This window comes from Diplotaxodon limnothrissa, linkage group LG1 (genome assembly GCF_057381915.1).
Source record: "Diplotaxodon limnothrissa isolate DT_005_m linkage group LG1, D_limnothrissa_male_GT1.1, whole genome shotgun sequence".
NCBI lineage: Eukaryota > Metazoa > Chordata > Actinopteri > Cichliformes > Cichlidae > Diplotaxodon > Diplotaxodon limnothrissa.
The window spans coordinates 34,191,262-34,263,350 of NC_140596.1; the positions used below are offsets into that span (position 1 = coordinate 34,191,262).

Below are 72,089 nucleotides of genomic sequence, written 5' to 3' on the forward strand. Positions count from 1 at the left end.
ACTCTTTATTGAGACAGAACAAATGAACAAATTGCAAAGTAGTTGTCATGAACTGGTCAAAATGAGAGCGTTGGACCCAAAAGCAGACTCAATGGACTAGAAGAACTGTTTACAGGTTTTATGAACAAAAACAGAAATTCAAGACTTAGAACATGACCCAACCTATAACATTCACAAACGGCCGAGAAACGAGGAAGGTAACGAGGCCAAAGAATGCTACACGAGAGGAACACAGTCTGTTGAATCCTGGTCGCTGTGTCCGTGAGAGTATCCTGGGAAATGAACCGGGGGGGGAGAGTTGTCCAGTTCCAAGAGAGTCACGATGGGCAGAAGGGCAGATGGGAGAATAAGATGAGTATGGAATCCTTGGTGGAGGTCTTAGTGTGTTAGCAGAGGCATTATGACTAGCGCCATGGAGTAACGCAACAGGAGGTGGATCTGCTTGTGGCTTTTTTGGGCTGTTGTCACAAAACATTCTGTTTTAAATTTTACACATGATAATGGAAAAACTAATTTAGTATGTGAATTGACCTGATCTTGTCATGAACCGGCTGTGTGGAGGCAGATGAGGACCCAAACGCAAAACTCACGGAGGCAGGAACTGAACTCAAAATCACTGCTTTATTGCAGGTTTCACAAAGGAACAGAACTAAACTGGGAATACTAACAGAAGACCGTGGGAACACAGAAAGACACACAGGTTCGGGGAGAAGACATTGACGACGCGACACTGACCTGATGGAGACATGCACATAAATACACAGAGGGTTAACGAGGGAAGTGGGAGCACACGGGGAACACAGCTGACACAGATAATCATAACGAGACAGGGCAGGAGTGAACACAACATGACACATACTGACGAGAGACTGTCAAAGTAAAACAGGAAGTACACAGAGGTTCAGACAGGAGGAGAGAGAGCACGGGGAGAACACAGACATAACAGGCTGGGGAAAACATGGAATAAAACACAAGGAGAGACGAGGGCTCACAGATACACAGGGGCACACAGGAGGTAACCAAATAAGGAACATCTTAACTAAATAACCTAGGAACCAAGGCATAAATAGGGAACAAAATACAAAAACTAAGAATACTGGGCCAACATGGCCCAGGACCATGACAGATCTTCCAAAATAGATACCAAATCAATCCATTGCTTCAATCTTTTCTATAAAACTGCAAAACTGAGAAGACACTCATTCTAGAGTCTGCACTCTTACGCATTATTCTCACACAAACTATGAATTTAACGCAATCCTTAACCTTAACTGATTGTCAAAGACATATATCAGGCATGTAAGACTTTAACCTTGAACACAATCTTACATCATTGTCTTTTGTCCTCTCTATCTGCTAACTCTTGCTATCTTTGGGAATGAAATAATATTATATTTACATTTCCATCCATTATCTTCTGCTCTTTGCTCTTTTTCTGCTTCTGTAGTGCTAGTTACATGCTAAAGATAGTAAAACACAAACTGCATCCAGGACACAAACAAATGTATAACACTGCTAACACAACTTCGACTCTTGACAAGCACCTGCACAGACCGAATGCACGAAGTTACACTAACACAATGTAAGCCAAGAGCCCAGAAGGATGTTAAAACTGAGTGAATGCCTAAACCAGCTGAGCAGTCAGACCCTGAACTATAGACCAGGTCACAAATGTACGTTTCTAGAGTACTCTGTGGGAATCACTTTATAGCACTTTAGCCTGGTTTTATCCTTGCTTTGTGTTGTCATTTTTGTGTTTATACATAAAAATTTAAATAAAGATTGTGTCCTCATTAGGAGAGGCATTTGTATTAATGTGTGGGACTGAAGCATAAGGGTTCAGGGTTAAATATATGTTAAAAAACAAAAACAATTTTCAAATTTTTTGTAATTTATTGCATTTTTTGCAATTTATGTAGTTACTATGCACTTAATGCAAACATATTATTAAAATTTGGGTTATAATGGTTGTATTGATGTATAGCAACTTGAAATGCTCCCAAAAATGGCACTATAGCATGTAAAAATATAATATAAGATCTGGCAGACTTGGTTCTATGGTAGGTCTTAAAGGGTTAATCAACTCAGCTAAGGTGGTTGCATACTATTATCAGTTAACTTCCCTTTTTCTGCTGTGTGAGATATAGGCCTGTATAATGAGCAATAAGCCCTCTCTGTTTAGCAGCCTTCCTAAAATCCTCATATGACCTTAAAACACACAATGTTTCAATGTGCTCTGTATTCAAAAGCTACCTCCTTTACACACTATGAGCTCTGTTACTATAGTTAAGTGCAACAGACCTGTAACTTTCACTGTCTTTGGATTGTGCGTCATAGATGCTGTCAGCTGAAACAAAAATCCTGTTTAAAAATATGTATATGATGCCACTGGTTAGTGTTGTACATATAGGGAAGAAATCTCAAATGTGTTATAAATGCATAAGGTATGATCCACAAGCATAATTGCACACGCACTGCACAGTGTGGGGTGGTTGGTGGTTCAATTCCTGGCTGTGTTGTATAGAGCGCTTTGAGTACTTTAGGAGAGTAGAAAACGCTATACAAGAAAGAATCAGTCCATTTACGGTAAGGTTTTGTAAGTGAGTGAGAGGGATATTAATCATCAGTGACCTGTTTGCCTCAGAATCAGGAAGTGTGCAGGAACAGTCAGAGCTGTTCACTTCCTGATATAAACGCTCAAGAAGTAAACCGTCCTTCAATTGCATGAGAGGAATTCCACAGTCAAATGGCTGGTAGGTAACTTAAATTCTACTTCTAGTGCTAATATTGTTTAGGTCTGTGACAGTTGTTAAATGAGACATTTTTCAAGGTGTTGTCCCATAATGTATTCTAGAGAAAGCTGAGATTGTGTGGCTGTGAAAACAGATGTGAAGACAATTTTAAGGGAACTTCCCTAGCATCAGAGAATTTTCATGTTCCAAAAACACTTTTACTGTTGTCATTGTGTTAGAAAGAAAAAAAGAAGCTGTCTTGCCAAAATACATGTATGGTAGTGCTATATGATACTTTACAATACCCTATAAAGGCAGCTTATGTAGGAGAGAACATTGTGTCATGATTTATGAGATGAAACATCATTAATTTGCAAATTCTGCAAAAATTTGTATGACCACTAAATCACAATAATTAGTTAATACAATACAAACTCAGCTTTCATATTTTAATGTATGATGAATATTTGGATCAATCAGCCTACCTCTAGTGCAGTGGTTCCCAAAGTTTTTTTGCTAGGCCCCCCTTTGTTTTACAAGAAAAATGCTGCCCCTGCCTCCGCACCTACACAGGTATTTTTGAAAACGCAGCTGTTTCGTCCACACGTAAACGGCGTTTCGAATCACCGAAAACAGAGATTTTTTTAAAACTCCTTTTTTGCGTTTACGTGTGGACGAGGAATACAGAGTTTGTCACACAACGTCAAAGGTATGTGCCTTTTTTCACGTCATGCTGTGCACCACGTTATTGTTTACATGAGATGAATTGCAGAGTAGCAGACAGAGACAAAATACTGTTAATCTGACTATCGTCAGGTTTTACAGCTTACATATACACACGCAGTTACTGTCCCTCTATTTAGAAAGGCAGAGGCGTCACGATGTGATTATTTTACGTGTAGTTGTTTTTTTCCTGTGTAATAATATTCAACATTGCTATCAATACATTTTTCAAAAAATGTCTCTCTGTGCAAAATGGGTTCAAAAACATAAACAGCTGTGGGATACTGTTTGTCTGTGATTTGAACCGGGGGAACAAATCGTGGCAGGATCAGCCTGATGTTATTTGTATCCCACTGTAACTTTACTGTATACTAGCTAACATCTCCAAAATGTCAGGAGTAGTTAGTTATTACAACAAGCGTTTGTGAACTAAAAATCAAGAATGTGGGATACTGTTTGTCCGTCATTTGGAGAGCCCAGCGCGTGCTCCCGACAAAGGGAAAACCAATTCTGCAGGGGAGACCTACCTCGGCACTTGTGCAGGTGAAGCCAAAGGAAAGACCACCATATTTCACCATATTCACCATATTTTCTAGTCTTTGGCTTAGAATGAAGTTGGTTTGGAAACATATTCAGTGATGCTTCATCTCCTGCTTTGCGTTTCTGTAGGCGCCCCGTGCTAGCAGTGTCCAAGCGTTTTGTTTCCTTTCCCCCCTTTTCACACCGTGCCCCCGCTGCAATGGCTCTGCACTGTCTGTGTAATTTGTGCCAGCCATGTTCCCAGGTATTTCCTCTTGCCCTTTCCCCACTTGTATTTGTCTTCATGTTCCTTTGCTTCTTGTCGTGATCTCCATCATGCCTCACTCTGTGTTCGGTCCGTCAACCTGCCTAGTTAATTTGTATCTGTATTTCGTTTTTTCCTTGTTCAGCAATAAAGCTGGTTTTGGAGTTTACATTTCATTTCCTGGAGTCTGCATTTTGGGTCCTTTTCCTGCCTGCCTGCCCACAGCCAAAACACCATATATGAGATGGAGGAGATGGCTGCAAAGCTTTTAGGTAGATCCAGCATCTAGTCTATGGTTTATAGGGTTGTACCACACAAGTCAGTAAAATTGCTTTATGAAACGGTGCCTAGTTGTTAACCTATTTTTGTAACACAGCAACCAGTTGGGAGGTATGGGATCTATCAGGACAAAAACTGAAGTACCTTCCTCAGGACCTTCTGGCACCAGTTACTTTGTATACAAGTGTGGATTTGCAGAGGAACAAACTAAAACGTGTCACCGGCATCTCCAAAAACACCAACATCACAGAGCTTAATCTGTCCAGGAACAAGATAATCGAGTTTTCTCAAGAAATCTGCAACTTGAAAAATTTACAGACACTCTATATGAATCATAACAATGTCAGATCAATTCCAGAAGGAATCTTCCCACATCTTAGAAATTTAAAGTTCCTAAAACTCAGCACCAATCGCCTGGCAAGGCTTCCTTCAGATATAAACCAGTGTACCAGTCTTACTTACCTGGACCTTTCCAAAAACTGCCTGCAAAACATCGAACCACTAGTTGGGCTACCAAAACTGAGGGAGTTATTGGTTGAGAAGAATCAGCTTACAGAGCTACCATCCCAGCTTTTCCAGAAAGGTAGCTGTGAGCTGATCAAGTTCAAGGCCATGTGTAATCCACTAAGGTGTCCACCAGAGGAAGTCTGTGCTGGAGGGGTCATGGACATTCAGAGCTACTTCCTTCAAATGGAGGAGAACCCCAATGCTCACACTACCTGGACAGTTAAAGCAATGTTTCTGGGCTCTTCCATGGCCGGGAAGTCCACACTCTGCCACAGCCTTAGGGAAGGGAAGCCTGTGGCAGTTGCAATGAAGGATCGGACGGAAGGAATAGATATCACTCGGCTATACACCCATGAAGTCCGCTTCCTTCTCTGGGACTTTGCAGGGCAGGAGGAGTACTATCTGACACATCATATCTTTATCACACCAAGAGCACTTGTTATCCTCACTGTCAATTTGGCCAGGTGAGACAATTATTGTTTCTTTTTTTTATGGTTATTTTGTTAAATTATATGACTAATAGTCAAATAATATGACTAATGTGACTATAGTTCTTTTGTTGCCCTTCCAGCTATCTAAAAGTTATCTTTCTAAAAGAAATTCTTTCACTAGAAAGTCTTTTTAATGCTTTGCAATTGTATATTCAGTCTTTATTTTAGAAAGCAAGGGAAATCTGTGGAAGTTAACATATATATATATATATATATATATATATATATATATATATATATATATATATATATATATATATATATATATATATATATATATATGTGTGTGAACATATATATATATATATGCCAAGAGTGAATCGATGTCTCGTTCACTCTTGGCATACAGGAGGTGGTCCTGTGGCATACACAGGTTGGTCAGTCTGACTGCTTGGTCTGCCAGTAGCTGGTGTTTTGCGCCTCTGGTATTCTTGCCCATGCTCATGTATTGACCCATGTGTCAGTTGGAGGGGACCGGTCCTTGAGGATCAGGACTGTCCGGCCTTCGGTTAGCCATTTTTATTGTTCCCTTGGTAACCGGCTACGGGGGGGGTCCAGGTTTCAAGCTTGGCCATGATCCTATCTTGATCTCAACGATCCTTCTCCTATCGCACTTGGGGCTTGGTACCCAATCTCGGGTGGGGGTGATGAAATCTCCCCCCTGACCTGGCATCCTGGCTCCCCCTTGCCGTAGCATTTATGTTGTACCTCGTCAATCTCTAGCTGTGAGAGCAGTCCCTTCTTTCGAATGTTGGAACAGTTGTGGATGTTGGGTATCGAAGAATCCATAGGTCCCTCATCCTATTCATGTAACCCCTTCCGCCAGGGTTACTTGCGTAGTAGCATTCCAACTACGCCTTGTTTTCGTCTCTTGCCCACCAATGCCTTCTTGTTCCAGTAGCCCACTTCTTGTCAGGGTGCCCTGGTTCCTCGACACCTGACGCGGTGCATGCCTCCATATTTATCTGTCTCGCTCATGTCTGCGGTAGGCTTGCTTAGCATAAGGGGTCTAGCCTATATATATATATATATATATATATATATATATATATATATATATATATATATATATGTGTGTGTGTGTGTGTGTGTGTGTATGTATTAGTTATCTAGGTGACAGCAGCAGTGGATATTTTCAATATTCACATGGCTGCCATATGTCGCTTAGTTTATGAATGTTGTACTTACAGCTTCAAAAAAAAAACCTACTTTTTCAGTCAAGAAACAGTTTTTTTTAATGTGCTTTATGACCAAACACCTTCCACCCTACTGATATTTACTTGAACAAAAACTATACATTGAGTTTAGTGCTAGTTAGCCAAGATATGACAAATGTGAAATTAATATTTGTGTATGCCAGTTATCGAGCAGCAGCATTCTGACATTATGTGTAAGTACCAATGACACCCAGCATCTTAGAGACCAATAGCAAAAAAAAAAAGACAATAATGATTCTGATTTTCTATCAGCTATAGCACTGTAGACCCAGAGTCTTTCAAAGACCAGATTTGGTTCTGGTTAAACAACATACAGCTACGTGTGCCAAATGCAGTGGTCATGCTTGTGGGAACACATTGTGATCAGTGCAGAGACCTGGAAGAGGTAATGGAGAAGAAGAAAGACATTGATGAGAAGATTAACATAATGCTGGTAAACAGAAAGATGGTTTTAAAGTACCAGAAGAAAAATCTGGAAGAAAATACAGACCCATTTCTCTACATGGATCAAGTGGATGAGATTGATTCCCTTTTAGAATACAGTTTGAAGGTAATGATTGGTATGATTAAAATATACCATTTTAAATGCCACACAGGCCCAGTGGGGTGTTACTGTGGATGCAGAACCTTTTACAGTTTTCCTTTACCTTCCCTTCAGGTGTTGGATCTTCTAACTCTTGACTGCACAAAGACTCAGGATATTGTAAGATTCAGAAGTCATATTTTGAAATGCATTCAATCAGAAAGCGCTTTCCTGTGTTCTGAGACCATCTTACCACAAAGTTATGAAGAAGTGGAACAAGCCATCCAAAACCTTGTTACACTAGAACAGATTCCTCAACATGGTAAGTCCAGTTAATGACTGTGCACTTTATTTAAGTAACACGGAGAAGTTGTTTTTGCTTTGTAATAAAAAGTATCCATTTTCTATGTCAGGTATTGTTCTACTTGAAGAACTCTGTGATTTAATAATGAACCATGTAACACAGAGCAGAGAGCACCTCCACTCCATATTGCAATTCCTCTTGCGATATCTGCACAGAATTGGGGTTATTATTTGGTATGAAGATATTGATGTACTAAGTGACCATGTGTTTATCCAGCCTTCATTCCTCATTTCTATGTTCAAGGTCAGTGGCTGTTTTTCTTTTTTCAGACCTATGTATGCACACACTACCCTTTCGAAGTACAATGGTTTCCTTTACAAGCATTAATGTGAAGATTCCTGGTAGTGTCGCTTCCACTTTAATTTTAATTCCAAACAAATTACCAATAAATATAATGTATACATGGATCAGAATGCAGTTAGGTTAAGACCAAAAAATAGCACTGGCCACGGTCAAACAAGCAGCTACACTCTTTTGATCCCTTTGCCTGAAGATTTCCACAGAATTTACAAACTACACTAAACTACTGTTACCACAGTTTCTCCTAACTTACTCTTCTAACTGCTTTCTGTGATTGCAGACCATTGTGAGACATGACCTGGTGCAGCAGCTTGAGAGAATCTCAAGAGACCTACTCATGCAAGAAGGAGCTCTGATGAAACAAAGGTTCATCTGGGTGGAGGACTTGCGGTGCAGAGGCACCCTGCACAATGCAGCCCTGCGCATCTTAGTCCGGAGGGAGTTAGAGAAACTGGTCATAGATGATGATGATTTGGTCAGAGAGGTAGTAGGTAACAAAAAGGAGGAAGGCATAATTCTCACCCTGTTGCAGCACTTTGAGGTTACCCTCCCAACTCTTGTCAGAAGCCCCATGAACCCCCAAGCACCAGACTTCATCCCAGGAGAAAATCACTGGGAGTCAGTCAGGGAGTCAAAGAGAGACCCTGATGGAGCTTGCCTCTTCCCCATCTATCTGAAGGATGACCTCATAGTATGTCAGAAATGGGGTGAGAACAAGCAGGATGATGTCAGAGTGCATGTGTACGTCCTTCCTGAGGTTCCACATGGCTTCTTTCACAGGTAGCTTGGAAAAAATTTAATTGTTTGTCACCTTTTATAACAGGGGTAGGCAACTCCAGGCCTCAAGTGACAGTGTCCTACAGGTTTTAGATGTGTCCTTGATCCCACACAGCTGCTAAATGACCTCCTCAACATGTCTTGAAGTTCTCCAGAGGCCTGGTAATGAACTTATCATTTGATTCAGGTGTTTTGACCCCGCCTACACCCTTTACAATCACAGGTCAAGGATGACCCTTGGTTTGACCACTCGTCCTGATCTGGTGGTCAGGGCAGGGCTAGTGTCCATGGTTGGTGTTGCAGTGTCTCTAGATGGCGACAAGGGCTCTGCTTGTTGTTGAGCTGCACTATCAGGCTGGCTTATCAGATCGGGTGCTGGTGCTGAAGGTGCTGGTCACGCCTTAGCGCCTCTCAGGTGTCGTCAGTTACGCCGACGTCTGCCCCTCGCCAGTGCGGATCACAAAAGAGCGGGCAGTCTCTGCAGGTCGGATGATGACAGCCGGTTTCCAACTTCTGGACTCATCCTGAAAGCAGATGTGCTCCCTCTGCGCTGCATTTGTAGTATCGCCTCTGGTGCTCTTCTCTTTCCATCCGTGTTTTTTGCACCACGCACCGCGACGCTGGGTACCAACTGGTATACGGTGATGGGAAGCACTGAGCGCAGACATCGACTCATGAGGAGCTGCGCGGGTGATCTGAAGCCGTCGACTGGTGTGTTCCTTTGCTCCAATAGAGACAGGTAGGGATCTACTCCCTGAGCATGAGCTTTATCCAGAATTGCTTTGGCCGTTTTGACTGTTCTTTCGGCAAGGCCATTATTTTGTGGGTACAAAGGGCTTGAGGTTGTGTGGACAAAGTCCCATGTGACTGCGAAGTCCTTGAACTCTCGAGAGCTGTACTGTGGGCCGTTATCTGAGATAAGCTTCTCTGGTATACCGTGTCTGGCGAATATGGCCTTGAGCTTTTTGATGACGGACCCTGCGGTGGTGGAGAATAGCCTTTCGACCTCAAAGAAGTGGCTGTAATAGTCCACAACTACTAAATAGTCTCGTCCACGCCATGTGAAGAGGTCTGAGGCCACAGCCTGCCATGGTCTCTCAGGAATCTGTTGTGTAATGAGAGGTTCTTTAGGGTTCGCTGCACACCTCTCCTAACATATGAAACAGTTTTCCACTGTGGCAGCAATGTCCTTGCCCATGCCTGGCCAGAAGAGGGTGTCCCTCGCTCTCTGCTTACTCCTCTCAATCCCCATGTGCCCAGTGTGGATTCTCTCCAGCATATTGTTTCTTAGGGCTGTTGGCACTGTGATTTTGTCACCTTTAAAGATGATGCCATGGAAGTGTGAAATTTCATCTCTGAAATTCCAGAAGTCCTAAAGGATATGGGGGCATTTTTTCCTGTCCTCAGGCCAGCCATCATGCACGGTTTACTTCAGAAGGGTGAGCTGCGGGTCGCATGCTGTCGCAGCCTGTATCTCTGAGAGCTTTTGGTCACTTACTGGGAGGCTGTTTATCACTGAGTGGACCTGATCCTCCATGCCTTTGCTCAGCGTGCTGTCTTGGTCGAGCAATGGTTTCCTGGACATGTCGTATCTCTGCAGCTGTAACAGCATGTGCTGCAGATGAGCAGGGGCTATGGAGATTGGCTTCTTCAATATGTGCTCCAACGGCTTGTGGTCTGACTCGACGATAACTCTTCTGCCGTACATGTAGGTGTGGAAGCGCTTGCATCCAAACAACACTGCAAAGAGTTCTTTTTCAATCTGTGCATAGTTAACCTCTGTCGGGGTCAGTGTCTTTGAAGCATATGCTATTGGATGTCCGTCCTGCATCAACACAGCTCCCAAGCCATACTTTGATGCATCTACCTGTAGGCATAGCTCCTTGGTCGTGTCGTAGTATGCCAGTATGGGGCCTGGTTCCCTGGTTATGAGATCCTTTATTTGCTGGAAGACTCTGTCATGATTCTGATCCCAGACGAACTCAGAGTCTTGCTTGAGCAGCTGACGCAGCGGTGCGTTCATTTCTGATAGTCGTGGTGCGAATCTGGACAGGTAGTTCGGCATACCAAGAATTGTCTCAAGCTCATTCTTATTCTCAGGAGGTGGCATGTCCTTGAATTTCTGTAGTTTCTTTGGGTCTGGCTGGATGCCCTCCCGGGTGAGTTTGTGTCCAAAGTAACTCACTTCTGTGGCCCCTATGACACATTTCTCTGGATCGAGACGCACTCCTCGCTCCCTTGTGCGCTCAAGCATGGCACGGAGGTTCTCGTCGTGTTCCTCCTTTGTCTTGCCAAACACGAGGATGTCATCCACGATGGCTGCCACCCCATTGAGCCCTTCATATGTCTCATTGATTTTCCTTTGGAAAATGTCCTGTGGTGATATTATCCCAAAGGGAAGGCGCAGAAAGCAGTACCTGTTTTGTGCGATTTCATAGGAACGTGCAATGTCTATGCCTTTTTCTAGAGTCAAATCTGACCCTTGGCTCAGCAGCTTTTCTTTGACTTGTGGGAAACTGGTTGCAAAGACAATCCTGTCTTAGACCATTTCATCACAGTTAACATAGCCACACTGCTTGACGAGTAGCTTTAATTAACTCTGTCACAAAGTGTTCAAATGACTCTCCTTCGCCTTGGAGTCTTTCATTAAATTTGTATCTGGCAAAAACGGTGTTCGTTTTCAGCATGAGGTACTGTTCAAACCTGTCAAGATAGGTGGTCAGCCTTTTAGCTTCTTCATCAGACAGCTGCCATGTGTTATAAATGTCTCTGCCTCTTTTTCCTACCCACAGAAGAAGATAGCTGCACTGGGTCTCCTCGGGCTTGCCACTTAGCGGGCCGCTAAACATTAGCTTCACATGTTGCACAAACCTTTGCCAGGCATCGGGAAGAGTAGCTGAATCCCAGTCCATTCGTGGTGCAGGAACTCCCGACGAATCCATTTCGCGGTGTCAAAGGGCGTTTAGTTCGAATTACTCTGACACCATGTAATATTCTGTTCTTTGACTTATGAATAATATATTCTTAAACTGCTTCGTGAGTCTCCATCTTCTTTATTTACCACTCGCTCGGTACAACATAACACACCTCCACTTCCGTAACCCGCCCCACTGCCACTACGGCAAACCCCAAGGGACAATAAGCACGAAGTGCAAACATTATAAACAATACAACAGTGTTATCTAAAATCTGCAGGACACTAGCACTTAAGGCCTGGAGTTGCCCAGCCCAATCTGTAAGATAAGTATATTTTCAATTGTATGTTGGTTTTCACAATTTTCAAGGCAGAGTCTATATAAAAGACTCAAATATGTACAATGAAATTCACAGACACCACTAGCACCACAAAAAGCTCATTCAATAAGCTACAGAGAAGATGTATTGTGTCTTTTATATATATATATATATATATATATATATATAAATAATGGCACACTTTTACATTTACACTTTCTTTGTAAATTTCTTCAGTTTCCAATGTTTTCATTGATTTATAATTCTATTTTTTTTTCTTATTCTTACTCCACTCAAAAACCTCATGAACCATAAATCTTCTGATCTCTCATGGTTGCCACATGTAACCCTTAGACTGATCATTAAGACGTGCTCTCTTTACTCGACTCACTGGGTGGGAAAGGAGCAGTGTCTCCTCTGCTGTGGAAACAGACTTGCTCTGTTTAGACAGGGGGACAACAATGGAGATTCCTTTATAGAGATACGCTGCCGAAGACCTGAGAAGGATGAAGGTAAAAAAAAAATCTGTGGTGTCTTTTGTTTTAGGACCAAAAAGAGCTCGACAGCAACAGTAGAACTACATGTAGCTCATTTCTTTTCTTAGAGTTTCGGCAGATGTGGGATCTGATCTTGGCAGTGATGTCCAAGCTGTTTGTGCTGTCAAGGCAGTGGCCAGGACTGACCCAGCAGGTACACACTCCCTGTCCAGAGAGAGGCTGTCTGCATTATTTTACCTGGAGGGACTGGCAGGAACTGAACAACACCAACCTTTACAGTCTGTAAGTGTTGTATCTCTTAAGACTTCATCCCTGATGGCTTTTCAGAATCTAGACTACAGGGAGTGCAGAATTATTAGGGAAATGAGTATTTTGTCCACATCATCCTCTTCATGCATGTTGTCTTACTCCAAGCTGTATAGGCTCAAAAGCCTACTACCAATTAAGCATATTAGGTGATGTGCATCTCTGTAATGAGAAGGGGTGTGGTCTAATGACATCAACACCCTATATCAGGTGTGCATAATTATTAGGCAACATCCTTTCCTTTGGCAAAATGGGTCAAAAGAAGGACTTGACAGGCTCAGAAAAGTCAAAAATAGTGAGATATCTTGCAGAGGGATGCAGCAGTCTCAAAATTGCAAAGCTTCTGAAGCGTGATCATCGAACAATCAAGCGTTTCATTCAAAATAGTCAACAGGATCGCAAGAAGCGTGTGGAAAAACCAAGGCGCAAAATAACTGCCCATGAACTGAGAAAAGTCAAGCGTGCAGCTGCCAAGATGCCACTTGCCACCAGTTTGGCCATATTTCAGAGCTGCAACATCACTGGAGTGCCCAAAAGCACAAGGTGTGCAATACTCAGAGACATGGCCAAGGTAAGAAAGGCTGAAAGATGACCACCACTGAACAAGACACACAAGCTGAAACGTCAAGACTGGGCCAAGAAATATCTCAAGACTGATTTTTCTAAGGTTTTATGGACTGATGAAATGAGAGTGAGTCTTGATGGGCCAGATGGATGGGCCCGTGGCTAGATTGGTAAAGGGCAGAGAGCTCCAGTCCGACTCAGCTTGTTTCTGATTTTTATGAGGCGAAAGTGGTGTGTAAGTCTTCTGATGTACTAGCAATGGTCAGAATTCCAATGTTCCGTGCCCTCAGACTTTTACCATTAGCATCGGTGCTAAAACAAATTACTGTTAGCTTGTAACAGATAGCACACAGAACTAGAATTAACTTGTTTTTCTCCTCCCCCTGTTTTATTATGTATTTTCATCTGGTTATTGTTTATATCTCTTTATTTTTTACAGTGTGAAGGAGGAAAAATTAGTTTGCCAGGGAGGCCATACACGACGAACGGAATTCATTTTTCCAAAAGGTAAATTGATGTCTTCTTTATTCTGTAAAATAAAGGGGAAAATACAACAACAACATGTGCATTGTTTATATTGTTATTAATCACCACTGTTTTCTCTAAAGCTGCCACTTCGCAGTGATGACTGATGAGAATGACGTCGAAGAAGACAAACACAGCATCACAACCTCTTAAGCAATATGTTTAGTGGCAAAATGTTTTTTGTGCTAGCCAATTTTATCTTCTTTTTTAGTGACTGGTATGAGTATTATTTGGAAAAGTGTCACCAAGTATTACGTTCAGGGCTGAGGCTGATTTTGTAATAAATGTTTTGTAATAGATGTATTTAAAAATACTCCAGAAGACTACTTGCATTTCTATTTTTGATATGCAGCGTTTCAGTGTTTATGTGTACAATGACAGCCTCTGCTGGCTCTTGAAGACTGTCAGCTATGTTTTTCTTTGTGAAGACAAGTTGTAGACCTTACAGTGTTACATGAAAAATTACAACTGCTGCATGTAAAACATTTAAGCTGATCTTTAATAATATGATAGTCCAAATCAATCCGGTCATCTGCAAACTCCTAAAATAGGCTTGCTACCCCTGTATTTCTCTAGTTTTTCATCAGTTCCTCAAAACTCTCTTCTACGTGCTGGCTCATGCTGCCTTCAGGGTCTACTCGTAAATGTCAAGAAGAATGTCATGAAGAATGGTTAATTGTTAAACCCCTGTAGTCAAAAGAAATGACATGTTATTAATTACATAAACTGTCGCTGTCATATAAAAAATACATGTCAGATTATCATATATTTTTGTAGTCTTTTTTGTAGCCACTCATGCCTGTATGAAAAAAAAAGTCCTCACAGCAAACTGAACTGTGTAGTCTGAGTTAAATCCAGATAGAACAGAACCCAGTGAGTTAATGTCCTAGAAGTCATATAGCAGTAATTTTCTCTTCTCTTCTGTCTAAAGACGGAAATCGACTGTCTGAAGTCTATTTTTGTGTCTTCTGTTTTGGAAATAACCTGCTTAAATGTAAATCTGACACTTGTTCAAGTGAAGAATGAGGTAATCGAATTGATCAACTTCTGGACGTACACAACTTACATGTTTTTCAGAAATATTTATGCAAATGCTTAAGACCCTCCTGAAGTTCTAAATTTAGGTGATGTTTTTAGGAAATTACATCTCAGCTATGTAACTCTGTTTAAAAACGAGAGGGACAGAATTATAAGACCATGGCACCTTGGTCAACATTCACTTTAACGTTGTGCTGAGCAGCTATAGAAGTCTACATAGAGTATGTATGTGTATATATATATATATATATATATATATATATATATATATATATATATATATAATTTAATGAAGGAAAACACAAACTGGATAATTTTACAGGGCGAATAATTTCCAAATACATCAAAATCTTTGGGCGTTACCAGTTTTGATTATTCTTGCCCCACTTTAGGTAGTTACTATGTTTCCCACAGTCTTCGAAGGCAGCATCCTATCGCGGCATCGCCGGACCTCTTTCAGGTGTCTTTCCCGGGCAGCTGCACGGCGGAACGGAGAAATGAGAAAGGGGCAGCATGGCGGACAGGGAGAAGAGGAAAGCTACCCCGCCGTCTGGCCGCAACATCCAGGTGAAGTCCCCGGCCAGTTTCAGGTAGGTCCCGGCGGACACAGGGTTGGAGGGAGGGAGCGACCGAGCTGCCAGCCTGCCCACCAGGCTGGAGGCTGTGAATGAGGGATGAACCACTGCGGTTTTGCATATCCGAAGGTGCTGATGCTGGCTGGTTGGAGCCGCTGCAGCAGCAACAGTGTCTGTCTCCGCGGAGCTTTCCAGCGTTCCGACTTGCAGTGTGTTGTTGAGTCGCATGTTTTGTGCTTGGGCGTGTCTGCTCCCGGTGGACAGACACGAGCGATGAGCTCCCTGCTGCAAACATGGTTTAAATATGCCCTACTTTCTGCTAGTCTGCTTCAAAATCCTCACAGTACAAGGATACTTGGTCGTAGTGCATGTTTAATACATATTTTTTCCTTTGCTTTGGTACTCCTTTACGACGCAGTCCAAGTCTCCATCATACGTTTGCATCATTTTGAGCTTGATTTGCTGCTAAAACTCTTGATTCGACAAACCCGGCACTGATTTAGTGTCATATTTTCGGATTTTAACAATACAGACAAGGAGTAAAGCATATGCCTCCAAAAGAATATTTAAGGGACTGATTGTGTTGATGATTTTATGGAAATGTTATCAGAGCCATACGTCATCATAAGCTGACTTTTGTGGTTTAACAGTAAGTAAACTTTGATATTAAGTGGAAAGACTTTAAAACATTATTGAATCATTCTTCCTGAATTATTATTCTTATACCAGCTTAAAAATAAAACACCAAAAAGACAGAACAAAAAAAGAAAACAAGTACACTATTTGTCCCAATTACTCACTTTTACAATGCATAGATTTGCCACACAGTCAGACTGATTTTGAATAGCCTAATGTACTCAGTAAACAAAATATTCAGTAAAATAATTACATCCTTACAATAATAATTTAGATTTTGGTTTTGCTCCTTGGGTTGATTTTCAGACTGAAAAAAGCAGTCTGGGGAATCTTTGTGCTCTACAAATGGACATGTAGATATCAGCTGTTTAAAAACGGTAGGTCAGGTGACCAGTCAGAGGGATTCAACCTGTAGAGCTGAGCACTGCAAGAGATTAGCTCCACGCTGATGTCTGCTCTCACATGCTGAGTGCCTCACACACTCGGAGACCATTGCAGCTCTGCTTTAAGAGAAGCTGTGGCATTACCTCAGGGTGATTATTGTGAGGATGGAGGCCTGTGATCAATATTCTCTAGTGAGACAACAACACACACACACACACACACACACACACACACACACACACACACACACACACACACACACACACACACACACATTCCTGCAAACACCCAGCCTCTGGCCCAGTCTGTCCTTGTCTCATTAGCTGAGCTGAAAACAACCACCAAACATCTTTGTTCAGGATTTCATGATGATCTGTTATTGGGGATTGAATGCTGCTGATTGGTATTTGGGAAATGTGACTGACTAGAGGAAAGAAGCCAGATAATCCAAAATCTCGGGGGCTGGCCCAGTCCCAGAGCGGCCATATGTTGTCATGTTTTTCTCTCTCACCTCCCTGCCTGTGCACGCTACAGTGAAATCCTATGTCTCAGCCCAAGCCACTGCAGTTAAGAGACCAGCTCTTTGTGTTGGAGATGTTCAGTAAGTGAGACACATAAACGCCTCACCTTTATTTCTGGTGTTTTAGTGGCGCATTAGGATTTGTGGCATGAATCTGAGTGCAACTGAATTATGTATTAGTCATAAAGAACTGGGTTATACAGAAAGGATGCAATAAAGACACCCATTCGATTTTTATGCAAGTCAGATAAATGGCCTGTATTTGTATAGCGCTTTACTTTGTCCCTATGGACCCCAAAGCCCTTTACACTACATTCAGTCATCCACCCATTCACACACTGGTGATGTCAAGCTATATTGTAGCCACAGCTGCCCCGGGGCAGACTGACAGAGGTGAGGCTGCCAGACACTGGTGCCACTGGGCCTCTGACCACCACCATTAGGCAACGGGTGAAGTGTCTTGCCCAAGGACAGACCGACCGAGACTATCGGAGCCAGGGCTCGAACCGGCAACCTTCCAATTACAAGATGAACTGCCAACTCTTGAGCCACACAAAGTCAGATAGCCGCACAAAATCATTCTGTATAACAATAGATTTCTAGTAAAGGTTCTAGGTTTTTAATCCAAAATGTACAGCAGGTAAAATTCTTTTTGCCAAAATCATTTATTTCTATTGGTTTATCAGTATGCAAATTGTGTCTTCTGCTTTACTGAAAAGTTTGTTCTCACTGGGTGTACCCTGGATGACTCATGTTACCGCTAAGGATGGAAACTGAGTTCCCAGTAGTTCAGTTCCTTGGAATTGTTAGTCTGCTTTCCTATCGATTCTGCTTATTGGTTCCACTTCAGTTGGTGTCCTGGAGGAGGAAAGTAGCGGTGCAGTCTACAGCATGAATATAGACATAACTTTTATTTTTATTGCACAAAAGGACGAGAGCACAATGGTAAAGTGCAAACTGCATACAGGACAGAAACCTTGTGCTGCTAAAAGAACTTCAGCTCTTTGCAATTATCTGCACAGATAGCATGCTAAGCTAGCCAAGAACCCAGTGTGATGTTAAAGCTGAGTGTAGAGCCCAGCCCAACAGTCAGACCCTGAACTTCAACAGGCAACAAATTGATGAGCAGTCAGGCTCTAGCATTTTTCTCCCTGTTCATGTTTCTAAAGTAGAATCACTGTGGCGATCGCATTAAAGTCTCTCTGTGCTAGTTTTCATCTTTTTGCTTTGTGTTGTCAACTTTGTGTTCATACCTTAATACTGAAAGAAACGTCATGAGTGTGTCCTCATTAGAATAGGGGTTTGTGTTGGTATGTTGGCCTGTAGCCTATAGGTTTTTATTGTTAACTGGTAAATTATGAGACAATGATTTTTCATGTCATTTTACAGAGAATAGTGAAAGTAACATAATGAGTAGTAATACATCTTTTGACTTTTAAGTAATGACCCCAACACTAATCAGAGCCTCCAGCATGCACAAACATTTGACCGCACAGCATACAGTTATTTCCCACAAATGTGATGTCTTTGATGTGTTGGCTGCTGGTGGTGACTCTCAACCCAATGACAATTGACAGGAGAATTGATAAGGACACTAATCGATAAGTGATCTTGATAATGGAAATCTGAATCTCTAAATTCATATCAGTTCTTATCTAGTAAGAGTTTTACAACTCATGATGTGGTTGTTATAAACACTGTGCACTATAACAACAACGAAACGTTTTCCTGTTAGGCAGCTTTGGTAGAACGTGTGTAAACTGTGGCATGTGGTGTTAATGATATTCAAGCTGACAATGAGCCGTGACAGCAGAGTTAAAAAAATAGTCTAAAGTGATGTTGAATTCTGCATTTGAACATCCTTTTTATGTTCATCCTGGAGATGAAGAGAAACTGTTGAAATGTTCGGGAAACCGGCAGTCATATTGTAACTGATATTAAGCAATGGACAGCAAAATGCTGCACAATGTAGTCTACAAAAAAAGGAAAACTAAAAAACTTATAAAGGCTGCATAAAATAATTAGACCTTTCAACTAGTCATCCCCAAACAGAATTTAATCTTCAGCTATCCTGTAATATTTAATGTGAAATTAGGTGTTCAGGAAGTCTCAAACCTGGATTGTATTTTTTCATTTTAGAGGGAGTGGTGTGGTGAGGGCTGGGCTATACATTTATGTGAACTTTTGTTTTAAAATTACCTGCCATGCATTATTCACATAACTCACTTGTGGCACAAGAGGGCGTAGTGGGAAATCTGTATCTGTGCAAGTGTGCGTAGTTAAGCATAATTAAGAAGATATGAAGCAGAACAACAGTATAGGATTGCAGACTACTCTAGGGTGCTTTAAGGGAAAAACTCATTAGACATCAGCCAGCTGAGATCCCTGTTGATGGATCAGGTAATGCCTGTCTTTCTCAACAGGTGCAAGTTAACTGTAATCACTTGTTAGAGTTATAAAATAGCTTTCTGTGAATAGGGTTTGAGAGTTCTAGTAAGTTATTTGATTGGTTTATCATACAGTAGCATTAATTTGATTTGGTTAACTTGTCTAAGCTGGAACTTTCACTCTGTTAGCAACAACTGGAGCTGAAATAAAGGTATTGTCATCACCCCGTTGGACAGATGGACAAGGCGGGTGGAGTGGACATCTAAGTTTGTGAAGTCGAGAACAAAGATACGTAGGATTTTCAAATTGATGCCATAGGTGCATCTACTAAAAACCTTGGATAAGTTTGAATGTCAGTGATCTTGACCTCATGGTCAGAGTATGCTTTCTGAAAATCTTGTGAATGCAAAAACTTGAAAATGGGACTACGTAAGATTTTGAAATTGGCAACTCAGGTGTGTTGCCAGTTGCCAGTAGTTTTTGTTATGTATTTCATTAAACTGGCTGTCATTTCCAATATTGCTCATAAAAGTTTCCACCTTAAGGGCACGGAAAATACCTTTGTAGGTCATCATTCATCTGTTTCGTGTTTAAAGAACATAAGTAGAAGGCAGCTGGAGTTTGTTCTAGGGATGTCATGATACCAGAAATTTAGAAGTTGGTACCAGTAGGATTATACGAGTCTCCATGCCCAATTCATTACCAAACCACAATTATTATCCTATGTACTGTACTTAAACAGACTCCTTTATTAAAAGGTATTTTAAAACACTGACATACTGGCATAATTTTAATTTAAAATGTTAACATTAAAATTTGCTCACAAAACACAGATTGAAATGTTAGGGTGGTTGTCGAATAGTCTAGTAACGTTACAGCAAGGATTGTAACCTGTGGAAGAAACTGATTTCACAACAGTATTGCCAGCTATGATAACATATATTTCAGGATTAAGTAAGAAGGATAATACTTTGAATGATGTTAGCATAAACTGAAGGAAAAGTCTTTACACATGATTATGTTTAAAATAATTAGGGATGTTTCCCTCAGAATTAGATTGTATTTGTGGCAGCGAGGCAGATCATGTGTGCACATATTTTAAATGTTGTTGAGCACACTCACAAATTTCATGAATTATTAAATAATAGCATATACACTAACCACATTATAAATAATAAAGAAATAATCAACTGCCTTGCTAATAAGTTTCCAATCCGTTGAATGAACTCCACAGGTATTTGCCTGTTCTGCTCTACAGCCGTAGTGAGATAAAGTGGCGAGAGCTTTTCTCGTTCCTCAGGCTCTGGTTAGATATGCCTTTCCAGCTCACTGTAGATCATGTTTACTCAGATTTACTATGCCAAGGAGGACCCTAGCTGGCTAGCAGTTTGTGAAATTTCAAATACAATTACTGATGCTCTTTCATGGTCGAAAGGATGCATTGTGCAGTTGGTTAAAAAGGTTGATCCAAATTCAGCATCCATAATAGAAAATATTTTTCAATTTTAATATGTGACAATAATGCAAAAGCAGAAGAGTTACATCATTAAGTTACTTTAACTGCAGCGTTAAGCAGTCATATTATATTTTTACTTAAAATTAACATTGACAACAGTACTTTTATGCTTACATTTGACTTATGCTGTGTCACTACTGTTGCTATAATGCTGCTGCTGCCACCTTGTTTCAGTAGATTTACATTTCAAATTAGGTAGTGTGTCATCAGGGACACTAGCTCTCTGGTAAAGAAAGTTGGAAAAGGCCCTTCATTTCTCTTGTAAATGTTGCTGCAAACATTTGGAGGCTATATTGCCCACCCATACTCTTGCATTTTGCATGACTTATGTCCCGAGGAATCAGAACTCGTAGGCACATCTTTCCATTTTTTCCCCAAATTACTTAAAAATCAAAAGTTTATCAGTAATCTCTTAATTATAAATCCACAAAAGTGTTTGAGTCATTTATCCATTGACCCTCTTTCTCTACTTTCACCTTTTCATTTGCAGCTTTAATGTTGGTTGATTTGAATTTCACCTGTAGTAGGAGCTAGTGGACAGTAATTGCCCTGCTTGCTGTTCCCAGTGGATGATCATTTACTGCTGTGTCTCATTTCTGCTAACAATGCATGTTTGACTTGACAGCACTCCGTTCTGTTTATACAGTACAGGACCCTCTCTCGCTCTTCTTTTTCTGTCACTCTCTCTCTCTTTAAAAGCAAGTACAGCACAAGTAAAACCTAATTTAGGAGTTACAGTTATATTTAGAGAAAGATAAGTTGCTAACGTTCCCTTAGTTTTTCTAAAAGATCCCTGCTTCGCTTGTGACATCTGGTTTCACCAAGATGGTGAAAGAATTATGACAAGGTGTCTGTTTTACCTATGGTAGGTCTTGATGCATTTTCAATCATCCAGGAAAGAAAACCTCCAAAAGTTGATTCTTTTCATCTGGACGTAGCATTTGGGAGAAACGTTTCAGCACTCATCCAAGTGACTTCTTGAGTCTCAGCTGACTGCAGGTTTCCCCAATCTTATAAACAGTACATTCGACTGACTGAAACCAGCCCACTGAGGAACAATGGGCTGGGAGGTCAGTTCCTTAATCTTAATTATGCAAATTCTCATGACCATTGATCAACAACTACTGACCAAAACCCACTGATCAAAGACCACTGATCAATGGCCATGAGTACCATTCACAGAGAGTTGGGGAATGGCTGCAATCACAGCATTGTAAGATGGCGAAAGATGTACCCTTAGACCCCCTCCTCGATTCAGAGATGGTCTTTCCCTTTTCACATAAATGGCCTCCTTGACGCCGCGCTCAAATCAGCGTTCCTCCCTGTCCAGGATGTGAACATCCTCATCCTTGAAAGAGTGTCCACTGGACTGTAGGTGTAAATAGACTGCAGAGTCCTGGCCTGACGAGGTAGCTCTTCTGTGTTGTGCCATCCGCTTCACCAGAGGTTGTTTGGTTTCCCCGATGTATAAATCCTGGCAATTCTCCTGGCACTTAACAGCATACACTATGTTACTCTGTTTGTGTCGGGGGACCCGATCCTTGGGGTGGACCAGTTTTTGGCGCAGCGTGTTTTGGGGTTTAAAAGCCACAGTGACCCGGTGTTTAGAAAAAATGCGTCTCAACTGCTCAGATACTCCTGACACCTATGGGATCACTACAGGTTTTCGCTTGGGCAGCGGTTGTCCTTCTCTCCTGGATCGGCTGGAGCTTTCTTTAGATGCCTTTCCAGCTTTGACAAAAGTCCAGCTGGGATAACCACATTTACTCAGGGCCTTCTTGATGTGCTGTTCTTCTGCCTCCCTGGCCGCTGTGTCAGTGGGGATGGTGTTCGATCTGTGTTGTAGCGTCCTGATGACACCCAGTTTGTGCTCCAGTGGATGATGAGAGTCAAACCTTAGATACTGATCTGTATGTGTAGGTTTACGGTACACGTCAGCTTTTAGATGTCCCCCATTACTGATGGAAATCTCACAGTCTAAGAAGGCTAACCTGCCACTTTTCATATCCTCCCTGGTGAATTTGATGTGTCAGTCCACTGAGTTAATGTGATCCGTGAATTGTGGTACGTCCTGAGATTTAATTTTCACCCAGGTGTCATCCACATATCTGAACCAATGGCTTGGTGGTGTTCCAGGGTAGGATAGCAAAGCCCTCTTTTCAACTTCTTCCATGTACAAATTGGCCACGATGGGTGAAACTGGGGAGCCCATGGCACACCCATGTTTCTGCCTGTAGAACTGACCCTTGTATGTGAAGTAGGTGGAATGAAGACACAGTTCCAAAAGCAAACACACTTGGTCGATGCTGAGAGTGGTCCTGTTGCTGAGGTTGGTGTCATCCTGTAATCTCTTACAGACTACCTCCAACACTTCCGTGACTGGGATGCACGTGAAGAGAGATGTAACGTCTTGCAAGACCATGGTTTCATCTGCCTCCATAATGACATCTCTCACCTTCTCAACAAAATCCAGGGTGTTCTGGATGTGGTGTTCAGAGCTGTCCACCAGCGGGTTGAGGATCGAAACCAGAAACCTGGAGATGTTATAGGTGACCGAGTTGATCATGCAGACAATCAGTCTTAAAGGTGCATTAAGGCATTTATATATACCTGGCAGTTCTTTCATCCATCCAATCATTTCAAATTTAGAGACACCTCTTTGGTTTCAAAAAACCAAAGTGGAAACAACTATATGCATATTTTATCTACAGTCCATGCAAACTGGTATTATGATCTACAGCTGTGTGTTAAAATGAAGTTTTCAGCCACACGGCTAATGAGAATATGATTGCATATACATTTACTGAGGCTATTTCTTAGCTTCAATTTACAGACATTCTGCTTACAGCAAAACAATGGGGGGTTTTTTAAGGAAAGAAAAACAATTGTAAAATTGTGAAAGCTTGGCCAGTTTAGTAATGAAGTAATCTTTTAATTTTTGCACAATGAATGTCAGGTAATTCTCACCCTGTGTCCTTTACATTTATGCACTGACCTGCACTTTTTACCATCCTATTATGCTTGCATTAGCAATATCAAAAGGGTTTCACAGCAGCGACAGTGGTGGGATAACATCAAGTGGGAAGCTATAAAAGACTGTGAAAAGCAGACTGTAGATTTATTCTCGACTAGAGAAATGCTACATCCCTAGAACATGAGAGGTAAACGGGCACCCTGGAAAATAAGGGAATGGAACTTTGTAACGTGTCTTTAACATGGTAAAACCATATTGGAACTCATTGTGATTTCCTAACCTAAATGCTCACAACTGAAAATAAAACTGAAACGCTAGTGAGAGCGAATTTTAAGAACTTCCTTGTCAAAAGTTGGGATGTCCAAAATGGGAATGCCCCTACATGTTTTCAGAAAAAATGTTCCAGTTGGTGAAAACAAATAAACAGTAGTACAGGGAGTGCAGAATTATTAGGCAAGTTGTATTTTTGAAGAATAATTTTATTATTGAACAACAACCATGTTCTCAATGAACCCAAAAAACTCATTAATATCAAAGCTGAATGTTTTTGGAAGTAGTTTTTAGTTTGTTTTTAGTTTTAGCTATTTTAGGGGGATATCTGTGTGTGCAGGTGACTATTACTGTGCATAATTATTAGGCAACTTAACAAAAAACAAATATATACCCATTTCAATCATTTATTTTCACCAGTGAAACCAATATAACATCTCCACATTCACAAATATACATTTCTGACATTCAAAAACAAAACAAAAACAAATCAGCGACCAATATAGGCACCTTTCTTTGCAAGGACACTCAAAAGCCTGCCATCCATGGATTCTGTCAGTGTTTTGATCTGTTCACCATCAACATTGCGTGCAGCAGCAACCACAGCCTCCCAGACACTGTTCAGAGAGGTGTACTGTTTTCCCTCCTTGTAAATCTCACATTTGATGATGGACCACAGGCTCTCAATGGGGTTCAGATCAGGTGAACAAGGTGGCCATGTCATTAGTTTTTCTTCTTTTATACCCTTTCTTGCCAGCCACTCTGTGGAGTACTTGGACACGTGTGATGGAGCATTGTCCTGCATGAAAATCATGTTTTTCTTGAAGGATGCAGACTTCTTCCTGTACCACTGCTTGAAGAAGGTGTCTTCCAGAAACTGGCAGTAGGACTGGGAGTTGAGCTTGACTCCATCCACAACCCGAAAAGGCCCCACAAGCTCATCTTTGATGATACCAGCCCAAACCAGTACTCCACCTCCACCTTGCTGGCGTCTGAGTCGGACTGGAGCTCTCTGCCCTTTACCAATCTAGCCACGGGCCCATCCATCTGGCCCATCAAGACTCACTCTCATTTCATCAGTCCATAAAACCTTAGAAAAATCAGTCTTGAGATATTTCTTGGCCCAGTCTTGACGTTTCAGCTTGTGTGTCTTGTTCAGTGGTGGTCGTCTTTCAGCCTTTCTTACCTTGGCCATGTCTCTGAGTATTGCACACCTTGTGCTTTTGGGCACTCCAGTGATGTTGCAGCTCTGAAATATGGCCAACCTGGTGGCAAGTGGCATCTTGGCAGCTGCACGCTTGACTTTTCTCAGTTCATGGGCAGTTATTTTGCGCCTTGGTTTTTCCACACGCTTCTTGCGACCCTGTTGACTATTTTGAATGAAACGCTTGATTGTTCGATGATCACGCTTCAGAAGCTTTGCAATTTTGAGACTGCTGCATCCCTCTGCAAGATATCTCACTATTTTTGACTTTTCTGAGCCTGTCAAGTCCTTCTTTTGACCCATTTTGCCAAAGGAAAGGACGTTGCCTAATAATTATGCACACCTGATATAGGGTGTTGATGTCATTAGACCACACCCCTTCTCATTACAGAGATGCACATCACCTAATATGCTTAATTGGTAGTAGGCTTTCGAGCCTATGCAGCTTGGAGTAAGACAACATGCATGAAGAGGATGATGTGGACAAAATACTCATTTGCCTAATAATTCTGCACTCCCTGTATTGTTTAGTCAGAGGTTTTGTTGAAGTGAAATTTTAAAATTTTACTAATAACAGTATTATTATTTATGAAATAATACAGCAATACATCACACAACAACATCTTTTTTGCGTCAGAAATTTCACAGACATAAAGGAATGACGTCTTTTACGATAAGTGCTGCAGACTATCTGAATATACCGTGTGACTGTTTGGGCACCTGTCTACGTTTGCTTTATGGCCTGTCAGCCTTCTTATTTTGTCACTGTCGCCATGCTGCCAGATCTCAGCACTGAGTGCAGTAGTTTCATGAATGATGATAAGCTAGAATCTTCTTTTAAGAAGATGAATAGGGAAAAAGAGCGATGGAAAAGGGAAAATTAGAAGTCTTCTGTGATCAATGAGCCCCATGAATAATTGAGGGTGACCGTGTTTTACACAGATAGAGGAGAGAGAGAGAGCGAGAGAGGAGTGTCCTCCTGTGCTGATGTTTTTCCTGTTTGGACTTCCCGTGTTGTTAGATGATCTGCTAACACCAGCAGTTTCCAGCATTGGCATAGTAAATCTGAGTAAACATCAGAGAGAGGGAGAGAGAAAGAGGGTTATATAATACTACTGTTCTCTGGTGGCTTCAGCTCCTCTCTTTGGGGGGAAAAAAATCCTCCATCCATCTCGCTTCCCTCCCAATGAGCAGCAGCAGCAGCCGGGCTCTGAATCAGACGCCGCTTCCATCGACCCTGGACGAGCTGCTCCCCTTCTCCCTCTCCCCCAGCTCTCTTCCTACACTCGCTCCTCCCTCTCTGCCTCCCTCACTGCCTCTTTCACTTTCTAACCCTCTTGCTCCTTCTTCTCCTCCTCTCCTCTTGACTGTGGATGCCCTCCTCACTTACAGCATGGATTCGGGAGGGGAAGGAGGAGAGGGCTGGATGGAGGACCAGTGGGAGAAATGGTAGGACATCTGTCTTATTCTCTCTCTCTCTCTTGTTTTTTCTTTTTTCAGTTTATTGGCATGCAGCAACATGGCTGTGTGTGACCTTGCAAGTGTGTAACTGCTAATGTTTCTTCTTCTTGCTATTTGGCATCTCCTCGGTACAGCATGCCCTTGAAGGAGATCGCCTTTATATGACTGTGTGTACGTTTGTACCTAAACAAGAGAGGTAGAACGTGCAGCGGAGGTTGCTGCCTTATGATGACCAAAAATAGGACCATAGAGGCAATCACATGTTATCCTGCTGCATGTGTATTACAGTGGAACTGCCGGTGTAGGAGAAGCACTGTGTAGACGGATTGTTGTCTTCAGAGTTTGTTTTCATGCAGCTGATGATGGAGAAGAGGGTGATTGTACTTGGATCTGTTGAATTGGACGGGACGGTCCTGATTGTGCTCCTGTCCTTGCAGGAGGGCGAAGCTAATGAATGACAGAGAGCATGCAGCCTCATAATTCCTAGTGGTAGTGTAAACGTGAGTAAGGAAGGGAAAAGAGTATAGTTGGAGCTGCTGTGATGACTAAATACTGGGCTGAAAGGTAGAATAGCACGATCAGAGCAACACAACACAGAAACACATGTGATCGTAGCATTTAAGAAAAGTATTATGTGGGGAGCATGGTTTTCCTGTTTTCACTGTAATAAAAGATATAGAAGCACTATTTATTTCTCATTGCTCTTTGTCAGGAGATTTAATTCCATTCTGCATATTTTTCTTATCTCTTTCTATTAACAGAAGTCGTCTTCTCACTGCTGTGTGACCTTCCTTTATGATAAACTGCAAAATGTCTTTTTATCACAGAGATTATATCAAATTCAGATCAACATAAAAAAGAGTTAAAAGGAAAATACCCGTATTTGACCTTGTTTGCCATTTGTGAATTTGCAAGCAAGCCTTAGATAAATGTAGTTCTATCAGGGTTATATTGGGTTGTTTCTTATATACATACATATATAGAGATATTTATATATTACTGAGCTGGCCAAGCACATCATGGCCTGAGCGTGAGGTCATTCTGCCCTTCATTAACACAAGCAGAGAGACAGGCCGAGGAGACACAAACATGGCAGCAAGCTGCCCTGTCACCACCTGCTGTTACAATAATGCTGCAGTTTGTCCCACATCCTTAGCGATATAAAACTGAAACATCCGTCCTGCAGTGTTGTTACAATCTGAAGTTGTTTTACAACATGAGCTGATGGGACTTGTCTTCAGGGACCGTTTAAAAGCTGAACAGTTTAAAACCCACATCACTTAAAGCGAATAATCAAATTAAATAATCTCAGCAGAAAGATAAAATGTGCTGAGAATGGGATCAAAATCACAGATCTGAGCAGGAAATGCTCAAATCAGCCAAGGAGAGGTGAACTTAAGTTTTTTTTGACATGTTGTAGAGAGAAATTTATGTTTTGAGACATATTAGTCAATTTTCAATCCTTGAATGTGTTCTTTTTTATTACAGAACTACTTTTGAATTGTTCTTTCTAAACTTTGCCAAAATTGTTAAAAATTGAAAATATGAAGCCTTTAGTTTCCAAGTCGAATCCCGAGTCCCATCCTGTGTGAGATGTTGCTGAATTTATTTGGTTTTCTCTGCTGTGTCATGGTGATGATGTTGATGTCGGCCGGTTGTTACTACATCTTGACCCTATTTGCCATGTTTCACTTTCAGTAATGATGACACAGTAAATGTGTCACAGGAATCTCTGACCTGGACAGCCCAAGCAGTCTGCTGAGTCAGCCTGCATTGATCGCTGGTAAGGTTGTAAGTGTAGCGAGATGATGAGTATACATAGTGCAGGAATATAATCCCAAGGGAATTCCATTTGTTTTCAGTTGTATTTATTCATTGCCAAACCACAACAACAGTTGCCTCAAGGCAAAGCTAGCAAAGGTGCATCGAGTGTTTGCAGACATATGTTGAAAGGTCGATAGAGCTGGACTGTGTCAGTGGGCTGGGGGTCAAAACCTTACCATTACATACTGATTAAGATCAATCCAAACACTGTATACTTTTGTGGCACTATGGAACAATGACAGTCTTCTTACCACATCAAGTACTGCCTAGATAATCTGGTCCAGCAAACTTCCTGTTGATCAGTGTACACATTTAAATAGAATTCAATCTATTAATATTACAATTTTCAAAAATACAAATTCAATTTCAGGAAGGTGAATTTTAAATTCAGTTGTTAGTGTTTAAAAAAATATTGTATTTGAGTATAAAAATTGTATAAAAGTATAAAAGTATAAAAATTGTATCTGACTTTATGTCCTCTACAAGAGTTTGTGTTGTTTTATCTTCAAATATCCAACAAAAACATGTATCGCTAATTCATAACGAAGAAAGCTTTGTAACTATCCCCACTAGTGAAGACTGTGTCATTTCCACAGCTTTCCCCCCGAGGTCTGCAGCGCTGTTGAAAAGGCTCTGGAGTAGCCCATACTGGAGGTTTCTGCATAAACGCGTAAACCTGTGACACAAAAAACCTGTGACCGAACTCAGACACACACAGACTGTTTTCCTTCCTGGTGATGAAGGAAAATGGTGGGCTGGCATGTAAAAGGGCATTTATTCTTCCAGGACCTGAAGCTCAGTAAAGCATCACTCCAACAGCCAAACCCATCTGTTGTCTGATTGGATTGTCAAATTTGTAATTGACATGACATTGACCAATCAGCTGAAAGGAAGAAAAATCAGGTCAAAATTTGTACTTCTAAGTTGAAATCCACACGCAGCCAGGAAACCTGAGTGCAGAGGTTTACACGTAGTTTTTTGCTTTGTATCTGTAACCAGATCTTAACAAAACATTTTGTAACTCGTGTAAATCTTTTTTACACACACACAAATTCTCATCTGTAGATGCACAAACACAAAACTTTCAGATATTTTGGTTTACCATGTTACAAAACTCAGTACACAAATATGCATTTGATTTACACATACAAAATATTTATGACCACAATTTGAGCCCATAAATGGACAGCTGCTGATTGGATTGTGTGAAACTGGCAGCTGTTTCTACTGCTTATCCCATTTATAATGCTTAGGCAAAAAATACATGATTCATAATAATTTATTCTACTACCTAATAAAATTCTTTAGCAAAATTTCCACTGAACTGAAAACTTAACATTGATGAAGGGAGGATTTATTGGAGAACTGTTGTATTATCGTCTTAGCTTTAGCTGAGTGTACCTAATCAACTGTTAAATGAGTGCATTTGCAACTCCAATTTTAGAAAAGTTGGGATGCTGTTTTGATCACAAGCACCCATTACTGATTCTTTGAATCTTTTCATGATGTTACTGTATATACTGTAGATGATGAGATATTCAAAGTTGTGACAATTTTATACTGAGTAACAAATTGTTGCAGAATTTATATCTGGAGTTTTTTTGCAGATTGGGGAACCTGTGTCCTTCTTTGCTTGTGAGACTCTACCGCCACAAGATTTATTATTTTTTTATATATATACCCAATCATGTTACTCACCTGTTGCCAGATGTTTTGTTTTACTACCACATAGTTTTACAGGTTTTTGTTTCCCCTGTCTCAACTTTTGTGATACTTGTTGCTGCCATCAAATTCAAAAAGTTATCTGTTTTCTACTTTGAAGAAAATATGTGGGATTATAAGATTTGCAAATAATTGCATTCCGTTTTTATTTAACTGCGATGTGACCCGTGCAGCCCATCTTATCTGAGAACTGTTCAACCCTTCACCCTGTGAACCTCGACGTGTGACAATGTAATTTGCTTTGTGGTATAGAGTCTGTTGGGATTTCTCTTTGGCTGCAGACAAAGAGGTTTATTTTTTAAATTATTTCTTTTTCCCACCTCCCTCCATGACTCTCTCCATCTTCACACTTTTCTCACTGTTGACTTAATTGTTATGGACTCAGTCCCTCTCACTTATAACTCTGTAGACTCACCGTTTCATAATATCCCTTGAAAAGCCCGGATTACTGCTCAAAACTTGCAATTTAAACCAGTTAAAATGTTGTTTTTTGATAGCTTTGGTCAGAGGGCATATTCAGTCTGGTATTTGATAACTTTTCCTCAGTTGTAGTTTAATAATATATGCAAACCTGTGGTGAAATAGCCCAGGGTTACAGGTTGTCTTGGACAGGTTGTCAACCTGTTGCAGGACTAACATTATTAACATTTTGTATTTGCCCCTGTACACCACCACAGGGTGCTTCAAACCAAACAATTAAGATGTGATTAAAGTTCAGAATTTTGGCTTTAATTGAGTGGGTTTCCAAAAGTACTGCATTAACTGTTGAGGAATTATTGCCAGTTTTCTACACACTCCCCCAAGTGCTCAAACGTAATTGGACAAACTAACAAGCTAACATTATTTCATCATTTTAAATTTAGGTATTTTTACCTATAGGTTAGTCAGAATAAAATCATTAACCTATGATATATAGGTTTTAGTGTCAGAAAAAGATTTAAGGATAATGATGATGTAAATCAATATTTCCTCACCACAAATTGCCTAAAAATGAAAATACCAGTACAAGTAGTTTTATTTAAGGTCATCTAAGTTACTCACATACACTGTGTATAGCTGTGTTGTAAAAAGTTTTTTATTTTACATGTATTCCTTTTTTTTTTTTTACTTTCCCATTGTCTTCTTTTCTTTTGTTCACTTTGTTCTGTCCTTCCTTCAGTCTGTATCTCCCACCTCCTTCAGGGCTTCATTATGGAGGTAACAGATGCTTTTTCTCAGGCTATTTAACTTTCTATTCCCATCCTCTGACATGTGATGGCTAAAGACTGTAATAGCTGTATGTACACTCACGCTAGCAGTCAGAAATGACATTACCATGATGCATCAGTGGGGGGATGGTAGCTGCACAGGTTTACAAGGTTTATTTGACGGCTTGCTCCCATGCTCTGTCGTCTTTGTCTTGCATCTCAAATAACATTTTGCTCTGACTCAGTCTGTTATGCCCGGAGGCTGCAGGGTAAAGGGACAACATGCAGCCATAATTGCAGATGGGGAAAACTGAACCATTGTTTACTGGATGTTAATTGAATCCTGCCACAGACAGCAGGACCGTACATTTCCCTTTCTGCTGCAGGAGCATTCAAGATGTTTGTACTTCTCTGCAAAACACAAGTTCACTTTTCTTAGTTTCCTATTCTGCATTTTTGCCAGCGGTGGCTTTATGTGACAGTGAATCCAACGAGTAATCCAAAGGTAATGCTACAAGTGGTGTAAGGCATTACCTTCTTTAAATAAGTAGCATGATACATTATAATGAATTATGTGTAATACATTACTTTCCTTGAATAATCACCCTATAGCTCATTGTCACTGACAAAGTATGAGAAGGAGAAGAAAAAGAGTTATGCTGTGTGTATTAATTTTAGTCCCACTTGTGATGAATGAAGTGTAGTGGTGCCAAAAGAAAATCACTTTTACAAACAGCAGATGGAGATATTCACAAAATAAAACAGGCCGATAAAATCCTGGATGCTCATTGTTTTCTGCTCTAAACGAGCAGGTAGTGCTTGATTTAGATCTGCCTGAAATCAGTGCTTGAAACATTTAGTAAGTGCTTTAATACTAAATATAAATCCTTTAGAGGTCTGAGTGAAGTGTATAAAACTATGTGGTATAAGAGTCAAACGCCATGTTTCCATTTGTTAGGAACAGTACTATGACACAAAACAATAGCTTTAGATCTGTTTATCTCTTATAAGTATTAATGTAGATGCCTATGCTTGTTATATTTTGGTCATTTATAGCGACCTATATTCAAATTGTCATTGGACTGAGCATAGGAGATACAAATAACTGGGTCAACAAGAGATTCTGAGATGTACTATGGCTTGAGGATTATATATATATATATATATATATTTTTTTTTTAAATATATATGACTCATCTATGCGCTATCCTCTTCTTGTCCCTCTCACCCTAATCTACCCTTTCACTCAGGTTGACCCATGACATCAGCCTTGATGAATTTGAGGACGACGACCTCTCCGAAATCACAGAGATCACAGATGAGTGTGGGATGAGCCTCAATTGCAATGGCCCAGATATAAAGGTAGGATGGCCCCATGAAGAGCTGCTTCTTGGCAGATGTCTTGTCATAGCTGCAGATGTAGTGTTCATCTTCAAGTTATTCTTTATCAGCTGCTGGTGAAAAAAATAATCAGCAGCTCTGAATGAGAGCTGCAGTATACTAGAGGATCCGCTGAGTTATGTAAAGCTGGGTTGGAGGTTCAAATTGTTTGTGTATGCTATTTGTCATTTATAGAAAGCATTCGTGAGTCCTCCTGCAAAGATTATGACATTATTTTTGTGGTGGGACTTTGGGAACTTTCTGAGTGTCTTGGGAAGCTTTTAAGTTACATCAGATGGTCGTCCACTTGAAAAGGCCGCTGACAAACAAGGTCAAAATGATCGTACACCAAAGCCTTTTAACTTTATCTAACAAAGTTTAAAAAAAAAAATTATATCGTATTGTACGTTCCACTCATGCATAACCTCCAGTGTTATTCGTCAAACTCATCATGCGATCCTTCAAAAATTGGGCTTGCCTCCTTTCGGTGACACTCTGTCAAAGTTTGAGTACAGCTAAGGGTCAGTCTCTCCTCTCTGTAGTGTTTTGTAATGAACAGCTGCTGCATTCAGCTTCCTGCCAGCAGAGAACAGGAGCCCGAGGCAGACAGGCCTGACAGACGGTGTCGGAGGCGCTCGCTGAAAGAACTTTGAATGTGATCGCATGCGATTGCCCCGATCCATCCTGGGCATCTAAATAATTCACTCTGAGCTTTTTACTGTTTGTTGAAATCCACCAAGAGTTTTTTTTTGGGAGTTTTTATTTTGTTTTGTTTTTAAGAATAGAAATGAGGGGGTCACTAACAGAACTGAGTAAGGAATATATACATGTAACTATAAGAGAAATAGTAGTGGAGTGGTGCTGAAGGAGAAAATAAATAGAGTTAAATTTGTTATTCTGTCAGATCATCATCTTCTATTTAACTCTACTGCTGTAACCAAGGCAACTAGAGGGCGAGAGGCTTTTCACAGGGCATTTGTGTGAGTAAATAAGATTCTATCTTTCTTTTCCTTTTTCATTATTTCTGTGAGTTATATTTTATCATTTTAGTGAGGCAGTGACTTGACTGATGGGACAAAAATGACTCTAATAATGCAGAGTGGTGGGAATATTTTGGGGTTTTAAAAGCCAGTACTCTTTCACACAGTACTCTTTTTTTCTTGTCTTGCTATCCTGGGAGCTAATTATAGCTCACATTGCTGAATGTGAGCACTTTTTGCTGGAAGTGTCTATGTGTGTGAAGACAGATGACTCATCTCCTTGAAGAGCCTCGCAGAATCCAAAATGGCCCCATGGATGGCAAAAAAGACAAATCTCACAGCGTAGCCAACAACAAATCTCACGTGTTGTCACTCTCAGGAAGCGCAAACAAACTGTTTTGCTGCTGGAAGAGACAGCTCACTGGTCCTAGTAATGTCACTCCCCTCCATTTGGAAATCTCGTGTCCTTTGGTCTAATTTACCATATACCTGCAGTTCATTGCAGTTGGCGGGATTTTGCTGTGCTACAGCAATTCAGTTGGGTTGACGTCTGGACTTGGACTGGGCCATACGTTTTCAGTCTTTCTATTGTAGATTTGCTTCTGTTGTTGTGATCACTGTCCGGTTGCATGTGCCAGTGTTGGCCAAGCCTTAGCAAAGTACAGTCATTCATTTCTCTGCCATGGTGTTATAATTGATATGGGGTGATTAGGGTTTGTTTATTTTTCTCCAAATGTTATATTGTCCATTATGGCCAAGCATCTTCACTTTTGGACATCTAAGCATGTTTGTTTTAGAGCAAAGCATTTGGCATACATACATCATTTTACATATCTAGTCTAAGAAGATTAACTTTCTTTTGGAGCAAGGAACTGGTCGAAACTTGCAATTTAAAGTTAAGGCTGTTAAGGTTCTATAAGAATCAGGAGATTGTGATCCGCTCGCACTGCTTCTTGTTTATCTCCTCAGTATGTCAACCAGTGATTAGGGGGCAAAATAATTGCACTGTTGTTTTATTTAAGAAAAAAAGAAAGAAGGACAGAAATGCAATCCCCTTATTGTGCAATTTTCTTCTAATGACAGTACAGATCCTGTAGGAGACCATTTAGGCTAAAAATTTAGATGTTACTCAAAAGTTAAGGTATAGTTAGTGTGTAGATCGCATATAGTATATTGTTCTTGTTCTAAGATCATTTTAGCAGCTATATGTTGAAGGAGAAAAATTGCAAAATGTCCAATTTAACAATTTCTTGGCGATCTTATGGATAGATAACAGCTACAACAGTCACACGCTTGGAATTGAGTCCAGCGCTTAGTGAATTGTGTATTTAACAATGCTGGTTTCCCGAGCTGTACAGTACATAACCGGACAGAGTCGTATAATCTTTTGTGGTAGTCAGTAACAAGATGTGTTGATTTTCTGAGTGTTTTCTATATCTTGCAATGACTCACCAGTGAGGATGCAGTTTGCTTTTTAGATGGTGTTGAACCTTACACTGAAGGCACCTAGCAGAATAAAGGAAATTGTTGTTTTTGTCACCAGCATGAAATCGTGACAGACACCAGACAAAGGGAGGTTGTAGTAATAAAAAGAAAGATGTCACAGTGTTTATTTTTTAACCACTGCTATTTTCATTGAGGTTTTTAAACCACTACACCCACCCCACAGTTGTACACAGCTTGATTCTTTCAGTTCATGTTTTTTGTTCTATATTTGTCTTGAGCCCAACTTCAATCCCATCACTTAAGACTAAAGGAAGCTGTTTTTAGGAAACAAGCTCTGATGACAAATAACAAATGTAGCCACTGGCTAACAAACATTTTTCGTTAAGAGTTGGCAGAGAACAAGTTACACATAACAGAAGAGATTTACCAAGTGGCGAAGAAGTCATTTATTGAAGTAGTTGATTGCTTAGTTTTCAACTAATTTTCCCATTTATAAGTTAGATTTAACAAAAAACGTATTTATGATTAAGTTTAGAGATTTTAATAATTTTATAAATTATTTTGGTAATTGATCATAGAATCTTCTAATAAACAAAAGGTACAACAATTAAAACAATACCCAACAATCTACATAGTTTCAGTAATATAGAAGAGGAGCACTTTGGGCGTGGTATTTAGTTGTGCTAAAATGGCTAATGTGGCTATCAGATAATTACTACAAGTTAACATGTGCACCAGCCAGGGTAGCATTTATAATACTGGATTAATACTTCAGTGTTCTTAAAGTAGATGCTTTCCTCTTTAAATTCCTTTAGCTGTAAGTGATGGGAGGGGCTCTGTGCTTGTTGTGCCAGTTGGAGGAGGTAAAGATGGCAATTTTTAAAAAAATCATTTTTGTTGCAAACGATTAATTTAGTATTTAAACATTAGTTTTATTATCAGTTAATATCTGAGGTTTTTTGACAACCATAGTAGACACAAATTCAACAAATGGCATATCATCTTCCTCAGTATGCTGGAAGTGTAAATGTTCAGCTTTTTTTAAATGACATTAACCATAAGAACCTTATTAGCCACTGATTTGGTCTTTGTGTCCTTCTTTTCCACGTCCTTCTAATTTTGTTCAGTTTGTCATGTGAACTATGATGTGCTTGAAAACATTTCTTGTAGAATGTTTAACCATGGAAAACAGAAGCAAGGATCAAAGACTGAATCAGCTTGATGAAACAGACTGACATTCTTTATGTTTCAGCTGTAATCACAGACCTTAGGGGCACTGCCTTGTCTTTGCTTCTCATTTTAAAGTGCACAGAGTTTTAGAGGCCCAGTCTGTTTTAAAAATTTATGAGGAGGCAGGGCAGCTTTAGAATATTTGGTAGGGAGCCCTCACACACACACACACACAGAGAGCTGAATTCATCAGTGATCTCATCATCCGATGGGAGACTGAAAATGTATCTGGTCTCATCAATAATGAACGGTCACATGGAAGGAACATCACACACACCAGACATGTGTGGTGCCTGCCTGAGTAGGGGGCCACAGAGGTGTGCACTGTGGTATTTGCTCGGTGGGTGGATGGACAGTGGGCTAACAACATTATAAGGACAGAAGTTTTCCACCTGACCTTTTAATCTTTAAGTTCAGGTGTTTTGAGTCCCATTGCCACAGGCGTATACCATCAACCACATAGCCATGTCTCCTCTGGGGCTTGTTCAGTCCTGTAGCTTGGCTGATTAAAAATAGGCCCAAATTGGCCACCAGAGGCAGAAGTAAGCACAGATTGAAAGTAGTGTTAATAGTGGTAGGAACAAGATATTTTGTACAGTACTTCAAATAATTGATGGGACGGGATCCACCCATTCTCATCTGCTTATTCTTATCAGGGTCGCGGGGGGGTATCCCTGGTACCACAGGGCAAGATGCAAGGTTCACCCTGGACAGGTCCCCAGTCTGTCGCAGGGCTAACACAGGGAGACAGATGGGTGTGTTTTTTTTCCTTCTGTATCAGAATCTCTCTTTGATTTATATCTCTTTTTATTAGACTTGGGTAGAAAATATATATATTTTTCCATAATTTCCTGGCATTTTATTGGGGTATACAGTATATGATAATAAATATAAACTTAATATAAAAGGACATAAAAGCTGAGCTAACTGATATTAATCATTGTAGCTAACCACGTGCATTTCACCCATAAAGTCTCTGCCATCTGGAAAACAACACTCCTGCGCCTGAGGAGATGTCATGATCAACAAGATTGTAGGTATATTTTTGAAGAAATCCAAATTACCACCAAATAGGCCTGAATTGTTAGACTATTTAGGTGCTTTTATCCCAAAATGTTCTTCTCAAACAAAACTTCTGCTTCTTTTGCTCTTATGACAATGTAAATAAATAGATTCTTTGATTCATTTTTGTGGTGAACACACAAACATGAAACAAAAGTCACTTGTTATTCCACAGTTAAGAAGCTTCTGTTGAAGAAGACAGAGAAAATGGGCTTTTATCTAAATTAGTGTGCACATGGCTATTGTGAAGGGTTCTTGAAGGGTTAATGGAGAGCAGCTGATGTCCAGAATGAGACTTAAAGATATTTAGTGCTTCTGAGAGACATAAAGTGACAACATGCATTATAAAAATCAGTGAGAGAGAAAGGGAAGTGCTTTCATGCCCAAGTGTAAGGGTGAATGGATTTGATTAGGAGTCATTTGCTGTGTGTGGATGGCTGAAATGTCGTATGTCAGGGTGGAGTCAGATAGGATGGCCAGTTATATTTAAGTGACTGCAAAAACACACAAAAAGCAGCATCTACACACAGATTTACCACACATGGAGAATCAAGGCTTTGTATTATGTCTAGATTCTGCTTTATTTATATTAAATTCACTTGCTTAATGTAAATATTTGAAATGATTTATTTTTTTATTTTACAGAAACAAAAAGAGAAAAACCTTTTAGAGAAAGTTGGAAAAATCTGAGCTATTGAACTTCATAAAAAGGTGTCATGTCCCTTGTGTGTTATTTTAATTACTGATATTTGTAATGCACTGCAATGCACTTCAACAGTATTGTCTTAAAATATAAGGTGCCCATAAAAATGTTTTAAAGGTGAACCTGTATAAATAAGTATCAGTGAAACAGATCCCCTTAATCCAGAAGGGTAGAAGGAGAGTGATATACTGAGGGAGAGTGAGGACGGAAGCAATAGAAAATAAATGGAGCAATGAGAGAGAGAGGGAGTGAAAGAGGGTCTAGCAAAACACCAGTGGAGAAGCAGACCCATTTCCATGGCAACAGTGTTTCTCTCACCTACTGCACATGTCAAAGCTGAAAATACATGCAGTGTTGGCACTTATACACACACAAACACACACACGCACACTGCCCCCATGGATACCGCTCACGTCATCTCATCCACACATGGTAACAGTGGAGAGGAAGCTGCTTCATCAATGCAAACAGAAACAGGAGAAGCCCTGTTTGGCTCTGCTACTGTTAATAAAGAGCAACTGATATGACAGCAGTGTTCTGATATTCAGCCTTGTGCTTACCTTTATGTATTCCCATTGACATGAACAGACGCTTACAAGGCCCGACCCTCTCCTGCATGATTCATTTAAGCCAAATTGATATATATATATATAGATATCTATCTATCTGCTCGTTTGTTAATAAAAATGAAATAAAATGCAATACTTTACTGTATTTTATAAGAGCAGAGTGAAGCCAAAACTCTGGATTTGACAAACACATACAGGTCCTTTCAAAGTCGGCGTGGTTCAAATGTTCTCTTTCTATATTTTATTTTTCTGGCATTCGGTTTGCAGCTGAGCAGTACGTTTGGGGTGATTTGACATTTTCAGTCTTTCCTTGTGTTTCCCCTGCTCCGGCTGCTCTGATTGGGAGAAAGAAGAGCATCACGTCTTCAAGGCAGCATCATTTCCTTAGTCACTGATCCCCTTGTCTCCTAGCAACAGGGGGCAGGGCTCTTCAGAGTCCAGTAATAATTTCTCATCATAAACAAGAAGAGGAGAAGAGCATTTGCAGGCTCCATTAGGAGGCATTGATTTTTAGCAGGTGAAAAGGTGAAGTGAAGGAGAGTGAGGGTAGACAAAAGAAAAATATTGGTGGGAGGATTGTTGTTATTAGACACAGACAGACACTGACATGACGTTGCTGCCCTACAACACAAACTCACTGCTCATCACATGCCACTTACAGGTGTTTGCAGTGTGTGTAAATGGTTGGTTGGATATGGCTGTAGATTAAAGATGACCAATTGATAATTGGATTGTTTAAGGAATAGATAGCTGGATAAATCATGACTGCATATGAACGATGAACAGTAGTGACCATGACAACACTAGCTGGGAAGAAGAGGCAGCGAAGGCTGCAGGCCCCAAACTGTGCCCTGCTTGATCACCGGTATTACTATAAGTCTATCCATAGTTTACAAAATTGACATCAAACTGTATTAAAAAAAAGCATCATTTTCCCATAATCTCTGCTGTGAAAAAAACACAGGTTTAAGACATCAACAACATCAGTTATTTATAAACAGTATAACTGTTAGACTGAATGATGAAAGGTGGTATATAGATGGGATGGGATAAATGCCAGCTAGACTGAAATGGATGGATGAATGAACAAGAATCGAATATAGAACATTAGACTGCTGGATGCTTGATAAATGGGTGGATAATAGATTGATGGAAGATTATTAAGTGGATAAGAGGATGGAAAGGTAGATAAGCATACAGATAGCTATGTAGCAGGAGTGGGCAATTAATTAACCGAGGAGGTCACATGAGAAACTGGACCTGTTGTGGAGGGCCACACCAATAAACTGATCTCAGATCTGCTCAGTATTAATATTATCTTAGAGTGACCTTCAACAGCAGTCCCAATCCCCCCTGTGCCTGATCCCTGCTATACAGGATGATCAAAAAAGGATTAAAGATATAGTCAGGCATTAAAAAAGAATTATACTCATAAATATACATTGAATAAGGTGTGACTGTGTCTTCCAACAAATTGATGCATTCTCACAAATAAAGAATTAATCTAGTAACACTATAAGAGCTGTAAGCCATCATGTTGCCCAGCCACAGTTGTGGAGATGGACATGGATGTTCTGTCTAATCACATTTTATGTATGTGGCTGGAGACATATGTAGCATGCCAAAGATGGAAGGGAAGAAAACTTGTAGGTGTTCAAGTTGCAGGGAGGAACATTTTAATTCATGGCTGCAACTTCAGACATAAGATATGAAGGGTCGTACCTATGTTTTATTGTTTTATTTATGTGTTTTCACTATGTGTTTTCACTATGTGTGTGAAAACACATAGGAAAAAAGACAATGATATCCTCTTCCTCCTCACTTCAAGCCTCTTCCCATGAACTTAAGTCATGGCTCTGTCACATGTAAATGCATATAAACATGCTTATTGCAAATATTGTTGCAGTTACTTATTGTCAGCATATTAGACATGCATCCGATCTACGACAGCTGGCATCAAGCTGACTAAATAATAAAAACACCTCTAGTAGAGATTACATGTAAACTCACACTCCAAACATAGAATTCATGATTGTCTGCAATCTAAGATTATGGAAAATATATATATTTTTAAATTTTTACATGTTGGTGTCAGTCCTTTCTTGTATCATCTTTGAAAGTAATCCATGGTCTGATATATACTCGGCAGTAAACAACCGATCTCCATATACAGTTAATATCTGCATCTTGGCAATCTTTGTGTTTGGCTTATGTCTGTATTTTTAAAGGAGCTTTTATTCTTGCTTTTGCCCTCGTTTTGATTCAAAACAGTTGTATGGGTAAATGACTAAACCATATAAGTCTAATAAATGTGGACTGAGTATGAATGCAATTAGATGAACATTTTCCACTTTAGCTTTTGGCTGTTCAGCAAACCATTATAGCAGTCCTATTTCAAAGACAGGCAGGCTTCTTTCTTTCTTGGGAGTGAGAGACCTCTGGATATCTGGGATGAGTGTCTCACTGCATACAAATGTGCTTGAAGGCAACACTTAGCCAACAGAAATGAATTAACCTCCATTCCATTCAGCAACTGTTACCTTACAGTCTGCAACAAGTAAATTCGGTTAATAGGAGTGCTGTCTGTTACAACAAAGGTTTAAATCTTTACGATATTGGTTATAATACATTCCTGGTACTTGTGATTTCTCGGTGTATGAAGTATTTACAGAACAGTAGCTTATTAAATTATGGGTTTTTTTTCTCTTCCTCACAGTTTCCTTTGTGAGGTTTGTTTCCTAAAATAGTTTAAGGTGACTGTGACTGTGTTTTGTATGGCAGCTGAGAATTACACCAGTGTTTCTCCTACCATTGCCTTGAGGGGGCGATCCAGTACTGCAGCCTCACCCCACAGTCAGCCTAGAGAAAACACCGTTAACTTTAATCTGGAGTAGCACAGATGTTTAAAAAGAATATGACTTGGATCCAAACTAAATTTTATAGATGCTAAAACTGACAAAACAAATGAACAAACAAAAATGAATAAATAAATAAATAAAGGTTTGATAATACTATATTACTTAGTATCAAAAATAAATGTTATAGCATTAAGTTTAATTAGGTTTTAGTTCTAGAGCAACTATACTGTTTTTGTTTCATTTTGTTTTTTTGCTCATGTCTCTCAAATTGTAAAAACGAAATAGATTATTTTAGATTCATAACTTTAAATAACTCTAAATAACTTTTTTTTCTGATTGTGCTGTAGAAGGTGGCAGACCTCCAAAACAGTTGTTCAACATTGTTCATGTTCTTGTTTTATTTGCATTTGTTTTTTTACAGGTTTTTCTGTATGTGAGGCAAACAGAGAGCACTAAAGACTATAATAGGCTTAGCAACGACTTGCCATGTGCTGTGTGTGTGTCTGTTTTGTATGTGTAGCTGCAGGGATAGTGATGATAATTGAAGCAGACTGTACTGTCCCAGTGCCCTCTGACTTACTGTCTCTCAAATGCTTTGCTTGTGTGTTGTTTCAGCAGCAGTGAATCTCTTCTTCTTTTTTGCCAACAAACTCATATCTTGCACACTGTGTATGATTAGCGTTAGAGTAAATAAATGTGCCTAATTTTCCAACTCTTGTTTTATGAATTGATTGTTTAGCCTAACGGAGTCATCGATTTTGAGAGGTTTCATCATCAAAGCAATTAACAAATTGATTCAATTGCAGTGCTGCACGAAAGGCCAGAGGTATTATATCTGTTTCTTTTGGGGGCGTGAATATTTTTAACAATTTCCTGTTTCCAGGGTCAATATCATGAATTTGTTTTGAAATTTTTGTACTAATTTTCTTAATAGAATAGGTTTCTTAGCTTTAAAAGTAAAAAGATAAAATGAGAAATAGCAGAGCAGATTGAGTTTTTACTCTAACCTCATTACTGCAGGTAAATTCTGTCAGGTAGAAAAGCTTGATGCTAGAAATAGTCCGTCTCAGCTTTAAACGGCACTGTGTGTTGGCAGTGAATGTGTTCCTGTTGAAGACAGAGTTGCTTCCAATTGGCTAGCTAAATCTCCTCATCCCATCCACATACACTCTCTCTCACTGTCTTCCTCTCTCTCTCTCTTCCCTGTCTTGACTGATGTCGGGCTTATTCCAATCCCTGCAGAGCCGTGTGAGACGAGGAACCAATAGCATGTCGGGGAAGGCGGAGCTAGGAGCAGTCGGCCAGCTTCAGGCAGAGATGCTGCATTTGGACCTCATCGATGGTGCTGACGGTTACCGCGGTGACAAAGAATCCTCGAAGGCGTCTGCAATTTCAACTCCGCCAGTCACCAAGGACCCTGCAGCACCTGTTACCATGGATACTTACCGGCCCAAGAGACCCACGACCCTTAACCTCTTCCCAATCGTGCCACGCACACAGGTATAGCCTGAATTAACCTTATCCTCTCGCTCTCTCACACACACACACACACATTCACTCACACAGTTAAACAGTTTGTGGCAGGTGGACAAATATTGATGAGTAATTCTGGAGGACTGTGGGAATGTTTCAGTGTTTTTCTTTCAGTGTTTTTTCACTCCACCTATATTGGAGCCTCCTCTCGCACAAATATTATGTTTGAAATTGTAAATATAACTGGATAACCTACTTGACATCACCACTGGATTCACTACAATTGCTTCTCTGACAGGATGTGTTTTCTCCACTGAACAATAGCCTCAACTGTCATTTCTTTTTTTCTATTGGTGCCCGTCTCTGTTTGCTTCAATGGCGCTTGAGCTCGTGACCATTCGTGTCTGTGTGTGTCTGTGTGTGTGTGTCCATGTAAATCAATCTAAGTGAGGACCAGCACTAAGAAGGAAGACATTTTAGGGTAGTTTTAGGCTTTAGTTTTGGAATGGGAACTAAAAAATGTAAAGTATCGATAAAGAGCAGCGGTGTAGCCATACAAATGTGTGCAACCATGTTCGGGTTTACTGCGACAGTGAAGGTGTGTTTAAAAAATGTATTTGCACTATAGAGCACACATTTAGATTTTTCTTTTTTTGTTCAGTAAAACCTATGAATTAAAAATTGAGCATTACAATCTGCTAATTAAGTTTTGATAATGACAGTGGTATAGTTATGGTTTGAGGAGGTGGTAGACATCAGAGTGAAAGATAGTGATGAGGGCTGAAGTACTTTGTTCAGATAAGGAAAACATTATGACTTGGATCAAAAGGTTATAAAAGCCTTGGTTGTCATGGTAAAGTATGAACTGATTTGGTTCAGATAGTGTTTGTAGTTTGTTAATAATTACTTATTGAGTTACTTGAAGTTGAGGTCCTCATCTTATTGTTTTCTTGACTCCCTCCTTTATATCCGTAATGATTACTAGACCAGGACATTCATCATTATAGCCTCTTGCTAATACGTTGATCTTCTTGACTTGAGGACAGTGTCCAAGTTCAAATAAGACACATCTAATGTGCACAAAATCAAAACCTTTAGCTAGCTCCAGGAGATGTTTCAACACCTGCACAAGCGTCACTGATGTTTCTTTCAGTTCTGGGAAGGAAAAGTAGCATGTAGTGAGTGGATTAGAACTTGTTAGGTGAAAAGAGCTTCAGAGAATATGGTTGGATGAACAATACAGATACTTTGCCTTATAACCGAACAAAATACTATAAAATGGGCTAAAGAGTCAGAAATAATGTTACATGATACATTACACTGTTAATTCAGATAATAAAGGATTTGTTGCCATGACTTGTTAATGTGATGGAATTAATTTGAGAGAAAAAAGGCAAAACCATGTCATTCAAGAAAACAAATTAAATCATTTTATTCATGTTTACATTTGAATTCTAGAAATATTTCCTTTGATTCACTGAAATGTAGAACTACCTCTATGTCATATACATAGTAATGTATACAGTGAGTGAGTTTGGCCTCCTTGAGTGCAGGCAGTCAGCGTGATCAGCCAAGCGTCTACAGCCTGTTTGCCTTTGCTTTGCACTTGATCTGGAAGCAAAGTCTGCTCTGCTCAGTGCTCCGCTTTGTTCCTGTAGGTTGTTTGAGCTGTCAAAAATGAAAAGTATAAAGGAAGTAATTGGTCTCAGTTATGTTTCAACTGGGGAAATCTTCTTGTCTATTCCAGCACTGTTCATTTTTACCTTTTATACAGCAACTAGAAAAAAAACATTTAAACCAGTGCTGAAATACTTTACTGTTGAGGTTTCTTTAAAAAGTTTAATACATGCAATGAAAGTGAAGACACAGATCAACAGGCTGCATTTTATACCAGATAAATTCATTAGCAGTTGCGGGTGTCGCGTTTTTACTTAGATACTTATTATTTAAAATACTTTTTGGTCATAAAAAATATCATCAGGTGTGATCAAGGAAATCGGGGTAATATTATGTTTTAGTAAAACGAAACACAAAACAAAATCTGTGTCTGAAATACCATCAAAATTGATAGCTTGAGAAGATCACATGGCATTATAAAAAAAAAAAACTGATCTGTCATCGCTGAAGTAGATTTATTAAAGTATTGTTCTGTTATTGAGACAGCATGGCTAAATCAGTTGAGGCAGAGGTGACAGTGAAGACTTTCACAGTGTGCATCCTTACACAGCAGGAATGAGACAGAAGATTTAGGATGATTTCCAGTCATTAATGTTTTTTCTCAGACCTTGAATTGTTAGAAGATGAGTAGGTTGTGTACACTGGGCGACTGTTTCCAGGTCAATGAGTGTGCAGAAATGCAAAAGTATACGGCATATTTGCTCTGCATCGTTTTGCAGCGAGTCCCATGTCTGAACAAAAGCATCTCTGATCAGCGTTAACACACTGAGGGTTTTTTCAAAAGCAGTATTTTTTAATCCAGTAATGTCAATAGTGCCACACATCGAGTCAGACTGTTAAGAGGTTGAATTTCATCATTAAAAACCTTTTTTCCTTGTGCAGTGGTCAAATAAATGAGGTAAAATTAGTTTTCTTTACCCATTTTAAAATGAATAACCAGTTCTGATTCTGTCCACCTTTTAGTTGTTATAGTATTTGAAATATCGAGTAGTCAAAGATGCACAGTATAATAAATCTTTTGCAGTACTGAGGAGGGTGCTGCTTTACAGACTGTCTCCACTTTTGCTTCCCAATTGAAGTGATTCAGTGGGCAGAGAGACAGATGTCCCTCCGAGAAAGGATTAATCTAACTCTAATTACTTATCGGGCATGCTCCATATGTTGAAGTGCATGTGTGTTTGTGTGGCAGTGTGACTATAAGGAAGGTCTGCTTAGATACCAGCAAGAACAAGTAGCATGTTGTCATTTAAAATTGATTTATAAAGTTTCAAGCTGACCTGGTTTTAATAGCTAGCTCAATTTGCAATGAAATTCATGCAGAAAATCCAAATATGGCAGGGTGACACAAGATGCAGCTGTGATAGGCTGAGACAGCTGTCAATTAAGGCGCCCCATCTCATTCATTCAGCTTCCAAGGTCTCCAAACACTTCAACTTGGCAAGCTTGTGTTCTGTTGTATCAAATTCACACAGATTTTAGTCATGGACTCTGAGTCCTCAGATATATGCAGTTGTTTCCTACCTGCTGATTCACTCTTTACCATGGCAACAGCCCTGTCTCCGCCTGGTACACGTAGATGGAAAAGTGAGTCACACGTAGTGGGTGGACGGAGGAGGAAAAGATGTTATTTTGTGCGTGCTGTCGTCACAGGAGTTTCCAGCTCTCCATCTGTTAAAATCTCTGTTTAACTCTTCTGTTATCTACAACTGAGTGTTAAACCATAGTCTTTCTGTGGAAGCCGTTAAAATAAGCCACTGAGTCACAAAATATATCAGTCGTGATAATGATTAGCTTCATAAGCGTGTTTGGCAGGTTTTGAATAATTCCTTTTAAAACCTATTTGGTGGCTAAATGCCAAATTTTCTGGAAACACTGCTGGCTTCTTCGGCCTATTCTAGATGCCATGATCAATTAGTTTATTGGTTGCTGCATTTTTATACATATATTTTAAAAAGAGATTAAAACATGGCTTAAGAACAACTTTAATATCATGCTGAGAAGTGTTTCAGTCACTGTGTTGTGACTGATTGTGGGTGTGGACTGGATGCACTGAGTTGTATTTAATTCAGCAGAGATGTCACTGTGAGCAGCCACACCCTTTATGATCTGTTCACCAATCACTGATAAGCTGCTCTTTAAATGACTCCTTTCATCAGTGACAATGATCAGCAACCTCTCTTTTTCTGTACTTATAAATGAAAGTGTCATATAGATACCACAAAGATGTTCATATAGATTTTTGTAACAAGGTTGATTTTGCTTTTATTCTTTCTTGATTTCCATATTTAGAAATGTATAGAAAGAAAGGAAACCTCACAAGTTTCATGACTTCAATCAGCAATTACCCCCCAAAACAGCCTAAAGAGGCTGTCTGACTGCGTGAGTGTGTTTCCCAGTGGCTTGTGTAAATGTCAGGTCCCTTTAAATGCACACCACGGAGCATGGACAAAAGAGTTCCTGCTCATTCAACAGAATAAAAGGTTTGTGTGTGCATGTGTGTATATGAAGTGAGAGAGAAGCGAGAGGAAGAGAGAGACACACACACTCACACACAGAGAAGTTGTATATGTTGTGTCAGGATCCAGAATTCAGTGAGCAAACCCATCTCTGTTCCTCTTTTATCCATCTGTTGTTCCTTCTCTCAACTTCCTTCCTCTTCTTCTTTTTTCAGGACACGTTAAACAACAACTCCCTTGGTAAGAAGTACAGTTGGCAGGAGAAGGTTTCAGGCTCATCCTCGCCCCTTAAAACAGGTGAGCTTCCCCACATCATGTTTATGAGTCATGTTTTAGTTTAGACACATTTTCTCATTTAGTTGATGGTAACTGGGATGTGCTGGCCAGAATCCATTGTTGTGTTAGTAACATTCAGTCAGTGTCGGCGTGTGTGATTTGCATTGAGTCTGACAGCTTGTGTGTCCCTCTGAACCTTGGGGACACTGCTCAGCCTTGGATTAGCTGCTGGGACAAGTTGAGCTAGCTGAGGCTATGCTGTATATTGTGCGTGTTTGGAAGCCAGCTGAGGCTTAAAGCTAGCTAGAGGCTGTCATAGCCCATTGATGCTGTTCTTTGAAGAGCACCATCCAAAGCTAGAGTAACCAGATTCACAGCCAACAGTTAGAAAAACGTAAATATTAGGTGTTAAGTCGACCTTTTAAAGGCAAATCTGGGGAACAAGCTTCCAAATTCAGGCGAAATGAACTTTTATGTTCTATTCAAGTAATAGGGACAAACTTTAGAGCTTTTAAAGCACATTGTTGTGAGATGATGCCCTTTTATTCCATGCCCTATAAATTATATAAATTGAAATAATGGCAAGTGTTACAGTGTTGCTGTCTGGGTAGTTTGGTTTTATTTGGATTGGATTGAATTTCATTAGGTGTGACTGCGAGCACTATAGTCGATTTGTCATTTGATATGTCAGACTCACTGAAAAAAACAAATGTAAATCTGTTTGCCAGATCATTGCTCGTATTCATGCTGCCCCGACGTCATGCCAGCGCATATTAGGAATGGCATAGGCACCGATCGGTTTTCTATCGCCCATTTGCTGGGAGTAAGGGCGCCCTCCGTTTGCGAGGTGCGCCTGGTGCTTGCGGCACAGGGAGGAGAGGGCGGGGCGGCGGGGGATTCTCTGGCTGGCTGGAGCAGCATCTAATAACCAACTCGCAAAATAAAAACAACCCAACAAACACGAAAACACCAGACATTATGATACAGACTTATAATTTGCACCAATGTTTTTTCGAAATTCTGTACGTGAAAAGTGAGCGCGAGAGCCCTCGGTGCGCCTGCTTACTGCTGAAGTCAAAGTAAAACTTTGTCATCTCCGCTACATACAGTACAGTAGGCTTCAGTTACAGCAGTGCAAGTAAACAAACAATATATATAAGAAGAGTAAGAAAATAAATATACACTTTAGGACTCGGGGTAAAGGGATCAATAACAATTAAAAATTTATATTTTACAGTTTGATGATTTAAAGTCTCACACACAACCCGTCGAAAGGGGAGGGGCCCTGCTGCTTCCAAGTAGAGCACATTTCATTCATAATATTGTAAATCCAAGCCCATTATGTATTCATGATTTGAATCCTGGGTTGTGTGAAATCCCAGAAATACACCTTAGACAAAGTCAATCTGTGAACTAAGGTTTAGGTCTATTAGGTTAATTGTGATGATCCTCGATATGGGGGATTTGTGTTCATACTGGAGTGCAAAATTAGAACCAGAGGGTGTGTTCGCCCAGGGCGCCAAACAGGCTAGGACCGCCACTGAATGAAAAGATTCTTTCAATTTTGCAGTGCTTCTTGTGTGCACAGCTTTAACATTTAAATGAAAATGAAACAGATTTAATTTGAAATCAGTCCTGTCCTGAATTAGCCCCTCTGTTATTTAAATACCATTTAAAATACTCGGGAATGATGTCTGAATCCCCTGCCAATGGATTATGACATAACACGTCAATCACCTTCTCCTGGCCACACTCTGAATTTGATGAGTAATGGGGATTTGGCTGTGTAATCCTGACATCCGTTACCTAACCATTTCTACTTTTCTCTCTTTCTGTGTGTGCTTTATTTTATCTGCCTGTGCATTCGTTGCCATGTCTGTCTTCGTGCATGTGTGCGCATTTGTTTGTCCATCATGTTTGCGTTTCTGCATCACGTATGTTTGCTCCGTGTGCGCGTCTGGGCTTTGCTTGTGCATCTGCGTCTGCATGTGTGTTTGCTTGGGTGTCTGCATGTTTCTGCTCACGCCCGCACTCCCTCTAGGTGACCTCACCCCTCCACGTGAGCACAGCTGTCTAAGCGACGAGGACAAGGTGCACGGTGGGGGAGCGCAGACCAAAGACCGCGGGACCTCCACCGACGCCCCCTGCAGACACAGTCACACCTCGGGACACTCGCACAGCTCATCTGCAGGGGCTGGGACACGGTCCAAGATTCAGGAGAAGCCACCGGCACCACCACCACCACAGAACTATGCACCAGCTCCTCTATATCCTTCAGGGAAAGCGGATGGCAGTGGGTCCCACAGGGAGAGGATTAGATACCACACAGATGTTCATATAGAGCCAACAGAGGAGATCTATCTGACTCCTGTGCAACGTTCCGCAGATCCCCTGGAACCCCCCACCGTCCAGGACCGGCCTTTCCTCTCACAGCAGACTGAGCAGGGACGCATGTCCATTAGCTCTGACACAGAGGGACCACCTCCTTATCAGCCCCTCCCGGACCGGACCAACCCCTCCATCTATGAGGAAGACGAGATCTATGTCCCCCCACCGTCATACGCTTCCTGTGTAGAGTCCCTCATCACGCCACCTAGCATGGCTGTGTCAGCTCACTCCTCCCATGCACTGGACCTCAGCCTAAAGGGGACAAGTACAGGAGCTGGGGCAATGCTCAGGGCTGGGTCATCAGTTGAGTACGTTGATGCCACAGATGAAAGCTACTGTGGGGACGACGAGGATGTGGACAGGTTAATAATGGATGCAAAGATGAGAAAGGGAGGGGTAAAGGGAGCTGCCCCACCGAGGACTTCCATGAGCTCAGAGGCCAGCGGCCTGACATATGACTCAGTTAAATATACATTGGTGGTGGATGAACATGCTCAGCTGGAGTTAGTCAGTCTCCGGCAGTGTTACCAAGGCTACAGCGATGACAGCGACTCGGCCACCGTCTATGACAACTGTGTCTCGTCTCCATACGAGTCAGCCATCGGAGAGGAGTATGAGGAAGAGGAAGAGGAGCATGACCCTCGTATGGGAGGAGTGCGTCGAGAGGCCACAGCGTGCCTATCTGAGGATTCTACTCCAGAGGCGGACCTCCACTTCTCCAAGAAGTTCCTCAATGTCTTCATGAATGGGCGCTCTCGCTCCTCCAGTAAGTCTGGTAAAAACTCAATTCCAAACATAAATGGTGGCGATGGCTAGCATTTAGCTTTTGGTTTGTTTTTTTGTTGCGTAATAGTAGTAGTAGTAGTAGTATAAAGACTTCTTGAAGAAACTCACTTTGGTTAGCAAATGTGGTCGTCTGACAGTGCTGATGGCAGTTTGGGGTTTTGTTTTTGGTTTTTTTTACATTTTTCCCTTTAATCCATTAACTACATTTCTGAGACTTGCTTGTAAATGCCAGGAAGTTTATCAGCACTACTGGCTGGTGCTCTGCCTAATTCTCTTTAAATATACACTGTCAGTGGTGTCTAGCCAAACTGGCAACAATTGCTATTCAAGGCTTAAAGCAGCGCAGCTGATGAAGCAAAGCCACAGGAATGTTCAGGAATCAAAATTTTGTCATACACTAAACACAGTCATCCACATGGCTGTCCTAACTGTGGAGTAATACAATACTAAGCCGTACTGATACACAGTATAACCATTGGCTATTACATTTACTATGTACTGTATTTGCAAAGCAGTAGTATTTTTTTTATTTATTTTAAAATTATGTCACTTCTGCTTTTAAGTCTCGAGAATAAAAGCAGTAGACTGGACATTTAAATTACCTGTTTAGTGAAAAGGTGCTCAGCCAGCTTGTTAAGGGGATGTGAGAAAACACACATCTAGAAAGAAGTTAGTGAGGCATTTGAAGTTCTAGACATAACACTTCCATAAAACTGTAAAACTTCCCAAACTGACTAAAGGCGCATTGCTTGATGTAATTTTGTGTCACTTCCACTGGAAGATTCATTCATTTTCAGTAGGAAGCAGAACAACAATGCACTGATTGTGAAATTCAGAAAATATCTACTCAGATATTCTACTGAGTATTAATAGCCTAGAAGAGACTTAGAAAGTCTAATTGAATTGTAAGTATTACCTGTTTAATTAGCTATTAACTACTACTTTTGTAGTAGTATTCCAACAGCACCCAATGCCCACTTATGTGGTTAAGTATTTAGCCGGGACAAAATTGATTTCTTGTGTCACCATATTTAGTCAACAAGGTTTATTTTATCAGAGATATGATATGATTTGTCAGATAAATCAGTGCTTTGCAAATGCTCAACATCTGTAAAACGACTGTAAAGTTTTGTTTTAACACAGTTAACTTTTAGTGAATTCCATTAAAACCTAAAAATGTTATCTAAGTTGTAAGATTTAAGAGTAAATTTGGACTATTTTGATGATAAGGGGTCTAAAGAATTAGAAATCTTGTGGGGACAATGAAGATCCCTTTGTCATATCTTATTAAAGCTGCAGGCTCTGTCTAAGAGATGTTGCTTAAACAGACTATCTGTGATCTCTCAATGAGAAAGAGCGCTGCACTGAGAGGGAGATGAGAATTCTCTGTTTGAGGACTGCAGGACTGATTCAATTGCTGTTGCCAGCCACACATTGACCCTCATCATAGTGTCTGTTAAAGAGCCAGCATTAATGGGCACAAGAGGCAATTCATGTTATGGAGACAGAGATTAGGAGATACGCGTGTTTACAGTATTTGCTCTAATAGTCCAGGCCGGTCTCTTGGAAGGGATCCATGTATTTTAGTCTCATTAGAAATGCTGCAGCAGTTTTTCTGAGCAGTTCAGGCAGCAGTCACAAAGGTCTCAGGGGAATGTAGGTAGAAATACACAATGCACGTTTGCTTCATGCCTGATTAAAGTGTGATTTATGTCTCAGAGAATGCATACATGTAAATGCTGCATCTCCTAATTATGTTCTCTGTGGTCTTTTTTGGACTTGTGTTACAAATTATAAGCCTGTGTCATTAATCTTTTTGCAAGCCTGACACAAAGGCTGACATTGCATACTGTTTACTTCCTATTTTAAAATAAATCTCTCTTGTTTTTTTGTCCTTTTTTTGGTATTCAAGGTGCAGAATCCTTTGGTTTATATTCCTGTATCATAAATGGTGAGGAGAAGGATCAGAGCCACCGAGCAGTCTATAGGTAATGACAGTTACACTACCATCCTCGCTGTAATCCCAACAGACATTGTAAAACCGTGAAAAATGACAGTATGTAGTGTGTGCTGTCACTTCTGTTGATTATGATGTTAATGAATTGTGAAAACCATAGTAAAGAAATGGGAAAAATAAGTCTTAGGGTTTGATATTGTAATAATGTTTAAAACTTGTGTGGATTGATGAAATAACACTGCGGTAATATCAAATGACACACTATGCTTATATTATCAATAAAGTGTGGCATTCATCTCCCAGTCAGTTACCGTTATAAACATTTGAGATTCTATTTTTCCTATCCAGCCTCTTAAGTCTTTGGTCAAACAGACCAGATTGTGTAAGCAAAGATGATCACCTGAAGTATTAAATGCTTGGTGTTCATCTTTACTAATGAATCTTTCGTAGAAATGAGTAATTCATCCAGCAGCTTTCAGATAACTCAAATAAGTCAAACAGCATTTTTTTTTAGAATGAGCCAATCTACAGGCATTTAACAGAAAGGTGTGTTTTTTAAGTGTTTTAATGATAAACCATCATCGCAATTTTTCCATCCTGACCTACTTACTTATTTATTAAAATAAATAAGTAGATTTTACAGCACATTTAAAACCAAAGTGCTTCAATAAAACTAAAAAAGGGTTCTTAAAACTCCCTGTACTCCCTGTTCTTTTAAGAAAAGATTTTAGTCTGCAGATTGTTGACTACAGCATTTATTTGTTTGGTAAATTTCCAATTTGTGTCAAAGATGAGGTTAGTTTAGAATTATATAACTTGTAATTTAATAGTATCAAAGAGCCCGGGTCATCTTCCAAGCACTCAGTTAAAAGTAGAAGGCCAAAGAGTATGACCTCAGTTTTGCATTAATTTAACTGGAAGAAACTGGGAGATCCTACTTTTTTATTATCCAAGAATGACGTAATTGTAACTGGGAAAAGAAAACCGAGACTTTCCTATAACTGCACCAGTTGCTTTCTGGGTTTTTTTTTCTGTCATATGGAAGTTTTCACCACTGGAAAAAAATGCCATCCATAACTTGACATTTTGAGTTATTTTCTCCAAATTTTTAGTTAATAAGTTGACATTTCTTTGTTACCTGAAAACAGATGGCAGTGACACAGGCACACTCAACCTTGGGTAGTGATAGTATCCATGAGCTACCAGTGTAAACATGTACAAACTGCTGCGTGCTGATAATAACAGCATGCCTTTTAGCTAATAACGCAGAGATTTCATCATTTCTGAAACCATGCTGAAAGAACTCAGCAGTTGACTCAATCATGACCTACAGCTTCAGCTTTGGTAGCTAATGCCTTCCACCTTTTGCTTACAGGTAACAAGGAAATGACGTACCTTCACAGAGCTTCCTGATTGACTGAGCTACCTTAAAATCTTGAGTTATTTTCTTGAAATTTTAGCTTGGACATATAGCTCAAGATGTTGAGTTATGGATGGCAAAGAAAAAATATACAAATAAATTTAGTGGCGGAAATAAGGTATGTCAAACATAAGGCCCAGGGGCCAGATTCAGCCCAGAAAAGACTTCAGTCCAACCCAATGGATGGCTTTAGAAAAAGGGTAAGGAGGGTGTAAATTTTGGATTTGTAACTGTATTTGCATAGGTTTTACAGCTTTCCACAGTAATACAGACCTCCCCCATAGCCATTCATACTACATCAAAGTAAACAAGTAACATGTAAAACATGAAAATGACAAAAATTCCTTTTTTTTTTTTTCCTTTTTCTGATATTACTGTATTGGAGATTAAATTTGTGGTTAAATGTCTTTAGAAAGGGGAGTTTTTAGATCTGTCCCACTTAACATCAAAATGACCTGCATGTGGCCCACAGTGTAAAATGAGTTTGACAGGCCTTCTTTAAAGTGTCCTCACACTGTACATCAAATGGAAAAATACAGTGTTACTAATATATAGCTGTAAGCAAGGAACTGATTGTAGTTCATTTTTACCCTGGGTTGTGTGTAATATTGTGTAGCAACACACCTGACCAGCTAACAGACATAAGTTGCATTTAAGTCACTGATTTTATTTTTTTCTTTACACTGTTTAAAAATTTCCTTGTAACGACAAGCAGGCGTAGGAAACCCGTGTTTGACTTTTAAACCTTAAATTTCATTTTAAATTCAGAGCTACTTTGTGGAGCAGTTAGCACATAAAAATCTCACATCTTTCTCGACAGGTTTGTCCCTCGGCACGAAGATGAGTTGGAGCTAGAGGTGGATGACCCGCTGTTGGTGGAGGTCCAGGCAGAGGATTACTGGTATGAGGGCTACAATATGCGAACTGGTGCTCGTGGGGTCTTCCCGGCCTACTACGCTGTAGAGGTGACCAAGGACACGGAGAACTACAAAGGTACCAATAGTGCTGGGATTTGTAGGAGTGGGCCACGAATATGTTAGTAAAGAGAGCGATGGCTGCTTTAGGCTTAAAAAAAAAAAAAAAAAAAAAAAGGGGGGGGGGGGGGGGGCTGTTTACATGCCATGAACATCAGAAATGTCATCAGTGATCAGATTTTCTAGATTCAGTACCTCTGGCATAGTTGTGTTTGTGGATGGGAAGCCTATCAGGGTTCTTGCATGGAGTGTGCTCTGATATGTGGGGTTAATGTGCACTCCAGGGAGTGTTTTACTCTACTTTTGAAATCCCAAGGTGGTGCATGCAGCAAGCAACAGGGGATAAAGTATGAAATGATGTGAAGTGCAATGCTATAACAGATTATTAGTCAGTGGTACTGATTGACAGCTCAAAAATGTATTCTTTTCCCTTAAAGGAGCTAGTGACTGAATTGTAGCTGGAATATAGTGCTGTATGAAGTATTACATTTTACACATCTTGCTTCTTGTGTTTATTGTCATTGTTGTTTTTTTTCTGCTTTTCTCTGTGCAGTAAAGAGCAATGAATGGATTGACAGATACCGCCTAAAGTTTCTGGGGTCAGTTCAAGTACCCTATCACAAAGGAAACGATGTTTTGTGTGCAGCTATGCAGAAGGTAAGCTCATGTTTTACACGCATGTGTAAGTTATAGGAGACGAGACATGTGGGGGGAAAGAGGAGCAAGAGACACGGAAGGGAAAGAGAGAGAGGGACAGAGACCAAATACAGACATGACTGGGAGACATACACAGAGAACATGTCTCTGTCATAGGAGACACAGGGATGAGACAGAGACAAGAAAACAAGAGATGAGAGATACAAATAAACTCAGAGGCATAAAAGAACTAAACTCAACACCATAGGGGTTTAAGTTGCATTTGTGTGCCTTTGTGTTGTTTTGCTTTGATAGCTCAAAAAGTTGTGATGTTAACAATCCATTAAAGCCTTTATAACTTAGTAACTATTATTCTTGGAGTTGTTTTTATCTTGTCACATTTGACCTCTGACCTCTCCTTTAAGTTCAACTAGACTATGTCTCTTACTTATTGACGACATATACGCATATAGGGAATGATATATAGAGATCATAAGTTTTGCATAACGTTACTCTGACCTCTTTTTTTTAAGGTCAAACCTTTGAAAAATGTCTTTTACCTTTGTTTTAAATTCTAGTGCCTTTTGTTTCAGTTGACCTCACTGCCTATATTTTACTTTCAAGTTAACCCCAAATTGAATTTTTTTAATTGCACTTTAAAGTTAATACATTCAAAATACAATATTATCCCCTTAAAAGTAAATACTGCCCAGAGCTAGAGCTGCCTTGGCAGAGGTTTGCAATTTGTTTGTTTGCATATTCACAGGTAAAGGAAACTTTTGAAGAGCTTTATTCTAGTAACATTTTCAAAAACAATCTAACACGTGTCTTACAGATTGCTACTAACCGAAGGATGACAGTCAAGTATAACCCACCTTCCTCATGCATCCTGGAGATCAGTGTGAAGGGCATCAAGCTTTCAGTTCAAGAGGATTATTATGCTTGTGACAGAGTAAGACGTTTACTGAGCCTGTGTATGTCTACTGTGAAATAATTACATGCAACTTCACAGACTAATCAAATAAAAGCTCATCAGCAATCTTTTGGAAAGGTGAAAAGGTTAAGGATCTCACTTTTTCAGTGATGCATGGTTTGGTTCATGTGTTTTTAACTGATAAAGATTTTCTTTCAAATTAAAATATTTTGTTTCTGAAGAAGAAAAGGCTCCTAGTTGTTAGCAGTACTCAAACCAGCCTGTGTGGCAGAAATAACTGGGATGCTCAGTTTTACCTCAGCATGTTGTCTAAACCATGTCTACATCTAAATGCATTGGGTTACTACACTGCGATTTGCTATTTAGATTTTTGCATTTTTTGTAGTTGAACAGGTTTACCTAATAAAGAGGTTGGCGAGTGTATATTTGAAGAGTAAGGCAGAGAAAGAGAGCGAGAAGCTATAATCTATCAGCACAGTGTTGAAGGAACACATGAGACATCGCCACCATGTGGCTGCCGACTGGTACTGCAGACAAACGTGTTAGTGTCAGGCCACAGTAATTACTTCAGCGAAAAGAAACTAAGAATTCTGTGGGAATTCTATGTATGTATATGGGATCATTATCAATTTAAAGTTCATCTGTTTAAACAATTGAGAAATTAATGTTTACTTTTATCAAGATCTGATGTTCAGATAATACAATGTGATGCACAATCTTGATATATTTTAATATTGCAGTCGCCAACTAGTCTAAATTAAAGGCTTCAATTATTTTATCAGCAAGCAAAAAAAAAGAAAGAAACCAATAAAAGTAAAATATATGAAACATGGTTTGAAATGTTTGCTTCTTGGTGTTAATCTTAGACGTTTATGCATCCTCTGTTGACAGAGTAACGAGTGCAGTCACTTCTTCCAGTTAAAGAACGTCTCCTTTTGTGGCTATCACCCAAAAAACAGCAAGTAAGTAAAAACTGAAGCAGAGAGAGCAGTTATGCTGCTCTCTCTGTCAAGACTAAAATTGCCACAAGGTCTCACTATTAGATAAATATTCAAGAATATTGGACCTCTTCCTGCTCTCTGATAAAACAAAGCAGGAGTTAATCATTATTAGGTGTCAAAGTAATATACTGAATGTCTTTTTTAAAACTTCTCTGCAGGTATTTTGGTTTCATTACGAAGCACCCAGCAGACCAGAGATTTGCCTGCCACGTATTTGTGTCTGAAAATTCTACCAAACCTCTTGCAGAGTCAGTAGGGTGAGTTGTGTTTTTTTAGGTTTCCTTTGGGCATCAGTCGGGGGTTTTAGTGAGATACGGTTTAACAAGTTGCATATATAAATACATCCCGCCAGCAGAGAATCTTTACAGCACTGAAACATGCTGTAAATAATACTTGTATAAGTTACTATGGTGTTTAAGCCAGGTACACTAACCCATTAATCTTGATTCATACTAGGCCCTTCAGATCCTTAGTGTGTCCACGAAAGTGCACTGTACTGCAGGTTAAGAAAACAGGCAAGTCAACGTAACCCCCATCAGTCTCACAATACGGGTGCAGTATTTACTAGAAACATTTTACCTTTTTAAGAAATTTGACCTGACAGGATCAGCCAGTTTTTCTCTTCTCAGCAATTCTCAGTAAATCTTCTGTTATTCTGAAAGTGATCTTAAACAATCACTAAAACAAAATGGAACCAAATAAATACACTGCAGAAATCAATTTAAACTTAATTGAGCTCATTCAAAGGAATAAAAAATAGAAAACTGTCACAGGTTGCCAGGGCAAGCCGTGTGTGAATTATTTAGGACGCAAGATGTGGCAGCTCTGGTGCAAGTGAGTTTATTTAGCCAATGTAGATACAAACAGAGATGGCGAGGGTGAGCTTAAAACTAAGAACACCTAAACAACAAAAAACAAACCTGAAATCTTGAGACATGAAACCAAGATGCAGGGAGACGTAGAGAACATAGGGAAAACCACACAGGATGACGGCGGGAGAAACGCAGACAAACCAGCAACTACTATGACAGAAGACACGACTTAAATACACTCAGAGAAACACAGGGAGATTACACACAGGTGGGGGACACAGCTTGGAGTGATTAACGTGACGAGACAAGGGAGTCAAACTGAAAGCACTCACATAAGACGCAGACCTTCACTATAAAACAGGAACTTACACATGCAAGGACACAGACAAAGAAACGCGGACTTGACACACGAATACACGGGCAGAAAAGAATAAACACTAAACTGAGGAAGAACAGCACCAAAATCACAATAATAGAAAACAAAACGCTGGGTCAAAAGACCCAGGATCATGACAAAAACAAAACCTTAAGGCTTTTCTCAGGCATGTCTGGCACTTTGTAATGTTCTGCACCTGTTGGCTCTCGATTAGAAATGTTTATGTTGTGATTAAGTTTATGTGACGTGATGTGTTTTTCTTTTCAGGAAAGCCTTCCAGCTGTACTATAAAGAGTTTGTGGAGTTCTCATGCCCTACAGAGGACATCTACCTGGAATAGCCTTGCCTTTAACCACAACCCTGTAAAGTACGCTGTATCATAACATAATGTTGCATGAAGGACAGATATACATTAATTGGTAAAACAAAAACAAAAAAAGAGAAAAATTAAACATTAACACATCTGACAAACGAACAGGTATAGAAGGCCCAAGTTTCAGACCTGTGGTGAAAACCTTGTGCAGCAACCAGAGATGAAAATGAGCCAAAGGAGGGGTTTCCTGGCAAATGAAAATATGCAAAATGGCATCAGTGATGAGGCAAAAATGGAAAGCACAAATATTTTAACTCATCAGTTTCTGCAATGCTTGTTAGCCTGTAGCATCATGTCAGCAGAGGCAAAGCTGAAAGCCCAGGAGTCAGTCTGGACCACTTTGTACGCTGGAAAAAAGAAAGAAAAAGCAGAATTTTTGACTTGGAAGTGAACAAACAAGTGATGTTGGTTCATTTTGTCTTGAAATACTGTAACCAGGGTGTGAGCACGAGAGAGGTGTTTATTTACTAAAGACGTAACAACCTCACAATGAAAAAGGAGTACTAAACTAAATAAAACCCATGTAGGAACAGTTAATTTTATCCTTTTATCACACCTAATATGAAGGCGTATCCACATTTATTTAAAAAAAAAAAACAAAGAGAGAGAAATCTCAATGAAAATCAGATGCAGTGATGTGCTCTGCATTTTGGGGGTTCTTGCCACATTTTTACTGCTTTTTGTTAAACCCAGACACAGATCTGTACTGCATATTCAAGGTACAGTAAGCACAGTGTGAATACACAAGAGTAGAATAGGTTTGCTTTTCCATTAAGTAGTTGGAGCTAACTAGTAAAGGAAGAGCTGAGTATCTAAAGTTAATTTCAAATAGTTTTAGTTGAATAAAATTAAAAGATGGTTTTAGCTTCTCACTTTTCAGTCAGACAGGCAGAAGGTAAACTTTGCCGATTGATTTATATACTTTACATGCTAATGCTCAATTAAAGTAGACTTTAAACTACTTTTCTCTTGCATGTGTGCGGCTCAGTATTTGGAGATTCACACTGGTGGAGTTTTACTGGTGGATTTTTTCACTCTCGCCACTTGTGTAAGTTTGCTCCTGGTGGAAAACTACCAAAACAAAAGATTGACGGACAAACCATGGATTGATGATTTCACTTCCTGATGGAGGCTAGTGTGACCAAATGCACTGGAGTTTTAGGTTAAAGCCTAAAATGAGGGTACAAACATGTAATGTAAGTTAAATACTAAAATCTCATATTCCCCCTTTCCACCAAGGTGAGCCAGGTGCTGGTTCAAGTCTTTTGTGCTAGTGGTAGTGTGCAATTGGGCTTTCCAAATGTTGGTCAGCTTTTTCACGAGCCTTTGTAGTTTTAACTTTACAACACATGTATAAGACTATGAACACATCAAATGATTAACACTTTACTCTTTGAAATGTTACTTTGGAGTAAACATTGAAGTTCTTTTCATGACTGAATGGTTTCTGTTATTTTGTGGCATTAGAAGTTAATGAGAAATAACCCCCCCCTCTCTCTCTCTTTCTCTCTCTCTCTCTCTCTCTCTCTCTCTCTCTCTCTCTCTCTCTATATATATATATATATATATATATATATATATATATATATATATATATATGAAAGAGAAAGAGACTTAGGTGTCAAAAACCATCGTTAAGTTTACAGGGGACATTGACAAATGTCATCTCTAGGGGAGAAAGCATTACAGGTCTCAGCTTTTTGCTGAAGTTCTGTTGAGAAATGAAGTGAAAAGAGACAATTTGTCTCTCTCACTAACTACTGCTGGAAAACTACAGAGGTGTATTTGTATAACTGCTGCTGCTTGATTTTTTTAATTTAATATTGCCAGTCTGCTTAAATTATCATCCATACTGACACTTGGGTTTTTCTTCTAGATGATGTACTAGTTGTATTTTTTTACTAATGGCCCCAGCCCCTTTTGTACTTTTTTTCATAGTTGAAAAACAGCAAAGTGTTGATGCTACATTGAATAGTTCTTTGTGACAAAGGCAGAATAAAGAACTCCTTAAATGTACTGAGCATTGTCCATGCAGAGAATGTTTAGAGGTACACAAGTGTGTACTTTAAGCAAACATATATTGGTGCTATCGTGCACAGCTCTGTCCATATGTTCAGTAAAGCCTTAGTAATTCCTTGTCTAATGTCAGACATGCAATGCTTCTTTACTGTGTGCTCTAATTAGGTGTGAAATTAGTGATAAAGATGTTTAACAGAGAAAAAACCCCATCTGAGTTCGGCTGTTTACTCCTTCATACGACATTTTTCTGCAACTAGAATATGACACATTCTCAGACTTGTAGAGACAAGAAAATGATGCTTGGTGCAGTAGGTACAGGTGCTAACGAGGGAGCAAAAACAAAACTGGTGTCTTCAGATCTTCACTAGTAGTGCCTCTTTTTCATGAGATCATTGTTACTTTTTTGAGTCAACATTATTAAAATCTTTTAAGGGTTTTCCATTGAGTGTGTGTTGACTTTAAGGTGATGAATGCAAATTGAGTTGTTTTGCTGTGATTTGCTCTTCATTCCACTGCACTACACATTATTTGCTGTACATGTGCTGGTAATATTCAGTTTTTCCTCTATACATCCTCGTTCTACCATTTGTTGCCATCAGAGAGACCAGTAGAGAAGCTCCTCCAGCTCCTCTAGGGTTACACTTTCTGCAAACCTTCATTTCTGCAGGCCATCCTCAAACAGCAAACTCAAAACAGCTCCTTTCAGTGCAAAGTTGCAGCTCTATCCTTTGCGCCACTGTCCCGGTGAAGATTGAGGTGTGAGACAAATAACTGGGCTCCTAACTCTGTGCCTGGCAGAGCCAGGATGGCCTTTAGTGTAAACACACTGCTAACACCCATATCAGTGATCATCTTCTTTCTGCTCATTGCCATAGATGATTGTAGAAACATGGATTGAACTGTAGGTTAACAATTTTGTGACACTCAGCTCACTGGTCACAGCAACAGTGTTTGTAGTTTCTGTTTCAAAATTCCTTTCAGATCATACAGAGTGAATATTTTACCCAAAAGATGTCAAATACACCTTCTCATTATGTCTCTGGTATCCCCAGGAGTGTACATAATACTTGGGAAATTATGAATTTTATTATTAGAGAAGGAGCTGTGTTTAATTAGCTCATGCCTGAGATTTCACAAGTTGGGCTTGATTGAGAACTTAGTCACAATGAAAAGAAACAAAAGCTTGACCCAACTGTTATGGAAGTCTATTAATGTCCTGTTTGTGAACATGTGAAACCAGTGAAAACGCATACAGTGGATAATCACTGAGACTTGATGTTGTAAAATGTGCCATAATGGTTAATAAGCAATAATGATTTTTGAGCTGTTACACCAATTATTCGGAGGAGCTTTATAGACATTTTAGTAACCCAGATTGTTCATGGTAATCTGAATTATTGAAATGAACATTAAGTTACACCATTTTTTGTGATAATGAGATTTTTTTTATTTATCAGCACACGTACAGCACAGTTGTTTTGCAGTTAAAAACAAAGTATTCTTTCTACATCAATTGTCACTAACACCAGTTTGTAACTAAATATTTTATGTGGTCAATATTTATCAGACAATTAAATAAATGTAAAAGCAAGATTCACTAATGAAGGATATTGAAAATGTTATATTCAGCAGTTGTCTCTCCAGTTGTCAGTTTTTCATTGTCAAAAACAGAAAAAAAAATCATTTTGAAGAAAACAAGTTGTCTGCTGTTGTTGAAAGCCATTGTGTTTGTATCAGGAGAGATCAACACTCGCTTTTCTATGAATTCCCCTCTTAAGAGCCGATCAGACTGACAGGAGAATGTGGACTGCAGCAGGGGCTATACAAAGAGTGTACAGACATGGGTGTATAAATAAAGAATTTAATTTCTGTAATTATAAATATGACATTGTATTGATTCAACATGTAGTTTGTGAAATTTCTCTTTATTTTGGACTTTTCTCTTTCAGCTGTGAATTATTCTGGATTTAAAAGATTTACTGCAGATCTCATGGTGTGCTGTCATTAATGTGCTGGGATCAGTTATACAAACATATATTGCTGCCATGCTCCTGCTGCCTGATTCAAACTCCAGTGACAGTGCTGCATCTCTACATAAAAGAAAGTTATGTAGATAAGAAAGGTTAATGAAACTTGCAAGAGAATTTGTGCTTTTATACTGCTTTTTTATTACATCTTAATGGGTATTTATGTATAAATTAACAGTAGGCCTACTGTAATGTACTGCTACGCACCTACATACCAGTGATGCCTGCACAGCACAGGTTGAAACTTGGATACAACTTTGTGCTCAGTGAAGCGCTGGCCTCACTGGGAGTAGAGGCCCCATGACACCATCTGTCATCTGAGTAGGAGCATGCCCCAACGTAGTCAGGCATGCATACAAGAATGTAGGGGCCATACAAACTACTGAGCGAAATTTTGAATTATTGCAATGAAATTTGCAGTTGCTGTACTTTAGCATTTAGTACTTATCGTGTTTTACTTCACAGTATCTGTACCAGTGGCTGGGTACTCTTCCTTTCCACTTCCTCCATGTATGGAGGAAGTGGAAAGGAAGGCTCTTGGCTCTTTCAAAGGAAGAGTACCCAGCCACTGGTACAGATATGTGGATGACACCTGGGTCAAAATCAAGACACAAGAAGTGGAATCCTTCACTGCGCACATTAACGCTGTGGATAAAAACATCAAGTTCACCAGGGAAGACACAAAGGACAACTGTTTGCCTTTCCTGGACTGCGCCGTGCACATTGAAGAGAACGGCAAACTCAACATCGAAGTTTACCGGAAGCCCACACACACGGACCAGTACCTCCTCTTTGACTCCCATCACCCTTTGGAACACAAACTTGGAGTAATTAGGACCCTACACCACCGGGCAGAACATGTTCCCTCTAAGCCTGAAGGAAAAAAGAAGGAACACACACATGTAAAGGAAGCACTCAAAACGTGAGGCTATCCTAAATGGGCGTTCTTAAAGTCAGCAAAGAGGCACAGAAAAGAAGACCAGACACCAGCGAGGGAGGACAAGAAGGACAGACGCAACAACATTGTCATCCCCTATGTAGCCGGTGTATCAGAGAAACTCAGGAGAGTTTTCTCCAAGCATGACATCCCAGTGTATTTCAGACCCAGCAACACGCTCAGACAGAAACTGGTTCACCCGAAAGACAAAACGCCAAAACACAAACTTAACAATGTGGTGTATGCTGTACAGTGCAGCGAGGAATGCTCAGACCTCTACATTGGAGAGACCAAACAGCCACTTCACAAGCGCATGGCACAACACAGAAGAGCCACCTCCACAGGACAAGACTCAGCAGTCCATCTGCATCTTAAGGATAAAGGACACTCTTTCGAGGATGCCAATGTTCACATTTTGGACAGAAAGGACAGATGGTTTGAAAGAGGAGTGAAAGAAGCCATCTATGTCCACTGTGAGCGACCATCTTTGAACAGAGGCGGGGGTTTACGACACCAACTCTCTGCCATCTATAATCCAGTTTTGAGATCCCTTCCCAGACGCCTTAACGCCCACTCACATCCTGGGCCATCTGACCTCAGGAATTCGCATGATAAGGTGGGGCCAGGTTTCACAATGAACACACCCGAAACTCTGGCTGATTGGGACCCACGCCCAGTTTCACACCTTGGCTCAGGCGATTAGAGGATCATCAGGGGGTCCTTTTGTCCCTCTGTGGGGGGATACTCCCACTAGGTTTATATCTGGGACTCTCCACCATTTGACCTTAGAACTGAAGAAGCTTCTCGGATGAGAGGTGAAACGTCTTCAAGCAACTTAAAGAAGTCCAGACGCTTTTCTCTGCAAGCTCCTTTGAATCCAGGTGATTGATATATGCATTTTTTTTCTGCCCGTTCTGTTGGTTTTTGTTTTTTGCCCTTCTCCCCCGTCCCTCTTCTCAACTGTTTCTCTTTCCCTCTTTCTTTCTCCCCTTCTTTCCCCAGTCAAGTCTGTCCCGTATTCAGTAAGTGAAAATAAAATAAACAATAAAAGGTGAATCAAATGGACCATTACGGCAAGGCTGGGATGGTCAATTTGGTAAAGTAAATCCGTCGGGCATCTTTCTTTGCCTTTAGACAACAATTCTGATGGCAAAAGAGCCAAACGGGACAGGCAAAAGAGAGAAAAAAAAAAAAGAAGTTTAGGGAATGTTGATCTTCTTTTCCGGCGTGCTGTAGAAGTGGTGTTTACTGCGGTCATCCTGAAAGTGTGGTCTGACAGGAATATAGGAGCACATGTTCCTGTCCAGCCTGAGGGCAGTATGAAATATGCCCGTTGTCCACATAGCCAGGCCATTCCTTGCACCCAGTACGTGCCGTTAGAAGGTCCACTCATATTCACAGGGGCGCCCTCTCCGTGGCCTGCAGTTTGGACACAGTTTGTGGTGTTTCCAAGGGGTCTGTTGCCTTTCTCTTGTTGATAACACATGGAGTGGTTCTTCCCTGGGAGTTGGTCCAGGAACACTGGGAAGTGGATGGATGTATAATGTGTTTGTCACATTGAAATCGATCCAGAAGAGTTGATCACATGTTCCATTACTAAGTCCAACAGCATGTGAGATTGTATTGTTGGTGGTGATTTGGCTGTGTTGGAATCCAATGCCAGCAAAGCTAGCTGCACACTTTACTTGAGTGTTGTTCATATATTCACCATATAGTGTGGGGTGTGTCGACGTGCTGGGCATATGAGAACAGACATAACAGTGTATTTGCAGATTCTGCTTTTGTCCTGTCGTGGATAAAACGGTACCAGGCATTGTTCATCCACGGGTGGATGTGGTCTTGTGTCATGTCTCTTAGATGAGAGTTGTCGTGTGTCCATCTTTTCTGTCTGCCCCGAGGTTCAACGGTTTCCGGCATCAGCTGGGGTCCTGTAAGGGTGAGCGTCATAGTCAAGGTAACCAGGAGGGTCCACCTTCCCATGGCTGCGTACAGGTCCGTCACACCCTCAGAGTTGGCCAATGGCTGGAGGTTGAAGTGCAAGCAATGCTCAATCAGCACTTACCCCTCACCACTGAAGCAACCAAGTGAGGGTGAAACTTTCCCTTACTAGTTGACTTCTGTGGAGGAAGTGGAATCCTCTGGGACCTTGACCTTTTTGCATCCAGGAGGGTCTCTCCGCTATTTTGCAGGCAGTTGGAGTGGTCAGAAGCACTTGGTATGGACCCTCCCACCGCGGCGAGCTCCAATTTTTCCTTTGGAGTACTCGGACAAGGATCCAATCACCTGGCTTCAACCTGCAAGAAATAGGTGAAAAAGAGTCTTGCGGCAGTTTATTGTTCAGAACAACTTCTCTGTTTATCAACAATCAAGTCATCCATCCGCCAGAGTGGTTTCACAGATTGATTTATCTAGTGGCTCGCTAGTAACTGGTAGTGGAAAAGGTCGCCCATGTATAATTTCAAATGGGGACAGTTTGTTACTTCCTTGTGTTATTCTCATCCACATTTTGACTAGGCCTACACATTCTGGCCATGGTCTGCCAGTTTCTTCCATCGTTTTCCTGAGCCTTTTCTTTATAGTGCCATTTGTTCTCTCCACTAATCCTGCACTCTGTGGATGGTAGGCACAATGGTGTTTCAAACTGAAACCTAGTGCTTCAGATACTTTGCTGATCACGTCATTTACAAAATGGGTTCCATTATCTGATCTTATCAGAGTAGGAATTCCATATGTTGGAATGAAATGGTTGCATAGACACTTTGCAACTGAGATTGCGTCTGCTTTTTTCACTGGGTAGATTTCTGGCCATTTTGAGAAAACATCTATAATTACTAGAGCGTATTTTGAGCCCTGACACTCATTCAATTCAATGAAGTCCATGTGAATTGTATGAAATGGGTGAGGTGGTGTAGGAAAATGTCCTCTTTTTGGTCTTAAGTTGCCTTTGGGTATTGTGTTTTTGGCAGGTCATACATGTTTTCACATATTCTTTTGCTGAAGTTTCAAAATTTATAGTGTAGAATTGTTGGCTTATTATAAAGATCATCCCACATAATAAGACATGGCTTAAACCATGGCTCACTAGAGCGGCTGTTTTGTGTAATGATTTGGGAAGAATGGGTTTTCCTGCTATTTTCATTATGTCATCAGTGTCTAGTACTGCTCCGTGTTTTAGCCATTGCTTTTGTCCTTTTGATCGTGCTGCTTTTTGTTTGTCCTGCAGTACAGACAGTGGAATGGTGTGATTTTCATGAGTTGTTAATAAGACTGTGGTTGCTATGGCTGCTGTCATCCTTCTGATGTGCTGCACGTTTGCAAATTGCTAAATGTCGCGGCAGTTGTACTGTTTGTAACAGTTGCTTCAGCAAATCTGCATGCTGAACTGGGTTTCTAGAGGAGGTAACCATTCCTCTGTTATCCCATATTTTTGCAAAGTGGTGAACTGCCGCAAATACATACTGGCTGTCTGTGTGGATGTTAATGTCCTGTCCTTCATGTATTTCATGCGCTGATTACTGCAGTCAGTTCTGCATGCTGAGCTGAATGTATGTGTGGCAAGGCTCTTGCTTCCACTATAGTGTCTTTTGTGGTTACTGCATATCCTACACAGTTACGCCCTAGTGCATTTTTTGATGCTGAAGTGTCAACAAAGATGTCAGTGAAACCTTGTGGTGTACTGTAAATGTCAGCACGTGGCTTAGTTTCCCTTTTCTAATTTTTCCACGCAGCAATGTGCTTTTCGCTCTGTGGGCGTTGGCAACAATGTGCTAGGATTTAAAGGTCCACATCTCACTATGTTGATGTGGGATTGCGAAAGCAGTGTGCCAGCATAGGAGAGTTGTCTAGCATGTGTTAAGAAAGGCAAATGTGCTTGTAGCAGTATAAAAGTTACTGCTTGAGGTACTCTAACAGTCAGAATGTGTCCTAAAACTATGTCAGCAGATTTTTTGCACTGCCTCTGCAGCTGCTGCACATGCTTGTACACAGGTGGGCATTCCTGAGACCACTGAAACGAGTTTGCTTGAATAGAAAGCTAGTGGCCTTTGTTTTTCTCCAAATGATTGTGTCAATACTGCTTTCATGTGTCCCTGTGTTCCGTCTACATTTAAGTAGAATGGTTTGTCATAATCTGGTAATGTAAGCATAACGTTAGGTTGGAGCATGATTTTTAGTTTAATAAATGCTCCTTCTGCTTCTGGTGTCCACTGTATTTTATCTTTTAAAGCAAGATTTTTTCCATGAATTGAATTCGTTGCGCTATGCTGCTTTGTTTACTGTGGCTTTGCGGGCTGATGTTTGTTGTGTTTTGTAGGAAAACTAGCCAACAAAATAAAAATGCTGGAATGCGATCCAGACTGGGCACCCTCTATCAGCCTGGGTCAGACCGAGTTTAACGCTGCTACCACAGCGAGATTTGGTCGGTTAAGAGAGAGAGCAATATCAAAGCAGACATGAAAAGTCCCGCATATATTTGCTCAATTGTTTTATTGAAGCAATCAAGTGATGAATAGCTGTTTTCCAGTATGTTATTTTGAAATGGGTTATTTTCTCTCTTTTGCCTGTCCCGTTTGGTTCTTTTGCCATCAGAATTATTGTCTAAAGGCAAAGAAAGATGCCCAATGGATTTACTTTACCAAATGGACCATTCCAGCCTTGCCGTGTTGGTCTATTTGATTCATCTTTGCTTTTATTGTTTATCTTATTTTATTTTTACTTGCTAAATATGGGACAGACTTGAATGGGGAAAAGAAAATGTCCCCAAAGAGGGACAAATGACCCCCTGGTGATCCTATACCTAATCACATAAGCCAAGGTGTGAAAACGGGTGTGGGTCACAATCAGCCAGGGTTTCGGGTGAGCTAATTGTGAAACCTGGCCCCACCCTATCATGTGATTTCCTGAGGTCAGATGGCCCAGGAGGTGAGGCTAGGCCAGCGAGTTGGAGTCCAGAGTAGAGCCATTAGAAATGATTTAATCTGGAGGTCACAAAGGCATGTATAAGTTTTTCAAGATCTCTGTACGGTATTAAATGTTTGACCTTGGAACTTTGGCGCAATTGGAAGAAGCCAGATTTAACCTCAGAGGAACCAAAGAGCTGTTTATCCAGCTTAAATGAACTATTCAGGAAAACACCTAGATTACTTATAGTATCTGTAAGAAAGCAAGCAAAGGGACCAAATCGGGCAGCTAGCTGATCTTGTGGAGTGTGACTATCAAACACCATAATCTCAGTTTTCTTCTCATTTAAAATGAGAGAATTGGCTGACAGCCACTCGGTAACCTCTTTCAAGCAGTCAGACAAATGATTCAGTAAAGCTGGCAGGTCATCAGACATTTGGGAAAAAAATTTGAATTTCGTCAGGTGGGAGATTTGACACTTGTCAAAGATAGAACCCGGGGGTAACACGTACAAGGCAAACAGTAGAGGGCCCAGCACAGACCCCTGCGGTACTCCACAACAAAGAGGGGCAGCAGCGGACGAGTAGCAACCCATCATGACAGAAAAAGTCCTGCCCGAGAGGTAGGATTTAAACCAATTAAGGGCGGAATCCTTGATGCCTTCAAGATGTTCCAGTCTCTCTAAAAGAATTTTGTGGTCTACCATATCAAAAGCAGCAGACAGATCCAATAAAATTAAAATGGCAGGGCAACCTGAGTTAGTAAAAGAAGATCATTGAAAACCCTCAGCAGTGCTTTTTCAGTGCTGTGACGAGGTTTAAAACCAGACTGAAATTTGTCACTAATGTTATTTGTGTTTAAGTAGGCCTGTAGTTGCAAGGGGACAATTCTCTCTAATCTTTTAGATAAAAACGGAAGTTTACAGATTGTGTTACACCTAAGTCAGCATTAAATGTAACCAGAAAATGATCAGAGATGCCAACAATGTCAATGTCCTTAATGCTAATATCCAGGCCATATGAGAAGACCAGTTCCAACATGTGGCCTTTTACATGGGTGCACTCACCCATTGAGCCTCAAAGCTAGAGAAAGTAGAAAGTAAAATACTGTGGCTATGCCTCCACCTTTCCCTGAAAGTCTCGGTGTGCTGAAAAAAACATAGTCAGGAAGAAGGAGTTCAGAGAAGGAGAAAAGCTCACCGGGAGGAATCCAAATTTTAGTCAGGAATAAAACATCCAGGTGCAAGGTGAGAAAAAGATCATTTAGGATGAAGGTTTTATTCACCAGCAATCTTGTGTTTAACATTGCCACCGGGGTCTTAGTCACCTCATCCCCAACAGAGGTGCGTCTCAGCTTGCTTAGGTGCCTTTAGAATGGGATGGGTGAAAAAACATTGCAACAAAAGATAGCAAAAAAGACAGACCCATACATTCAGATGCTATTAAAACAGACAAACACACCTGCAATGAAAACAATAGGTTCAGGTTACAGTAGCTCTATAAGAGGTGTAGAGGCATAGAGTGGTATAGTGGTATCGAGTAATATTTTAGTTAGTTTTGGAAGTTTGTGTATTAGTATATTGCTAATGTAAACCACATATCATTTAAGTATAAGACACGTTATTATATGAACGTGTCTTTGTCTTTTATTGCTCCCCTTGACTAGGGATGGGTATCGTTTAGGTTTTATCTGATACCAGTACCAAACCGGTACTTTTGAAACAGTGCCGGTGCTTAAATGGTGCTCGAACCGGTGCTTAAAGAATGGAGAACACAAAATTGGTCCAAAAACCTCTCATGTTCAGCTGTTTTTTTGTAAAAAGATAACAATGTTAGCCTTTTCTGCAGCTATAGGGGATTTATGGCATCACTCTTGGCTGGAAGCAGTGCTTAACCCTTTACAGCCGATCGGAGCGGGCACGCTCTGTTTTGCGTAACTATTTTTAAATCCCAGTGGCACTGCAACCACGTACGCTAGCGCAAAAATTTTTTTTGCATATGAAACCGGAGGAGTTGTACTTACATCTTATGCCATCAGCTTGTCCTAGGTCACAGTTTCCTTCCACATAAAGCTTTGCAAAAACTGCATAAAAAGCGCTTGCAGGAACAAAAACATAATATTCCAGAAACACGCTTTACCGATCCGATCAGCTGTTCATAACACTTCCCACGTTGGAATAGACGTCAGCGCGAACTTTTGCCTTTCCGCCATTACCTGCCCGAAACCGGAAGTGACGTCATTTTCGCGGAAATGTAGTCTTTTTTACTATCAGGGCCTCAGGGCCTATACTCGTCTTTTTAAAAGTTATCTTTGACTTTATGACTTTCTGTGTCGTTTCTGGGATGCTTAGGACTCATATTGCACTGTTGGAAATAGTTTATTTTGATGCATATGCTGCTTTTTTGCAAATTTGCAGTATAATATTTATTTTCGTTTTTCCTGCAGTGTATAAAAATTGGTGTATTTCAAAAATAAAACTATGAAGACACTCAAAATAAATTTCCTGTGGTGGGAAACTATTTTGTGCAACTTTTTTGTATTTACAGTTTTGAGGGATAAGCCTCTTAAATTTCTCTAACTACAAATATATGTTAAAAAAGCAAAAACGATTTTCAATTTTTTTGTAGTTTATTGCACTTTTTTGCAATTTATGTAATTACTATGCACTTAATGAATACATATTATTAAAATCTGGGCTATAATGGTTGTATTGATGTATAGCAACTTGAAATGCTCCCAAAAATGGCTCCACAGCAGGTAAAAATATAATATAAGCTCTGGTGGACTTGGTTCTATGGTAGGTCTTAAAGGGTTAAACAATGGAAAAAACAAACTTTGTCCAAAAACCTCTCATGTTTAGCTGTTTTCCACTTTTTCTTTGGTCATTTTAGCCTTTTTGGCAAGGGTGAAGGGAGTAC

At 40.2% G+C, this 72,089-nt stretch overlaps 2 protein-coding genes across 3 annotated transcripts; both read left to right on the forward strand.

The window, feature by feature from the left end:
- Positions 1–4,483: 4,483 nt before the first annotated feature.
- Positions 4,484–13,976, forward strand: LOC146640086 (malignant fibrous histiocytoma-amplified sequence 1). The gene is made up of 10 exons (XM_085349946.1): positions 4,484–4,511; positions 4,616–5,489; positions 6,986–7,283; positions 7,392–7,578; positions 7,670–7,863; positions 8,201–8,700; positions 12,286–12,443; positions 12,536–12,710; positions 13,738–13,805; positions 13,921–13,976. The coding sequence occupies exons 1-10, from the start codon at positions 4,484–4,486 to the stop codon at positions 13,974–13,976; spliced, it is 2,538 nt and encodes an 845-aa protein (XP_085206072.1).
- Positions 13,977–15,374: 1,398 nt separating this feature from the next.
- mapk8ip1b (mitogen-activated protein kinase 8 interacting protein 1b) lies at positions 15,375–59,256 on the forward strand. Of its 2 annotated transcripts, none has more exons than XM_085357681.1 (12): positions 15,375–15,451; positions 32,773–32,884; positions 42,993–43,250; positions 47,572–47,653; positions 49,674–50,786; positions 52,719–52,794; positions 55,004–55,176; positions 55,711–55,814; positions 56,629–56,745; positions 57,619–57,689; positions 57,887–57,985; positions 59,184–59,256. In XM_085357681.1, exons 1-12 carry the CDS (start codon positions 15,375–15,377, stop codon positions 59,254–59,256), a joined length of 2,355 nt encoding a protein of 784 aa, XP_085213807.1. The 2 variants fall into 2 exon arrangements, with proteins under 2 accessions (XP_085213807.1, XP_085213798.1); XM_085357672.1 differs by lacking the exon at positions 15,375–15,451 and adding an exon at positions 26,515–26,777.
- Positions 59,257–72,089: the final 12,833 nt, after the last annotated feature.

Bases quoted from the DNA above. Each gene is read 5' to 3' on its own strand.
- LOC146640086 (XM_085349946.1), top strand. From the start codon at position 4,484: ATGGAGGAGATGGCTGCAAAGCTTTTAG. The intron at 5,490-6,985 runs GTGAGACAATTA...ATTTTCTATCAG, and splicing joins CTCACTGTCAATTTGGCCAG to CTATAGCACTGTAGACCCAG. The intron at 12,444-12,535 runs GTAAAAAAAAAA...TTCTTTTCTTAG, and splicing joins AAGACCTGAGAAGGATGAAG to AGTTTCGGCAGATGTGGGAT.
- mapk8ip1b (XM_085357672.1), top strand. From the start codon at position 26,515: ATGAGCAGCAGCAGCAGCCGGGCTCTGAATCAGACGCCGCTTCCATCG. The intron at 43,251-47,571 runs GTATAGCCTGAA...TTCTTTTTTCAG, and splicing joins CAATCGTGCCACGCACACAG to GACACGTTAAACAACAACTC. The intron at 52,795-55,003 runs GTAATGACAGTT...CTTTCTCGACAG, and splicing joins AGCCACCGAGCAGTCTATAG to GTTTGTCCCTCGGCACGAAG.